This window comes from Xenopus laevis, chromosome 2S (assembly GCF_017654675.1).
Source record: "Xenopus laevis strain J_2021 chromosome 2S, Xenopus_laevis_v10.1, whole genome shotgun sequence".
Lineage (NCBI taxonomy): Eukaryota > Metazoa > Chordata > Amphibia > Anura > Pipidae > Xenopus > Xenopus laevis.
The window spans coordinates 19,434,875-19,506,963 of record NC_054374.1 but is presented as its reverse complement, the minus strand read 5'-3'; the positions used below and the strand labels follow the sequence as shown (position 1 = coordinate 19,506,963).

The window sequence follows — 72,089 nt, the reverse complement described above, 5'->3', positions numbered from 1 at the left end:
CCCCATGGAGAGAGGAAGATAATGAAGATATCCACACCAGGGCCACTTTGCTGCACTTTTCTCTCCGGCTAATGACATTTTCCAGGAAAGTCAGCGTAAAGCCTGTGTTTCACTGCTCCGACTAACAGCACAGGCACTAACTTTCATTTGCTAACGTACCCATTTAATTGTCTCCAATCAGATAGCCATAGCAACTGGTTAATGCAGCTCAATCTAAGAGCAAGAAAACAAAAGCCTGATTGTTTAGCTATGGGTTACGGCACAGAGAGCATATGTATTTTTTTTTTTCATTTTTATAGTTTGTTGGTAGTAGGTTGTACTTGTACATTTTTCATTATTATAAAACATTTCTGGATCATTATTTTGTTTATTTTTGTATTGTTTGTTTTTGTTACGCTTATTTCCCCTTGGAATATGTCTATTTCCCCCTGGAATAAGAGGGAATTAGATCAAACAAAGACAATGAGATCTGTGTAAACAAGCCCCTCCCTTTCCCTATTTGTGACTTGTGTCTCAGACCTTTAGGGCTAAACTCCACTTATTTGATTATGTAGGATGGCGTTGGATCAACAAAACACATGCAACAAGTTGTATGCAGTTGCATAGGTAAAAATATAATGGGACTGATACAAAAATGTGAAAAATTTAAATTTTTCCATCCGATGTGACACAACTGTCAGATGGGAAATGTTTATCTGATGAGATAAAATGTGATGGTGTCTGACCGGATTTTCTTTTCCATTGAAACACATTGCTGTTGGATGTAGTTGCAGGAACAAACTAAACCATCCGACTTTATCTGATCCAACTTTACATCCTAGCTACAGGGGGAGCAGATTTTGTTGGATCCTACAAATCTTGTGCTGTTGCATAGTGTTGCATGGTGTTGCATGGTGCTGCATGGTGTTGCATAGTGTTACATGGTGCTGCATGGTGTTGCATGGTGTTGCATGGTGTTGCATAGTGTTGCATGGTGTTGCATAGTGTTGCATGGTGCTGCATGGTGTTGCATAGTGTTGCATGGTGTTGCATGGTGTTGCATAGTGTTTCATGGTGTTGCATGGTGCTGCATGGTGTTGCATAGTGTTGCATGGTGCTGCATGGTGTTGCATAGTGTTGCATGGTGTTGCATGGTGCTGCATAGTGTTGCATGGTGTTGCATGGTGCTGCATGATGCTGCATGGTGCTGCATGGCATGATCAGATAAAGTCTGACCCACAAAATATGATCAATATCTCCAGTGTAGTTTTACCCTTAGGGAACAAAGGTGCAGGTTTGCCATGCAAGAAAACTTTGGGTAACTTTGGAAAAACAAAGCACTTCATACAGTATATAGTCCCACCTTTACATGATTGCCAGTGGGAAACAATTTGCAGTAGACAAGTCGCCCACGGCAGTGGAAATTTATTGTGGGTGTGCCAGGCGTGTGCCAGTAAATTAGGGAGTGGGTGGGATCAGGGCCACCATCAGGGGGGCACGGCAGATGTAAGGTTACAAGGGGGCCCAGCTGTGCTGCACTTTGGATTAACCGGGCCCCCTTAACAGCATGGAAGTTGAAGTCCGGAAGAATTGGACTGCCGAAGTCCCTAAAGAGCTGAACTGCCGAAGACCCGAAGTCACAAAAAGGAGCCAAAAGTCGTTGAAGAAAACCAAAAAAGCTGCCATCACCGAGAACAGGAAGAAAAACCTGAGGGAAGTTCCACTGAACACCGATGTTTTTTTTTATTTTTTAATTAAACCCCTGGCCAGCAATGCTTTATTTTATCCTTTATGGGCCCTGGGCCCCTGGCCACCAAAATTATTTTTAAAAAATCTGTGGTGCACCTGACCACCATTTTTATATGTAAGTCGGCCTCCGACCACCAATGTTTTTTTTTTACATTTTCTATGGGGGCCCCTTGACCACCAATAGTATTTTTAACTTGTAAGGAGTGGGGGACCTGGTCACCAATTAATTTCCATCGTTTATCTTTTAGCATTTTTAACTTGTCAGGAGTGGGGGACCTGGTCACCATTTCTTAAAAATTTTCGATGGGCCCCCTGATCACCAATAGTTTTTTCAAGTTGTAATGTGGCGGGGCACCAATGAAGTTTTTTAACTTTTACAAGGGCTCCTGACCACCAATAGTTTTTTAACTTGTAGGGAGGACCCTGGCCACCAATGGGTTTTTAGTGTTCATGAATTAGCACCCATGTTTGTGTGTCTTTTTTACTGTGTTGTGGGGGTTGTGTGTTGTCTGAGGCGCAGCCTGTGGTGGGCGGGGCCCAGGAAACCCAGAAAATGTCGTACAGGACCCCGTGAATTCTGATGGCGGTCCGGGTGGGTTTGTTAGATGTGACTGATTGCACCTACAGGTTAGAATAACAGCGAAAAGACCAGCCCTGCAGTGGGTCTCAGATCTTGTCAAATTTGATAAGTAAGCCTCTAGTTTCATATATGAGCTGATACAAGGGAACCATATTACTTGCTATCTGTTGCCAGGTTGGGAGGGATGGAGGTAGGGTGCCCATCCAATGCAATAAAATAAAATAGTAGTATATAATACTAAATCTTGCATGGACTTTAAGTGTAATTTCATCCAAAACACCAAATAGGTGACAAACGCAACTGATGGGCGAATTTGGCCCATTTCGCCCAAAAATTCGCTAATTTCCCGCAAAATTCGTGTCTCATTTTTGACGTCAGCATCTGTTTTTGCTCACATTCGCCGGCATCCAAAATAACGGACGCCAGGCGAATCGCGGGAATGCACCGCGAATTTGTGCCTGCCGAATAAATTCGCCCATCACTAACAAGGGCTACTATACTGGGAAACTCTATGCCAGGGAGTTCACTCCCCCAATCTCAATGTTTATACCCCTGGACAGGTCCATGTCATATAAGTCTGTTGCCGCCGTACCTCACCTGTGACAGGTGTCATCAGTCTTGCAACCCATTGCCTTGAGTCTAACAGGGGTGACATATTGGTTTTATATTGTAACAGTCTATCCCACAGTGAGATGAAGTAGGGGTACATGTTCTCCATTTAAAACATGGATATTTAAAAGATCTAGTGCTCTTTATTGAACTCAGGTTTAAATTGCCCTTAAAAGGGTTCTTCACCTTCCAAACACTTTTTTTCAGTTCCTTTGTTTTCATATCTTTCGCCATAAACAAAGGCTTTTTTTCAATTACTTTCCATCGTTTATCTTTTACTGTTTTCTCAAAACTGAAGTTTAAAGTTTAGGGGCATATTTATCAAGGGTCAGCGACCCCCCATCGCCCGAGCTGCTTTAGAAGGTGAAAAATGACACTTTACACTTCAATATTAGAAAAACGACCCGCAAATAGAAAGTAAATGGAAAAAGTCTTTATTTCTGGGGAACCAACTGAACTGAAAAAAAATGTTTGAAAGGGATGTTAAACTAAGCAAAAGAGTGAGCAGGTGGTGGAAGCAGAGGTGGAGGCAATGGTTAGGGAGTCGGGGGCCAGCATGTGTGCATCAGTTTCCCTGGAGAACTTTTTGTGAATATGCGCTACAAAAAAACGGCCAAAAGAAATCGGTGCACAGCTCCCCCTGCTGGTTGGACTCTTTGCATCCTAGAATGGAGCACAAAGTGCTATGGCATGTCCTGAATTCATCACCAACTCAACATAAGCAAGTAATGTAAAAGCTCCATTGCAGCTAAAATAAATGCAAAATAAAATGACACATGCAGTGTATTGTGCCTACATGGGGTGGGCTATGGGTTCCTGTCTGGCTTTGGAGCCAATTCTAGGCCATATGTACAATCTCCAAAATACACAGCTATAGATAGGTTCTAATTGGCTGACAACAGCAATGGAACACATTAGGGCTTGTGTGGTTAATTTGCTAAGTTACCATGGCAGTCACAATAATAAGCCCAATTATATCCATCAAATTGCAGCCCAGGTATGTGGCTGAGCAGTGGGAATGTTTGGAAGGTGCTGAGTAGACTGTCAGTGGCGCATGGGATCAATGTAACACAACACGTGTGAACAGCACATAGAAACTCCATTGTGCATCATCGGTGTTTCCAAAAGAAGTTTCCTATGGGAGTGTTTGAATGGAGCTGCTCCACTCCTTGCATTGTGTTTGAATCATGTCTGTCAAGCAGTCTGACACACGTCTGTCTGCACAATAGCCTTCCCCATGAGCAGCTGCCACATTCTGCCTCGGATGCCAGCAAAATGGTTTACACTAAACACTTGAATGCATTATCATAAAAGGTCACGGCAACAAAACAATTTATAGGATTGTGTTCCCTTTAAGGGGTTGTCGTGAATAAATGCTGTTTTGTGTCTCCGGGCAGAATATCATGTGAGTCAATATTTCCCTCCATGTGTTTGTGCAGCGTGGGTGCCAATGGGCATTGTGGCTAACAAAATCCTGATATCATTCCCATCAGGAAAATTGTAATAGTCACAGTACAGGTATGGGACCTGTTATACAGAATGCTCGGGACCTGGGGTTTTATAGAAAACTGATTTTTCTGTAATTTGGACCTCTTGTGACACTGCACTCCCAAACAGATTTTCCCTTCATTCCGACCATTGGGAAGATCACTATCAATACAATAAGATTTTAAATTTTAGATTGCTGCTGCCATAAGGGAGATTGGACACAAAGGAACGGGCAGACAAACTGTAATGTCCTTTATTCCAGCTAAGCGAGTGATACGTTTCCAGGTGCCTTTCTGGATAGACATGGCAGATTTGTGCATGGGGGCAGTTTTTATGAAATGCGACTCCCGCTCTATGGCGCAATACCCCAAACCCCAGTGATAAGGAGCCGCTGCTGAGTGAAAGAAGCTCAGAATTGGGCACAAGGTCTCACCAACTTTAATTGTTGGCAGGAGCTGAGCATATCCCAGACTAAAAGGTTTCTCAGTGACTGATTTTAATTTATGCATTACATTAAGGGGCAGATTTATCAAGGTGTCGAATTGAGAAATTTAATTTTTACATTCAAATTTCTAGCTAATTTTAGTGTATTTCGACTAGGGAATAGTCCAAATTTGATTCAAATTTGAAAAAAAATGTGAATATTAAAATTTATCATGTACTGTCTCTTTAAAAATTAGACTTCGACTATTCGGCATCTTAAACCTGCCAAATTGCTTTTTTAGCCTATGGGGCAGCTCCTAGAAACTATTTGGAGTCATTTGGTGGAAAATACTTCTAATCAAATTCGATCGAATACGATCCGATTTTGATTTGAATGATTGAATACATCCTATTCACTGGAATTTAAAGAATCAGATTTTTAAAATAAATTTTAGTTGGTCTTTTTTTTATTCGGATTTCAAAAAACTCCCATCACCTCGAAATCCGACCCTTGATAAATCTGCTCCGTAATATTATCTCTCATTGCTGAATGTCAATCAACAAGGCCAGTTTCTATACTCAGACTAATTTTGGGTAAGGATAACAAATAATTGCAACGGTTCCTACCAATCTAGTCACCTATAGCAGCCAATCAACAGGGAATTTGTACTTATAAGCAAACAATTTATTGATACGGTTAATGCTCCTGGGGAAGCTGAGGGTGTTACATTACATATGGTGTTAAAATCCTGTTAATTGATGGCTTAATATAATATATAATAAGTGTAAATATAATGTAGGGTTTGTTAATACAGTCAGTAATGTGTGTTCTTACATGTGCTCCATGTGTATTTAAAGCTATTTTGGAGAGGGGACCTGCTGCTCCAGTAATGCATTGTGTATCATTGTGTATCATTGTGTATCATTGTGTATCATTGTGTATCATGGTGTATCACCCTGACTTAGATGAGCCCTTGCTGCATTACTGGAGATTAGGATTTCAGTGGACACATTAGTGGCCAGGCCCCCCCTACAAGTTAAGAAAAAAAACAATGGTTGCCAGGGTCCCCCCATAAAATTTTTAAGAAAAATTGGTGAGCAGGGGAGAGGTTAAAAAAAAAGATATCATTGGTGTTCATCCAAGTTTTCTTACAAACTTTGGCTTCTTTTGTCAACTTTGTCTCCCTCATTGGCTTGGGCTCGTACTTTGGTGACGTCGGCTCCTGTTTTAGTGGCTTTGGCAACTCAAGGGGGGCCTAGCTAATCCAGGAATCACATCATTGCCTGCCAACCCTTAACACTTAAAAGGAATCGGGCCCCTTCATGGCAATAAGCAAAGCACCAAACCCTGGATAAGGCCAAATCCAAACATACATCCAATCAGGATTCCAAATCCGAGAGCCCCGCCAATTCGAATTTGAGCATTTAAAATCACACGACTTTAGGGCACATGATTTAGGGAATGAAAACCTTTTTCTGCGCATGGACTTTCTTTTCCCCCTCTGTTCCCAAATTTGCATATGCAAATTAGGGTTCAGATCCAGTTCAGGATTCAGCCCAAAGCTTCCTGAAAGATTTGGGATTCAGTGAAATCCCCAAAATATGAGAGTGCCTTGATATAAAGAATATAAAAACGAATAACTAGAGATACACCTGTCAGAAGTGCCCAAACCTGGAGGTCCAGTGTGTGGTTTAAGGGGACACTGGTCATAACAATAATATGTCTTTATTGATTTCATCAAATGCCTTTCCTCCCTAGAACTTGCCTGTATTTTCCGTTCTCTATCTGATTATCTAATATTAATTAAAAGATTTAATTTAGAAGGGGGTCGCTGTTCTGTACAAGATGGAGTCCAATCTTCCAATCCGTTACAATTCCCCACTCTGGCACCCCTATGAGGAAACGGCATCTTTCCTCCCTTTGTCCAAAACATTTCAACTTGTGTTATTTCAGACTCGTTCCCAACACCAGGAAGGCTGCACTTTCACCTCAGATAAGTCTCTGGTTAGATTTTCTCTTTGGCCGAGTTAAAAGCGCTCGTCACAGGCAGTGCTTGAATTGGAGAGAAAAAAGTGGAGGGATGCTCCATGTACAAGTCCCTCCCAAAACCATAAGCCACACCCATTGTTATAATAAGCCTCACACAACAATACTTTCTGGTTTCACTCACTTTAATGCAAAACCATTTAGCTATTTCCTTCTAATGCACAGTTTAATGCCCAGTATGCACAGCAGTGACGTAACTAGAGGGGGGCGGGCCCTGGCACGGGACGCACTGCCGGGCCCCCCCTCCGTACACCCGGAATCGCCCGGGAATCGTGACGCGTGAGCTGCCGGGGGGGCCCTGAGGGGGTGTGGGCCCTGGCCCAATCGCACCCCCTGCTCCCCCGGTAGTTACGCCACTGATGCACAGATTTATGTGACCTGTAGGGACCCCAAAATGAAAATTGTGCACATGACTTTTCTTGCCTGCCAATTTAATTGTGTGTCATAACATAGCACAACCCCATCATATTCTATTTTACCCAAGACTTTTTCATGTATATTATTCTCTCACTATTCCTTAAACTTCTGCTGTTTAATACTTTCATTTTCTCTATTTGTTTCCCCTGCTTTCTTCTTCTCTCCTTTTTGCTATAACCCTCTCTGATGCCTCCACCTTCTTTACCGGTTTAACACTTCTCTATCTCTTCTCTATTTCTCTCCTTTTATCTTCTATATATTTAGCTATATTTTATTTTACCTCTGCATTTTATTTGCATGTAGAAGTGGAGAGGCGCAAAAGAAAGTTCCAGGATTCAAAACTCATGCATCCCCACTGAGGGGACACTATTTCACAAAAATAAAGAAGTGAAGGGAATGGCATCCCTGTGCATCCCTCCCCAATTCCAGCACTGGTCACAGGAGCATAAACATTCTTGGGAGCTGAGATTATGAGAAGCTCTTTGCTGGAGAGTCACAGTCCACTCAGCTCTCTATCCTGATCATCAATGTTTGGTTTGATGGGGGGGGGGGGGGCTGCTTGGAGATCATGTGACAAAGAAGAATTGTCACTGCAGTAGGTGGCTGTTCCCTACCCTCTTAGTACAATAGACATTTGATTTGGTGTCCAAAGAATTCAGCTGCTTGTTTGTGAGAAATTCCCTGAGGCTAAAGTACAAACACCCACATCTCCCAGCTCTGCTAACACTGGCTCACTATACACTGGTGCTCCTACATTAACCCTGCCGACACTTCATACGTCTCCTCCAATCAGGAGCCAGGGGTTGAAATCTTGCTGGCTGCTAAGGATGCTGGGAGATGTAAATACTTACCTAAACATAAAGAAAATGGAACTTCTTAAAATGAATCTTATGGCATAAAGCTGCTGTGCCACATTACCCAGCTAGAAGCCCTATGCAACTTAATCCCCTCCCAAGGCCTTTTAGCACCAACAGGTAACTAGACCTGTAGCAACGGTGCACCTTTTATTACTAGGGATGCACCGAATGCAGGATTCAGCTCGGGATTCGGCCTTTTTCAGCAGGATTCGGCTTCGGCGAATCCTTCTGCCTGGCCAAGCCAAATCCGAATTTGCATATGCAAATTAGGGGTGGGAGAGAAATTGCGTGACTTTTGTCACAAAACAAGGAAGTAAAAAAGGTTTCCCCTTCCCACCCCTAATTTGCATATGCAAATTAGTATTCGGTATTCGGCCAAATCTTTTGCGAAGGATTCGGGGGTCTGGCGAATCCAAAATAGTGGACTTGGTGCATCCCTATTTATTACACTAACACATAAGTGTCCTTTGATCAACAGAGGACACTTAGGGTCTGGCCACACGAGCAGATTCGGGGAGATTAATCGCTCCAGCGACAAATCTCCTCTTCTTCGGGGCGACAATTTCCCCGAACTGCCTTCCCCCTGCTCTCCGCTGGCTAAAATGAAAATCGCCTGGGGGAAGGCACCCGCGACGTTTCGTTTTCTGAAGTCCCCCCGAAGTTGCCTCACAAGGAAACTTGGGACGACTTTGGAAATTGAAGCGACGCGAGTTTGCGGAGATTAATGCCCCCGAAGAAGAGGCAATCAGTCACCAGGCGACTAAATCTCCCCGAATCTGCCCGTGTGCCCCTGCCCTTATGAGCTCACTTGAACCTTTTACAACCAAATCTGTTTCCCACAACTACTCCAAGATCTTTTCAATAAAATATTGTCCCATATATGATACAAGTAGCAGGATATTAAGGTCTAGTTAAAGCTCCCATTGAAGGTCCAAACTTTTGGTTAAGGAATGGGTACAGATGTAGGAAGATTCTATCATAGTTTCAAGAATTTGTAGGACAACAAATACATATTCAACCCAAATCCTACCATACATGACAAGGAGAAGAAAAGCTACCGAGGCAGTTTATTGCCAATAGATTAGCCACAATAGTGCAAGCTATATTTATTCTTTAGAATGCTTTACCATACCTGAGTAAACAGCTATTGAAGCTTTCTTTGTTTAGGATAGCAGCTGCCATATTAGCTTGGTGTGACATCACTTCCTGCCTAAGTCTCTCCTTGCTCGTTCATAGCTCTGGGCTCAGATTACAGCAGGGAGGGGAGGAGGGAGAGGGGAGCAAACTGAGCATGCTCAAGCCAAAGCCCTGAAGGTTTAAGCTGAAAGAAGGAAGTCTGATACAGAAGCCCATGGGGGTATATTTATCAAAGAGTGAAGATAAAGATCATCACAGTCTGCTAGAGTGAAATTCTGCCACTCTCCATATCTATCATGAATGGATGAACTTTCACTTTCACCCATTGATATATACTCTTTTAAAAATCCCCAAAAAATGAATAGAGAGTAGTGGAATTTCACTCTAGAGGACTGTGGCGATCTCTAACTTCGCTCTTTGATAAATATACCCCATGAGTACACAACAGAAGGAATTAAATGTGGTGTTTCTTATGACAGAGGACTCAGAGCAGCATTAATTTGATAGTTTACTGGTGTATTTATATAGACCTTTCTGATAAAGCTTACTTATGTTTAGCCTTTCCTTCTCCTTTAAGCTGGGCTTTCAGTGGTATCAAGAGAGCAAATGGTCATTCTCCTCAGTTCTCACACTAACTGGCCTTTTCTCTTTGTGTTGTTGCTGTTTTGTAACATGTTCAGAGAGAAATTACTTTCCATGCCCACTTTAGCTGAACCTAATACATAACCCTCCTGAACACTAATTATAATATGTGCCGCATTAGAGAATAAAGCTGGACATAGATGTTGAGATTTTTAAAAGATCAGATCCTGATGGTGAGACCATGATCTTCTCAGAACGATCGTACGAATTGTCCATCAACTAAAAAGACCAATTTGCCAGGAAAACAAAGGGGAGCTGCCTGCTTGGCCCTGCAAACATAGATAGATTGTACTGGGACCGACAAAGATTTTTTAACCTGCCCGATCAATTTCCTGACAGATGTCGGCAGAAAAATCGTAAGATGTTCGATCGTTCGAGTCCCACTAACCGCATGATAATTTCGAAGGATTGGTCAGGCTTCCCTAAAATCGGTTGTTCGGCAAGAAGTATCGTCGCGTCTATGGGGAGCTTAAGTCATTTAAAACTTCTCATCCGGCCAATTGTTGTCTGTATACAAAAAGAATTGCCAGAACTTGGCTATATAACAGCTGTCAGTGTGACACGTTTATCAGTTGCAATGTCTGTACAGATCTCACCCAAAGAAACACAACACTTCCCTCTAAATCCACTGAAAAGGAAGTTTATATTTGTGCAAGATCTGTGTCTCATGAAGCCATTCTGATTTTGTCTTATTCTGTCGTATCAAGACACATCTATATCAGTTATATACTGATACTAATACGGGGTTACATTTGACATTCAATCCATCAAGACATAAGAAACGGAAATGTTTCTGGGTGTGTTCCATCTGGCCAAGAAGTTCTGTTCCTATAAATGTTATCAGCTTGTATGTGGATCCACACTTTTTACAGAGCAGCACCCTTAGCCCTTTACCTTTTATTTATGAGTTTTTATTTTAATGGAGAATATAATAAATGTGTGCAGATGTATTTAAAGGAGCAGGACTCGTGCAAAGGGATCGAACTAACACTTGAATCTTATCTGGAACTGATTTTTATGTCATATCTATATTTAAGGCATTTGTTCTAGAAAAAAAAAATAACAAAAAAAAAAAAATATATATATATATATATATATATATATATATATATATATATATATATATATATATATATATATATACCCTAAGGGTAATGAGAAACCTGAGCTTATGATGTATGCTGGCAAATCTACCAGTAAGTCTGACTTCTGAAACTTGTGCAAATTAATCAATTTGATCCCCCTAATTCTATAAACATTGGGACATGAACATTACACTAAGGGGGTTATTTACTAAACTCTGAATGCCAAAAACCTGAAAAATTGCAGTTTTTTTAAGTATAAAATCAGAATTTTTAGTGAAAAACAAAATCACAAATTTTAGAAAAAGTATCTCAGACCTCCCGAGGTTGCATGGGAGATGTCCCAACGATTTTTTAATCTGCGCTGGGTTTTGAGCAATAATCCAAAATTTTCAGGGTTTTTCGAAAAAAGTTTTTGGTGGAAATTCCAAAAAAATCATAAAATCCATATTTTTCAGGATTTTTCCCCGCAAACCAAATTTTCAGGAAAGTGTATTAATAAATAAGCCGAAAAAACTTGTGAAGATTTGGTCGGAGTTTTTTTCATAAAGTATTGAGATAAATTCTGACTTTGATTAATAACCCCCTTAAGCTGGCTATAGACGCAAAGATCCGATCAGCCAGGACGGGACTCTCCACAGATGGTCCGAAAATCAAACGAATTGTACGATTTTCGGACTGTGTGTGGAAAGTCCCGACATTTTTCGTCGCACGGAGATCGGTCGTTTGGTCGGACAGGTTAAAAGATTTCTGTCGGCTGCCGATAATATCTCTGCGTGTATTGCCGATCTGAAGATTTTCAGTGGGAGACTGTCACCAGCTTTTGTCAGACATAACTTTCATACGATTTCTGTCAGGGGCAGAACATTGGCTGATCTCTTCTTTTACTACTTTATTTGATCTGAATGGTTAATGGCAGGTCGGGAGGTGGGGAAGTCCAATTGTTCGAGGATTCGTGCGATCGAATCTTTGTGTCTGTGCCACCCTTTCTGCTGTATTTCTGCCCTGTAATCATCAAACAGATGGAGACATCTCTCTCTCCTACACACACGTCTATGTCAGTTACCCCATTTGTGTGTTTAGGGGCATTTGGAGTGGAACGTTACAAGCTCAGGTGTCCTGCAGTAAACACTCTACTCTTTTGTAGCTCGCCGGGGAGACATCTTGCCAAATATTAGCTCTGTACATGTGAAATATCCTCATTAGTTAAACTTGAGTGTGTGTAAGCTCTGTGATGCGTATAATCCTTTTTCCTTCTCACATGTGACAGGGAACGTGAACTCGAAGCAAATAAATGACATAATACCCAGAGAGCCGTCAGCTGAAGGTGGACTTTACAGGCTCACTCAGGTCCAAGTGCATATTTTCTGGCTTTTATAGAAAACAGTGAATTGAAGCCTTGAATGCTAATTACTATTAGTAACACTATAAGCCACTACAATTGCTTTTCATGCCTGTGTCCAGGAGAACAAAGTACATTTAAAAATGCGGTCGGAAATACAGAAATAGGGTATAACAAAAACAAAGCACAGGCACAGCTGCATTACACCTATGAGCAGGGAGTGTAAGAAAACACACAGATACATCAGCAGTGTATTTATAAATAAGCTTTAATACAACAAGCACAATGTGCCCATGGATAGGTTTGGAATAAACCTTGGTGTCAAGGGCAGGGTTTTTATGAGACAATAACAATTTTCAGACCACTCTTTTTAGTTATCCAGAGCTCAGATTAAATGCCTGGTAGAAAGCTGAAAACCCCATGTGCAGTGTTGGACTGGCCCACAGGGATACCAGGAAAACTCCCGGTGGGCCCAGATGTCAGGGGGCCCTTGTGCTGCCAACCATTTGGCCTATTTCATGGTCATTCCCTATTTCTATGAGAACAAAGAGGCTAAATAGATGGAATAATAGATTATAGTATGTAGAGAAAAGAGACTAGGAGAATAGAGGTTAAGTGAGGAGAAGAATAATAATAGTACTGAGAGTGGGCCCCTGGTCTAAGGTTCTTTGGTGGGCCCCTGGTGTCCCAGTCCGACACTGCCCATGTGTGCAAGATGAAAGAGGGGGACAAGCTAATGGAGCAAATATGTTTTTACGATTTTACTACAAGAGTTTATAGGGGCACAAACATCTTGGCAGTCCTTGGAAGTTTGTTGTGCTTGTCTTTTGACTGTAGATGATAAGTATTAAATTGTCCCCACATTCCATTTTTTGAGTATCTCTTTGTATGGCCATCATATACAGAATTCCATGTACTTTCTCACCGTACTCTGCTTGCCTCCTATACTTGCTAGCAACAGGGATGTTCAGAGAATGATCCCTAATCCCAATAGCTGTTTCCTCCCAAGTTCCATTCAATAATATCCTACCTTGGTCTGTCCATTTCACTTCATTATAGTGAACTCTCTTGATCTCAGGTTCTCTAAATTCTGCTCAAAGCTCTTTGCTACTCACACATTCTACAGACACACACAAAGGGGTAGAGAATGTAAACATGAATGTAAACATGCTACAGTTTATATTATGCCATTGATCCACTAGTTCATATCATGCCCTGACCTGACCATAGAGATACTCTATTATTATTATTACACTTTCTTACATATATTTTGCTTTCACCGGTGTAACTAGATATTACTGGACCCAACAGCAAATCATTTTTCAGGCCCCAAAAATGTCTAGAGGTTGACTTATTTTGCCAGTATTTATTCAAAATGTAAATGAATTAGGGCCTCATGGGGTCTCTGTACCTCCTGGGCCCCCCCAGCAGCCGCAGGGTCTGCTTCCTTTCTAGTTACACCCCTGTTTGCTTTGCATTATACGAAGAGTAGATGCTTAAAATAGACACTGTGAAAAACAAAGGTTAGTGAAATTGCACACGCAAAGATTCAGGGAGATTTAGTCTCCTGGCGACAAATCGCCTCTTCTTCGGGCGACTAAGCTCCCTCGAAAATCCTTCCCGCCGGCTAGAATCTAAACCGCTGGCGGGATGGCACTCATAGAGCTTCATTTTCTGAAGTCGCCCGAAGTTGCCTCACAAAGAAACTTCGGGTGACCAGAAATGAAGGCTTTTCAGGGAGATTAGTCGCCCGAAGAAGAGGTGTATTTGTAGTCGGGCGACTAAATCTCCCCGAATCTTAGCGTGTGCCCTTACCCTTAAGGAATTTAAATGCTCAGGACAAACACGGGTTTGGGAACCAACAGAAAAGGAATGGGCAGGCCAGTTGGCCACGTAGTTTTATCTGCTATCAAACGCTTTTTCTGTCGCCAAGTGAAATCCTCTCGCCTGGGGTGTAACTAAAAACCTATTCAACTGACTGCTGGTCTTAATACACATGTGCAAAACAAATGAAAGTGACCCAGTAAGCCTGAGGGAGACCTTTAACATCTAGGGGCACATTTACTAAGGGTCCAATTTCGAAGTTAAAAAACTTCGAAATTCGACCATCGAATTTGATACTTCGATAGTCAACGTATTTTTTTGATCGAAAAGGGCCGTTTTCGAGCGAAGTAAAAATCGTAACGATTTAATCCTTCGAATCGAACAATTCGAAGGATCGTACAAAAAAAAAAAAACTTTGACTAAAAACTTAGCCAAAGAGGTTCTAGGAGGTCCCCCATAGGCTAAACAGCAATTCGGCAGGTTTAAGGTGGCGAAGTGTCAAAGTCTAAGTTTTTTAAAGAGATAGTACTTCGATTTTGAATGGTCGAATTTGTGATGTTTTTTTCAATTCGAATCGAATTTTGGCCTATTCAAAGTACCAAATAATTACTTCAAAATTCGAAAAATCACTTTGACCCTTAGTAAATAGGCCCCCTAGTTCTACCACTGCTTCAGGCAAATACATCTACTTTATTAAATACAGGTATGGGATCAATTATCCGCAAACCCATTATTGAGAAAGCTACGAATTATGGCAAGGCCATCTCCCACAGACTCCAAAAGTACCTTGTAGTTGAGTCAAACTAATATATACTTATCGTTATTGGACTCAAATTAGTCCTATTGGGTTTATTTAATGTTTAAGAGGCCGATTCACCAAGGGTCGAATATCGAGGGTTAATTAACCCTCGATATTAGACTGGGAATTAAAATCCTTCGACTTCGAATATCGAAGTCGAAGGATTTTAGCGCAAATAGTGCGATCGAACGATCGAAGGAATAATCCTTCGATCAAACGATAAAATCCTTCAAATCGAACGATTCGAAGGATTTAAATCCAACGATCAAAGGAATATCCTTCGATCAAAAAAATTTAGGAAAGCCTATGGGGACCTTCCCCATAGGCTAACATTGAGTTCGGTAGCTTTTAGATGGCGAACTAGGGGGTCGAAGTTTTTTCTTAAAGAGACAGTACTTTGACTATCGAATGGTGGAATAGTCGAACGTTTTTTAGTTCGAATCCTTCGATTCGAAGTCGTAGTCAAAGGTCGAAGTAGCCCATTCGATGGTCGAAGTAGCCCAAAAAACACTTCGAAATTCGAAGTTTTTTTACTTCGAATCCTTCACTCGAAGTTAGTGAATCGGCCCCTACATGTTTTTTTAGTAGATTTAAAGTGTGACTATCCAAATTAGGAAAGATCCATTATCCAGAAAACACAAGGCCCCGAGCATTCTGGATAACAGGTCCCATACCTGTACAAGAAAGACTAAATTAATGAATTCCTTGGATGCATGTGCTAGAAATAGGTGCAAAATCGAAACACCTTTCTCTTGGCACCTTGCTCTGAATCCAGTGAAGACAATATAGCCCCCCATTATTTAATGCCGTAGGAGAGGCGCAAGTTCAGGGCCCTGCAATGTCTTTCACCCGATGGTGCTTCAATAATATGCCCACTTACTGCAACATGCACATCATCAAAATGCACAGAGAGTAAAATGCACAGATGCCAAGGCAGCTCATACTGCACATGCTTTGCCCAAGGCAGCTGCATTGGAAGGGAAGTGCAGATTGACACAAATCTGAGTTTATATTTATGTATGTCCACAAAAGCTTCCCATTTGTAAAGAGAACTATTCACCTACTATTAGCCTTCCTAGTTTGCCTTTTTCCCAGCCTGCAATAGAAAATGCTGTACGGTTGCTGGGGGTCACTGACCCCAATAACAGAATGTACAAGGCTTCATTTTTATTGTTATTCTTATCTTCTTCTGTACAGGACCTCTGCTATAAAGTACTTCTTCCATTCTGACTTCCCTAGAAACCAGATAACAGTTCAATGGCCAAGTCCAAGAGCTTAAAGGGATCCTATCATCGGAAAACATGGTTTTTTCAAAACACATCAGTTAATAGTGCTGCTCCAGCAGACTTCTGCACTGAAATCCAATTTCCAAAAGAGCAGATTTTTTCATATTTAATTTTGAAATCTGACATGGGGCTAGACATTTTGTCAATTTCCCAGCTGCCCCTGGTCATGTGACTTATGCTTTCTGGCAGGCTGCTGTTTTTCCTTCTCAATGTAACTGAATGTGTCTCAGTGGGACATGGGTTTTTACTATTGAGTGTTGTTCTTAGATCTGCCAGGCAGCTGTTATCTTGTGTTAGGGAGCTGCTATCTGTTACCTTCCCATTGTTCTTTTGTTTGGCTGCTGGGGGGGAAAGGGAGGGGGTGATATCACTCCAACTTGCAGTACAGCAGTAAAGAGTGATTGAAGTTTATCAGAGCACAAGTCACATGACTTGGGGCAGCTGGGAAATTGACAATATGTCTAGCCCCATGTCAGATTTCAAAATGTAATATAAAAAAAAATCTGTTTGCTCTTTTGAGAAATGGATTTCAGTGCAGAATTCTGCTGGAGCAGCACCAACTGCATTTTTTTCTTTGAAAACTACTAAAAGTGAATTTAAAGGAGCTGCCCTTTAAAAAAGCAAAGAAATATAGTAGAGCCTTAGCTTTACGCCAAGCCCTATTAATCCTTTGTAGCAAGAGATTCACTAACTATAGAGAGCCAGTGGCAAAACTACCACGGATGCTATTTCACCAGGGCCCGCACCTCCTCAGGGGTCACTGGCTGTTCTTGCTCACACAAATTCGCCAAGAAGATTGCCTTTGGAGTGGGGTGGGGGGCCCTGCTGCTGCTGCTGCATATATATATACTCTTTATGCTTATATGTATAAGTGACTGCCATAAAAAAGGCTTTCTAATATTCATATTAGTGTTAATTGTAGGGATGCACCAAACCCACTATTTGGATACCCGAATCCTTATTGATAGATTTGGCCGAATACCGAATCCTAATTTGCATATGCAATGCAAATTAGGGGCAGGGGCAGGAAAGGAAAAAGTGGAAAAAATCTTCTTTTGTGACGAAAAGTCACGTGATTTCTCCACCTGGCCCTAATTTACATATGCAAATTAGTATTCTGTTCGGCTGCTCAATAGGATTCGGCCGAATCCTGCTGAAAAAGGCCGAATCCCTAACCGAATCCTGATTTCGGTGCATCCCTAGTTTATTTAAAGGGGATCTATCACGAAAATTTAACATAAGCGTCACTGAAATAAGAAGTTTTTTTTAAATATAATCAATTAAAAATTCTGTACCCTCTAAAATAATCAAGTTTATCTTCACTATTCCTCTCTCAGCATTTGTTTCTCTTCATTCTCTCTTCATGCAGCAGTTGGGAGTCAGATGAGTGATCCAATATATCTTATAGGGGGGCTCCTTTTGCCTAGAAGATGTATTAGAGCTCACTCTATTAAAATCACCAGACATCATGTCTCTCTACATGCAGGATTTGTGCAAAAGGCAGTTATTTTGTTAGATTTTGTTTGTACTGGAATCTGTTATTTGAGTGAGCTCTAATATATCTGCTAGGAATGGGATCCTCCCCTATAAGATATATTGGATCTAACTGCTGCATGAAGACAGAATGAAGAGAAACAGATGCTGAGAGAGGAATAGTGAAGATAAACTTGATTATTTCAGAAACAATGCAGAGTGTTCAATTGATTGTATTTAGAAAGTTCCTTATTTCAGTATGATGAAGCTTATATTATATTTTAATTTTTGCAAAACCAATGCAAAGCAATTTTGTTTCTTTTGACACATCAGAGCCAATAACTACAGTCTCTGCACTCAGCCTGCAATGAAGCTGGGATTGTGGTTAAAAATTAATAACGTAATTTGTGTCCGAAGTTACACTTTGCACCTATAATTTTATGCTCGGCTTATGTTTTGGAAACAGGCTGAGTAATAAAAGGTGGGCATAACAAATAACTGCTGTATTAACCAATCCAAATATTTCTTTTCACTTTCAGGCTTTCAAGGAGAAGTTTTCTTATTTTTCTGTTTTTTTTAAAGTGCGATGTTGCCATTAATATTTTTATATAAACATGTGCTGAGCTAAATGTCTATAACAAAAAAAAAACAAATCTTAATCTGGTGCTCCCCTCTGATAAATATAAAAATCTGTATAAAAATAGACAGCAGCTCTCGTATGTATGACACAGTACTAATATTTAGGAATTCATTCTGCATTTTCATCTGAATACAGTGTCTAATATAGATTCCTTCACAGAAGGTGCCTAGATAGTATAGAGCAACCTCTCAGCATAGGGGTCTTAAAACTCCAACGGGGGAATGTGATAAAAGTCGGTAATGGAAAAACTATTCGCGATGCGAAAAGTTATGCCTTTGTGCGAACAAATTTTGCTTTGGGCGAATTTAATAGAGCTTTTGCGAACCCGGAAACTGTTTAGCGACCACTTCCGACAGTGGAAGACCGTTTGCTAATGTTATAGTTTGCGCCAATGTGCAGTAAATGTAATAAAACTTCTTACTGAAAAAGTCGTTATGTTGGCTCCAAAAGATTACAACATCTTCAAGCACTTCTTAGAAATGCGCAATTAAAATTAATTAAAATTCGCAATGTAATAACAGTAAGGAACAATATTACATTGCGAGATGTGGATTTTTATTCTTATTGGTGCGAATTGTTTTTCTCTTTGCGGTTTTTATTACATTCCCCCGCAAAAGCCTTTAGCCATTAGGTTATTTTGAGATCCCGGGAGCTGCAGTTCAGCCATAGGGTTGAGATCCATGCTTTATCAGTGATACCCTTAGAAGTAAAGGTTGGTGAGTCTATTAGGTGGTAGATCCAAACCACTGTTCAACCAGATTTCTTGAATGATCTGTTCCCTACGTTCTATCCTCTCTGCAAGGTCTGCAGCATCCATTGCATTATACACCGGCCGGGAAGCTTTACACAGCTGCCGAAACTCTTCAGAGAAGTGGGATTTTGCAGACCCATCATCATCATCATCATCCTCCTCTTCACTGCTAGACGCTGCCATTCCTTCACAGTCTTTAGCACACACAGCGTGTCCATTTATTTTCGGTGTGCTCACGCCATCAGTCCTTCGGGATATCTGGATCACAAGGGCAAACACTGTGACGATGAGCCCGATGCAAATGCCCAAAGTGAAAAAAAGGGCCGTCGTTTCCGGGTGATCTAAGAATAAAACGTACGATTCAATGGAAGGTGGCAAACAATACATGGGAATAATATACAGAACTGTTCAAATAAACACAGAGTCAACTAATGATTGACTGGTTTGATTCCATTAAAAGGAAGGAGGCTACAATTAGGTTCTAGAATACTAAGGCTGAGGGGCAGATAGTGACTAATATTGATGACCAAATAGCACTGTTGGGCCATTTGACAACAAATATAAAAATGCTAAGGCCACTCACACTTCAGAATATATTGTCTCATTGACAAGAGCCATTGGCAGCTCACATTAAGCTTCAGTAAAGACTGACAGATTTGAAGGGATTGGAGGGCTGTTTTTCCAAACTGTGGCTGTAGATACACATAAGGTTAGCAAGGTGCTGTAATACTCATGGGGGTCCCCATACTGCTGCCTGGCTCCATCCCCAATACACCCAACCCCCACCCTTCTGCAAGTATCCCCACTCCTTTTGCAGCAGTCCAGGCCCCTGACAGCAGTCCTGCCTCTCTCTGGAGGCCCTGATGATCAGACATTAGGGACCAAACTGGACCAAATTGCTCCACCTTTTGCAGCAGTCCAGACCCCTGATAGGAGTCCAGCCCCCTTGGAAGCCTGATGATTAGAAGTTAGGGACCAAATTGCTCCACCTTTTGCAGCAGTCCAGGCCCCTGATAGGAGTCCTGCCCCTTGGAGGCCCTGATGAACAGACGTTAGGGACAAAATTGCTCCACCTTTTGCAGCAGTCCAGGCCCCTGATAGGAGTCCTGCCTGCCCCTTGGAGGCCCTGTAGGGTTGTCACCCGGCAGAAAAGATGGTTGATCCCAATGTTATTAATAGGGAAAAAAGATAAATATATAGGAAGGCCGGTATTTTTTTTTCCAGAAAAGATGGCAACCCTGAGGCCCTTATGCACAGGCGTCTGACTCCCCCTTTCTGACATATGGTATTTGGCACCTCAAAATGGAATAGGGATGGTATTTCAGGAATGTAATATCAGTAAAAAACTGCTTTAGGTTCTTACCTGATGTATGTAAAGAGACATTTTATAATGTTAAAGAACCTTTAAAACACTCCCAGCCTTTGGCTTTTCTAAAAGTCCACCACCCTCTGTATCATTATCCCTGTGTGTTTAACAGTCGGAGTACCTACCTCTGATATAAGAAAATGCAGCAAGGAGATTGCTGAGAAAGAGTCCATCTTTACTGGGAAGTTGAGACTCACGGGGGACAAGTTTGTTATCTGTTGGAATGCAGAAAGGGAAATACAGTTCTGATTGTAAAAAGGTTATGTTCAGATCATCATCATCATCATCATCAAGTAGTGTATGATAAATAAAAACATAAAAAGAGTGCATGAGATAAATATGATGACCATGCAGCAGTTGTAGGATATCTGTTAAATAGGATAAAACCTAGAATAGAAAATAAACGGAAGCACTTCTGCAATTTATATTCAGTTGTCTTTTTAAAGGTAACTTCCTATAAAAGTGTCTGTACTTTCATAAAAAACATAGTCTCTGTGTAAAATAAGGTTTATCCTCCAATGACTTTGAACTAAATGAAATACAATTAATTACAAATAAAAATACAAGGACAATGATTCTGGAATAACTGCAATTATTTATCATAGTTTGGAGATGCCATATTTGCTTGTTTCTGATGGCTATTCTCCTTCGACTGAAATACAAAGTGGATGTAAATAGATGGAGCAGGGCCCACCCACATGTCGAACTTCCCATATGTAGAGACTAAAGTTCTGTGTGCGCAGCAAACTGTTTTCTCGTGTTTTCCTGTCTGCTGACACCAAATCAAATGGAAAATGAACACAAATTCTAACCTGGAAACATCTGCCCAGTGCCGTTCTTTAGTTCTAGTGCTACAGTATTTAACCTGTGTAACATGGCAGGGAAGCATACCCCAGTGTAAAATCCAGAAAATTTGAGGAGGCGAATGGGTAGGGTGTAAGTTAGAGTCCTGTGTGGGTACATTTTTTGAAACTTGTACCCGACCCGTACCCGCAACCCGAAACAGCAATTTGATCCACATGTTCCCGCTACCTGACCTGCAATAGGCCAACTAACCTTCCGACCCAGGGACAGGCGAAACCAGAAGTGACGTCACATTTGTCCAGAAGTGACGTCACTCCGGTGGCGAATCTTTCCAAAAAAATGTAAAAACTGGAAGAACCACAGGTGGGAGGGATCAAGCCTGCACCTTTGTTGGGTACCCAGTCGGGTTACAAAGGGTAAATGTTGGTGCAGGGCAGACTGGTAAACCTCACGTATTGATCAGACCAAAGGTAGTAGATAAAAAATGAAAGCTTTATTTATATAGCCATCTCTCGCCTGACGCGTTTCATGTCGCTGGGACACAGTCGGGTTACCCGCAGACTGCCCGCACAGCCAAGGAATCAGGAACGTTTGGCCCGAAACCTGACCACTTAGCGGGTATTCCACGGGTACCCGACCTAAAGCAGGACTGTAGTGTAAGTTACAGGTATCAGATATGGGGCAGTAGTCCCTGTGACCCTCTGAGCCCAATTGTTCACTGTAAATGCAGCGTCTCACTTAGTGAAACATACAGAACTTGGGGGGTCCAAAAATGTGAGGCTGCTGCCCTATGTTCTAAATACAGCCATTCACACAGGGCAACAGGTGCAGATAGGAGGGTCGGAGCAGTAGTCACAGAGTGGCAGGTTTATTTACTTTTTAATCCAAGGTATGCCATGCTGGAGTTCAATTCCCCCAGAATTCTTTCACTCTTAAAAGCACCTAAAGGAATCCAGGTTTTCTTGACATTATAATTAGGATGTGATTAAAACTTAAAGGGGACCCGTCACCCAAAAAAATTATTCAGAATCCTATTTTATCACATTAGTCAAGCAAAATGAACTTTAATTACACTGTTTAAATGATTTGAATCTTGTTTCCTTCAGTCTGGGAATTCAAAATGATAACAAGCAGTCAGCAGCCATTTTGTGGACACTGTTATTAAGACAAGCCTTGTATCATCTCAGAATCTTGTTTGTGCACCAGAATGGGGGACCTGATGTCCATCCCCATGCACTGGTTACACAATTAAATGGTAAAGAGAACGGGGGAATGTGGGGAGAGCAGTGACATCTAGGAAGTGCTGAATGGAAAGTGAAAGTAATTGTCTGCCCCACCTCTATGCCTAAGAGGAGGGGCAGACAATATTTGATTGACATCTGAGATTTTTAAATGAGCTTACAGCAGCTATGAATGCTTTAATAAAAAATAGAAATTGGATTTCATGTTTAATTTGAAAAGGACTTTTATTATACAGATTTCTGTGTCTGGGTGACAGGTCCACTTTAACACTACTGAGCAGCAGAGCTGAAAGAAAGTGGATACAAGCCATTGTAAAACACATCGTGAGTAAGGTTAATTAGTTGCCATTAATGGTACCTAATGTTAATTCTAGCTAGGCCGCTCACTGACCATGCGCATGGAACAGGAGAGAGTTCTAGGCAGCGGCACGGAACACATTTCTTGACCATAAATAGATTGCAACATAAATGCACTGGCTTTCAGTAGCTGGATCTATGGTTTCCCTCATTTCTGTCATTTCTATATTTTTATTTGCTTATATGGTGTATTGTGTCAGATATGCATCAAGCCTTGGCTTTTCTTGAAATATTCATGCTCCCGCCATATACACAACTACAGATATTGGATCCATTATCCGGAAACCTGTTATCCAGAAGCTCAGAATTACGGGAAGGCTGTCTCCCCTAGACTCCATTATAATCAAATAATCCAAATTTTTTAAAAATTATTTCCCTTTTCTTTTTAACTTTGTAACTTAAGTTTACTAGAAAATCATGTAAATATTAAATAAACCCAATAGGCTGGTTTTGCTTCCAATACGGATTTATTATATTTTAGTTTGAATCAAGTACAAGCTACTGTTTTATTATTACAGAGAAAAAAAAAAGAAAAAAAATTATTTTTAAAAATTGGGATTATGGGAGAGGGCCTTTCCATAATGAGGAGTTTTCTGGATAACTGATGCCATACCTGTACATATATTATATAGTTTTTAGTTAATTGAGTGACGCTTGTAATTCTCTTTTATTGCATTGTTTCTTCTACTGCCTATTTTTCATTCCTATGTACCAGTTAAAAACATTATTCTTCTATCCAGCATAACTTCTCGGTGCCAGACATTATAAATGTCTTAGTTCTAGTATAAAGCTAAAAACTGTCCCATGATTGATTGTAAATAGTTAAAAATACGACTGCGCTGGCAGATGTTTTCCTCACCTTAAATCCAATGTTTGCTTACTTTTGTTACAGCGTTTGAGTACAGATTGCTTACATGTATGAAGTCCCACACGTGAGCTCATATATAGGGAGGGGTGCAGTTGCCTTTACTCTGGGTCTATATATGGCAGTTGCTCCCAATATGTGGGGCCCAGCCTAAAGGGAACTTCTGGTACAATTTCAGGAGAGTATTTATGAAATATACCCATAAGCCCTATTTATAGGAAATTTGGAATGAGGTTAATATTATGGCTGAAGGGCTGATATATTGAGATCTTCCTGGCTCTTAATAATGTTATGAGCTAAGGGGGGCTTAAACAAATGATGGGGTGTTTAAGTTGAAAATGTGCAACAACCATGGGTTTACAGGGACATTGAAGCTTTACACATGAGAAGTAAATACAAACCATGGTCCAACACAGCGGGTAGAGGATGCAGAAAAACTTATATAGAAAATGGTATAAGTATACAGTATATGTATATGTTAACTTGTTTAATGCTTTAAGTGCCACGGTGAAAATGCAGTTGTGGCTCATCCATCAGTGGCTGCCTAAATAACAATTTTAATATAAAGTGACTATCTTCAAAAAGAGGCTCTACTTATGCTATTGAACCGCAGAACCCAGGACAGCCAACATTATGGAATATACACAAGGACGGTTGTTTAGCATAAATAATAATAAAATATAAAAACAGATAAAATGATTTGCCTACAATTGCCACCTTACTGTTTCTGTTAACACTCTATGCACATGATCCCCTTCTTAATATATCACTTTCTCCATTTTATCCATCTTCCTCCTAATTATTCCCACCTATTCTGCCTATTCGATTATTCCCACCTATTCCTGCCCTTGTCTCTGCTGCCTCAAGCCAACAGGATTTCAGGTCTTTGTCCCTATTTGTAGCTGAGGAAACTTGGTGACCATCGTGAAATATCCTCGCTAGAGCCTGTATGTACTGTCCTAGTCTTCTATTTCTGTCAATACTTTTTCTCTGATCCATCAAAAGCTGGCCATGCACTGCAAGATCCTCCAAACGAGCAGATATTCTCCAATTTGGCCAGACACATACTGGATCAAATTGGGTTGATCCAATCGTTGGCCCAGAGGCCAATAAGATGCTGACTCACTCTGGAAGGACCAAGTTAGCAGGTTTTTTTGCCCATGTATAGCACCATAATTCACTCACTGCTCCTGTTATTTTGTATTTGTTCTGTCTTACCTTTTACTTCCTTTTTCAATTCCCTGGCCTCATTCCTCAAGAGAGGCCACAATGTCACCACCACTAATTGTAATGCACACACATCCCCCAAACACATCTGAAAGGAAATGTACACTGTGTTCTATGTATGGTCAAGAAATGTTCCCCTAGAAAAAGTCATTGCAAACTATAAAAAATTACCATATCCACCGTCATTCTGCTTCAAAGAGGGAGCTATAACAGAGAGCTTTGGGTCGACCTCTGTCAGTAAGATTTTTGGAACTATAAATAAAAAAATAGAAAAAAAAAGAACATTTTTATGCTTTACTGTTTCAGACCGATGGAACAGAACTCATTGTGGTGATGTTCTATGCAAATGTTTCTAGATATGAGATCCAGATATAGAATACATTTTGTCTTGTGTTAAATGTACATAACATATGACTTAATAATAGACCGGTAAGATATACAGATATGGGACCTGTTATCCAGAATGGACCTGGGGGGACCTGGGGTTTTCCGGATAAGGGGTCTTTCCGCAATTTTGATCTCCATACCTCAAGTCTACTAAAAATGTATTTAAACGTTAATTAAACCCAATAGGATTGTTTTGCTTCCAATAAGGATTCATTATATCTTAGTTGGGATCATGTACAATCTACTGTTTTATTATTACAGAGAAAAAGGAAATCAATATTCAAAATTTGAATTATTTGATTAAAAAGGAGTCTATGGGAAAAGGCCATCCCATAATTTGGAGCTTTCTGGATAACAGGTGTCTGGAGAGATCCTATACCTGTACATTACATGTGTTTGCCATGGGTTCCTGTCCATATACAGACTTGCACTATGCACTTTACTTACAATATGGTTCTGATAAGCATAATGTGATATAATTAAAATACTGGCCTGCATTAGAAGAGATGACAGTTGCAAGGATAAATTATATCCCTTACCAAAGCTGGAAGAAAGTGGTATACAGAATAAGAGGGATGCAACATCTACGTAAACGGAGAAGGAAAGTCACATCCCATTTGAGGGTACCAAATGTTAGGCACCCCCAAGTGATTGTATGTACTTAACGGGCCGGTGCTCCTATCAGCAGAAAACTGCGCTGGCCCAGGATTATTCCAGCGAGCACCACAGATTCATCGGTTTCTGGCTTATTCTTTCTTAAAATTTCCCGGGGCAGATGCATGCGCAGTAGAATTAAATAGCCGACTTTTTCATTAAAGTTTGGCTTTTCGCTCTAATGTGCAGCCACGAGAGGAAAGTAGGAAGGCGATTGATCTGTGGTGCTCACTGGAATAACCCTGGGCAGGTTCAGTTTTCTGCTGATAGGAGCACTGGCCCGTTAAGTACATACAATCACTAACATTTGGCATGCCCAAGTGGCATATGACTTTCCTTCTCCTTTAAGAGAGTGGGCCAGTTTACTTTACATGGAAGAATTACACCAGATCTGGAACACGATCAATTTAAATACATTCGTGCCTACACAAGAACGAAGCAATTTGATCTTTATAGGAAACTATTTTTGTATAAAAAGGTTGGGAAATCCTTTCCCTGAAGATGTTGTACGGGCATGTGCGGTAATGGCATCACCCTTTTAGAAATGCAAGGTTACTGGCATGGTTAAGTAATGTATTAAGCTCAGAGATTATTCCATTTTTAACCATTTGGGGGGCAAATTTCAGTTTCAGAAGGATTTTTATGCATGCGTCAACCAAGACCAAAGTAAGAAACTTGATGGAGGTGTCTTTTGTTCCATAGTGCAGTAATAGACACAAGCTCAGCCCAGTGTTTCATTAAACCCAATGAAGTGGTTCAAACAAACACTGTAGAGAAATTCCAAAGGTATAATGACCTGTCCCAAGACATGCCTGTGGTACAATCAGCTAGCCTGATGCAGTACATTAGAACAAGCCACTGCTAGTATCCACATGGTCACACAAAGAAGGGATGCACCAAATCCAGGATTCGGATTTGGCTGAATCCTTGTGCCTGATTTAACTAAATCCGAATTTACATATGCAAATTAGGAGCAGGAAGGGAAATCCCACGACTTTTAGTCACAAAACAAGGAAGTAAAAGATTTTTCCCCACTTTTTCTTTCCTGCCCCTAATTTGCATATGCAAATTAGGATTTGGATTCACTATTTGGCCGAATTTTTGACAAAGGATTTGGGGAATCGCCCAAATCCAACAAAGTGGATTCGCTGCATCCCTAACACAAATCTTCTAAAAGAAGCTCAGAGAAGTCAAGCAACAAAAGTCATAAGAAACAGATTTACACAAAGATCAATGCGTAAAGACAAATAAGCTCTTATATAATATTACATGAAGCTTGGCGACTGCCGATGTCCCATCCATGTGCCAAGAAAAAATATTTAGCTTGCACTAACTGCAACGTGAGTAGATCGTAGGATGGTCTGTAGATACAATTCATTCTTCCCACCACACTGTTAGGGTAGGGGCACACGGCGCGATTTCGCCGCGATTCTGCGCTGGGCGAGTTGTCGCTGCGTTTTTAAGCGGTTTTTAAGCCGAAATAGCTTTGTTAACTTTGGCGCTGGCGTCAATGCAAATCGCGGCGAAATCGCTGCGCTAATTCACACGCGGCGATTCTTTTTCTATTGTCGCCCGAAGTTGCCTCGCTGGACGTTTCCGGGCGACAGTAGAAAAAGAATCGCCGCGTGTGAATTAGCGCAGCGATTTCGCCGCGATTTGCATTGACGCCAGCGCCAAAGTTAGCAAAGCTATTTCGGCTTAAAAAACGCAGCGACAACTCGCCCAGCGCAGAATCGCGGCGAAATCGCGCCGTGTGCCCCTACCCTTATGGTAAGAGGAAGGTGACATCCAAGGATCCAGGACCTTTGGCAGCCAAATCCATGATGGCCCTCTCCTTGGTACTACTACACCATTACCCTCTGTTACCATTTGTCTAGCAGAGTTAGTGGCAGACACAAACCAACACATTGAGAGGAGAGACAATAACATGTTATTGATTTTTCAGTAGATTTGCACTATAAAACTACAATAAACTTTTTCTGCAAACCCCACCACCCTTCTCCCAAAATAGTTGCACCCTAGGCAGGTGCCACCGCTGTTTATCCCTAGGTCCCTGCTCATTTACCTGAAAAGATTACCTGTCATTTCTAACTAAAAAATTATTACTTTTAATTTATTGTTGCAAGCCATGTATAAGGTTACCAGCCATTCCCTTTCAACCAGGCCCGGACTGGCAATCTGTGGGTTCTGGCAAATGCCAGAGGGGCTATTGTAAGTTCCCATAGACAGTCACTATTTATTGGGCTGGTTGGGGCTGTTTGGGCCTCTGTGTTGGCTGAGTGGGCCTCTGTGTACCTGAAATACCAGGGCCTATTTTAATTCTCAGTCCAGGCCTGGTTTCAACTGTTCAGTTCTGGATTGACGACTTCAACACATCCCTTTAGTCCCATTTGTCCTCAGACACTAACCTCACCAGTGTCGGACTGGCGCACCGGGATACCAGGAAAACTCCCGGTGGGCCTACGTGTCAGTGGACCCTTTTGCTTCTAACCATTTGCCCAATTTCTTGGTCATTCCCTATTTCTATTTATGGGAACAAATGCGTAATAATGGAAGAATATAGTAAGTAGATATAAAAGACTAGGAGAATAAAGAGGTTGAGTGAGGAGAAGAGGAATAATAGTTTGGAAAGTGGGCCCACGGTCCAAGGTGTTTCTGGTGGGCCCCTGTCATCCCAGTCCGACACTGAACTTCACAATGGTAAACAACCCCTTTAAAAGAGAATCTGGTAACATTACTTAAAGTTTATGGTTTACTGGTAAGTAGGGTTGCACCTTTTCTGGAAAAAATACCGGCCTTCCTATACATTTATCTTTTTTCATTATTAATAACATTGAAAGGGCCAACATCTTGGAGTGGAGCATCGCCGTCTGTCAAGAGGAGGGTTAACTTGTCTGAAATAATAACTGAACAGAACATCTTGCCCCTTACCACAGGAATAATTTATAGTAAGATATTTAACAACTCCAGGCAGACACGGACTTCCAAAGTTTTCATCGTTTACAGTCATTTTGCACCTTTGTTTGCCGTAACATCTCTGCGCTAGGAGATCCAAAGCAGCATAGGATAAACAGTCTGTGTGGGTGAGAGAGAGAGAGAGAGAGAGAGAGAGAGAGAGAGAAGCTGGTAAGTGGAGGAAATGTACCCTTTGTATTGTCTAATATATAGATATATATATATATATATATATATCTATCTATATATCTATATATATAATGATCAATATTTAATACCCTTTTGTATGCATGGAGAATAACTTAGGTGAAACTAGGGTTGCTACCTGTCTAGTTTTGACCCAGACAGCCTCTACGGCTCCTGTATAAACTGTAACAAACAAGGGAAGCACCCCCACTTAATGTTTTTTAAAATGAGTGGTGAGCACAACTTTCCCTTGTTTGTTATAGTTATACAGGAGCAGTGACCAGCTCCATGTTGTAGCTCCCACCCTTCCCAGCAATAGTCAGGTGGTCCCAGTGACGGCCAATAAAAGGGCAACCATGTTGTTGGGAGTTTTAACCTTGAAAGCAGCAGGTAAATTGCAGGTAAAACTTAGTCCCTTTATAAAATGTATAATGAAGCAATAGAATTCTTAATGAATCAGATGAAAATTGAGCCTAGGACTGGCCAGATATGGGATGACTTTGACGTAGTTGGCCAGATTAAATATATTGCAATATATGGACAAACAATCCCTGTTTTGTTAAGGACAGAGACACACGGTCAGATTAGGGGAGATTAGTCCTCATCAAAAGAGGAGACCGAGTGTCTCTGCCCTTAAAGGAGAACTAAAAAATAACAATGAATATGGTTAAAAATACCATATTTTATATACTGAATTTATTGCACCAGCCTAAAGTTTCAGCTTGTCAATAGCAGCAATGATCCAGGACTTCAAACTTGTCACAGGGGGTCACCATCTTGGAAAGTGTCTGTGACACTCACATGCTCATGCTAAAAATTGTTCGACTATTCGACCATTCGATAGTCGAAGTACTGTCTCTTTTAAAAAAACTTCGGCCACCCACTTCGCCACCTAAATCCTACCGAGGTGCAATGTTAGCCTATGGGGAAGGTCCCCATAAGCTTTCTAAGTATTTTTTTATCGAACGAAAATGGTTTGATCGATGCATCAAAATCCTTGAATCATTCGATTCGAAGGATTTAATCTTTCCTACGATTTTTTTCCTACGATCGTTCGAACGACTTGCGGTAAATCCTTTGACTTCGATATTCAAAGTCGAAGGATTTTACTTCGATGGTCGAATATGGAGGGTTAATTAACACTCGACCAAAAGTAAATGTGCCCCATAATGTCCTGGGCAAATCATTTTCATGTCTTTTTCCTTGCCGAAAAACATGGCATCAAAACAAAAAAACTGCCCTCCGTTGACCCCTTTCTCTTCTAAAAACAAGGTCTGGCCGGTGCCATTGACTTCTGTAGCCAGGACGATCCCTGTCCATTATTAGATTTTTCCCCTCAAAGATCATTGTTTGCCTTCTGGCCATGCATACCGTATGGAGTTCCCTGGTCCATTTGGTTAGGACAAGTATTCTTTTCATGGGCGGACCTGCCGTAGACCGCAGAGTAGATGTTCAGGAGTTTGGGCTCCTTGCAGTGAAGCTTCAGCTCATCATTTTCACAGACAGAAGCAGATTTGTATTCAGCTGAGGAGGAATCCAAGGTAAATATACAGTCAGTGGCAATTTTATCATTCTAGGGATTCAATTAACACTGATGCAAGATAGTTAGACAAAGGAAAGGTCAGCAGGGTTTTATATACAGGTAGGGGACCTGGTATCCAGAATGCTCAGGACCTGGGGTATTCCAGATAACGGATCTTTCTGTAATTTAGATCTTCATACCTTAAGCCTACTAGAAAATCATGTAAACATGAAATAAACCCAATAGGCCGGTTTTGCTTCCAATAAGGATTAATTATATCTTAGTTGGGATCAAGTACAAGCTACTGTTTTATTATTACAGAGAAAAAGGAAATTGTTTTTTAAAATTTGGATCATTATAATCATAATCATTATTTGTGGGGCTGAGGGGGTAACCTTTTTACACATGGCTTGGTCCTGGCCACCGGTAGTCAAGTTTTGGACCCAAATGATGGATCTCTTAGCAGATAAATTGGCCTTTCCTAAACTGCTGATCCCACAGGTGTGCATACTAGGAATATTAGACGAAGAAATAAATACAGGTATGGGACCTGTTATCCAGAATGCTTGGGACCAGGGGTTTTCCGGATAATGGATCTTTCCATAATTTGGGTCTTCATGCCTTAAGTCTACTAGAAATTAATTTAAACATTAAATAACCCTAATAGGCTGGTTTTGCTTCCAATAAGGATTAATTATATCTTAGATGGGATCAAGTACAAACTACTGTTTTATTATTACAGAGAAAAAGGACATTTTTTTTAATAAATTTGGATTATTTGGATAAAATGGAGTCTATGGGAGACAGCCTTTCCGTAGTTCGGAGCTTTCTGGATAATGTGTTTCCGGGTATCTGGATCTTCGTACCTTAAAGGAGAAACAAACCCCTTATTAAAAAAAACCCACATAGAGCCACATCTCTCCTCCCCCCAGCCTACTCCAGCTGCTACTCCGGGCAAATGCCCCAAACTTTTTACTTACCCCTCGTGTAGCTTCAGGGATCGGAGTTCACAGCAGCCATCTTCCAGGTCTTCGCGTCTTCTTCTGGCGCTTCGGCAACTTCCATCCATTTTGGCGCATGCGAAATTGCTCCAACTGCACATGCGCCGCTCTGCTGGTTTCATTCTTAGATTACCGAAGACCCGGAGGATGGCTGCTGTGAACTCCGATCCCTGAATCTGCACCTAGGGGTAAGTAAAAAGTTAGGAGCATTTGCCCGGGGTAGCTGCTAGGCTGGGGTGAGGAGGGAGGGGGGTATATGTGGGTGGGGGGTATGTTTTTTTTTAATAAGGGGCTTGTTTCTCCTTTAAGTCTACTAGAAAATCCTTTCAAAATGAAATAACCCCAATAGACTGGTCTTGCTTCCCATAAGGATTAATTATATCTTAGTTTGGATCAAGTACAAGGAAAAAGGAAATACTTTTTTTGAAATTTGGATTATTTGATTATAATGAAGTTATAATGGATTATAATGGAGTCGATGTGAGACAGCCTTTATGTAATTCTGAGCTTTCTGTATAACGGGTTTCCGGATAACGGATCGCATACCTGTGATATATATCATACAAAGATGTTAAATGTCTCAATTGCATGGAAAGCAGTACGGTATACATGTCAGTATATATAGCAAAGTATATTATAAGGTCTTCTGCAGCTCTTTCATTAGTAGCAATGTGTAACTTAATCCTAGCAAGAACAATAATGTCAGGGCTCATTCACTAATGATAGGTGCACAACTGCTGCAAAGCAATTTTTGGTTCTTAGGGACATAAGGAAAGCATTGTGCCCTTAGCATTGGTAAATCCAAGATACACTCAGTATTAAATGTACAGCGCAAGGTGCAGAGTGCAGGTAGCATGGGCTAAAGTAGGGTTGCCATCTTTATTAAAATATATATTTCAACCTGGTGGTAAAGGGTGCCAAAATGGTGGGAAAATATAGAGTGAGATGGGTGAGAGGTTTGGGGTTTATCAGGAGAGGAAGAAAAGAGGATTATAAATTTGTAATACTGGCCCTGGCTTTGAGTAGTATATTACTGGTGTGTAAAATGGGTGGGTGTGAATCCTAGGCCCAAGGGAGCCCTGTATATAATACCTGCCAAAACTATCATTAAGAAATAACATTTTTCAATGCAAACTATACTTCCTGATCTGTAGGTTTTGGTGAACACAATGGGATTTGTGCTCAACTGGCAGCTGCACCCTAACAGCCTGCCCAGCAGGGAATTGCATATGTTTTATCACCAATGATAATTTCCAGGTCACTACCCGTTAATTTCAATGCCAATCACCTTTACTCACAGCAAGAGCATTTGTGACCAACTATAGCCAGATCTGCAAGTGTCCAGGCAACTGCCACTAAAATGAGTGCTGACAGTTTTGATGCCTGTCAGTCAAGCTGCCCAGGGGACAAAATATCTGGGATTGACCTGCACCCCCCCATAGGATTATTTACTACAATTTGATTTTTTTCTCATTATTTTATTAAAACAACTCCACCAAACTCCCACCCACAATTTTACCTTATTTATGACAAAAATAAATCATAAAATTCGGTGCAGGAAAAGACTCGATAAAATTGTGAAATAAAATCGAAACATACGATTTTTTTTTGATTCAGATGCAGACTCTAAACTGTTACAATTTTGCAACATTTAAGTTGTTACATTTCTCAGCAGCATCTCTGGAGTATTAGCAACTATTGTATCAATTCTAACAGCCGCCTTCAATGAGACTCAGGGATTCTGCTCAGCAGAGACAAAGAAATGTATCAACTATCAATTTAAAACAGTTTACAAGGTCGACGACCCCCCCTCCCAGAGCTGTTTCAGAAAATTACACTTTACACTTCAATATTAGAAAAACGGTGACACATAGAAAATAGAAAGTCATTAGAAAAAGTCATTGGGGCAAATTCACTAAACGACGAAGCGCCTAACGCTAGTGTGAATGCGCCAGCGTAGCGCATTTTCGTTAATTCACCGATTCAACGGACGCTGGCGTAAATTCGCTAGTGTTACTTCGCACCCTTACGCCTGGTGATTTTGCGCAACGGACGTAACTACGCAAATTCACTGACGCCCGAATTATTCTGAACGCTACCTTTTACGCCAGACTTCCTTCACCACCTCAGACCAGGCGAAGTGCAATAGAGTAGATAGGGATTGCTTCAAAAAAAGTTAAACATTTTTCTAAGTCCCAAAAAACGCTGGCGTTTTTTTTTATTTTTTATGGGTGATAGGCTGAAAAAGATTGTTTTTTTTGGGGGGCTACCCTCCTTCCCCCCTACATTTCCTAACTCATGGCACCTTAACTATACAGTGGGCACATGTGTAGGGCAAAATAAAAATTTTATTTGCTGTTTTGAAGTTCCCAGACTTGAAGGTGTAATGCTGCTACATATACCTCCATTGTAACTTGAATTTGGTGCCGTATGCAAATTAACCATCGATAGCGTAACTTCGCTTTGCTTGGCGAATTAACGCTAGGGCAATTTTGCAATCTTATGCTTCCCCTGAGGGCAACTTTGGCTTTTAGTGAATTTGCGTAGCGCTGGCGAATATACGCCTGGCAAAGTGAGGCGAAGCGGACGCTGGCACAACAACGAATCTTAGTGAATGTCCCACATTATTTCTGGTGATCTATCTGAAAACAACTAGTTGTTTGAAGGTGAACAACCATTTTAAAACTCAGACCAGAAAAATTCTGACTTTAATAAATAACCCCCTTAAAGTCTGTATGGACCACATAAGAGGAGAGATATAGGACCTGTTGTACTTCAGCCCAATGAACTTTTGGACAGAAAGCGTAAACTGGAAAATTACCAGCGCTGGGGCAAATGAATGAAAACTTCATTCTTTAAAGGCCAAATGTCAAAGACATTTTCACTGCCCACCTGACACTGAAAACGTTTCTTTAATAAAACAGCATTTGTCATGTCTGCTGTGAGTGATCCCGTCAGCTATTCTGAAAATGTTTAATCAGAAACTCAGAGGAGGTACAGTTGCCCTTGTGCTTCTCATATTCACCATATGTCTAATAACAAAAATAATCTCGTAGTTTGAGACTTTCCCATCACAAGGTAAAGCGCAGTACAAAATGAACAATTTCATACAAGCTGGACTGATTATGAAAGGGAAAACGTAAGGAGGTGTCAAAGATTAAAAGGATTATAAAATATGAAAAGAAATTCCTTTAAGTTTGTTCTGTGAATGGAGACGACAAAGCGTTTATCTGTGAATTCATCTAATGAGTTAATTGGTCTGTTCACCACTATTCCTTTATTTAGAGAAATAACACCGCTCCTCCCCCCCCGTATGGGAAACAAAACACAATAGTGTATGAGTGTTGTGATAATTTGTTTCAATTAGGACGTGTGGTAGGGAACTGGCAGAGGAGCTGAATCAATGTATTATTCAACCTCTGAATAAATGTCTCTGTGTCTTTGTAAGGGATTCTCTTGCCAGCTTATAAATAATGGAAAGAGAAAGGCAACTAGTGTCATTATTATAGCTTTACTATGATATAAAGCTGCTCCTTTTAGATTAGCCACGCAGAGACTTTATAGAATTTATAGAAGGCCTTATTGATCAAGAAACTTGCCTAATGATTACAGATCCTTTACTTATTTAAAAGGGTGGCTCACCGTTAAGTCAACTTTTAGGAGGTTATTTATCAAAGTCCGAATTTATCTCAATATTTTCTGCTACACACTCCAATCAAATCCGCTTGGTTTTTTTTATGCTTATTTATTATTAAATTTTCCCAGCAATTTGCTTTGTGTGGAAGTATCAGATTTTCACGATTTTTTCGGATTTTTCACCCGAAAACGTAGAGTTTTGCCCGTAAACCTTTACACGAAACCTAGTGCACATCAAAAAATCATTGTTACTTCTCCCATTGACAACCTTGACTTCTCCCATATGCAACCTCGACAGGTCTGAGATGCCGGATTTTCTGATTCAGACTTTTCCATCCTCGGGGTTTAATAAATTCTGAAAAATTCGTGATTTTTTTAAAAGTCCAATTTTATAAAAATAAAATCACAAATTTTTTGTGATTTTTGCATTTGGAGTTTAATAAATAACCCCATTAGAGGAGAAGTATGAATGCTAAAAACTTGAAAAATTCTAGTTTTTTTGTTTTTTACTATAAAATCTGAATTTTTAGTGGAAAAAAATCCTCGAATTTTTCGAGACTTGTTATACCTCGAGGCTGCATAAAGTCAGGTTGTATATAAGTCAATGGGAGCGGTCCCTATCCTATTTGGAAGTTTCCGAAAGGCAAACAACCCCATTAAACATTTCAACACTGTTATTGTGATAGTAATAAATCAGATAGCCAATGCCCACAGCAACCACCAGTCTCTTCATTCCACATCCATTATGCCTCGTGGGAGTGTGGGAGAGTTTGCCATGGGGAATGATTAGTGGGCACTTATAGTTGGGGGTCTGGTAGCCCCCCAATACCCCAATCCTGCTGGCAAGATCTAATTTTTTTAACTGACGCTGACATTTATCTTGGGGTCTCCTGTTTTCCAAGTGGCAATGTGGTTTGTGTGCACCAAAAAATATCCTTGGTGCTGGCAGTGATAAAAAGAGACTTTGGGGGCATGGGAATTAATTTTCCAAATAATCCATAGGGTACTGGAGGAGGCTCATAAGAGAATTTCTTTCTGCATCTTGTAGATAAACATCTGTTTTTTAGGCACAACAACTCAGCAGCCATTAGGTTTCATCAGTGGTGAACTATATGTTTTGCATTTTGGTTATTTAGAAGAATTCCTTTCTAATTTTTTTATATTTGGTTTGTTCTTTTGCCATCTGTGCAAATGTCTATAATTAGTATACTGTACACAGTATATTCAGCTTTTTTTTTTTTAAAAAAAAAAACAACCTTGTTTTTTAAACGCATACTTGATAATTCCTGAAGCAGAAAGAATAATACACAGCATATGCGGTATGGAATGTTGTGGGAGCTAAAGACATGGATTATTGTGATATATTTGCTGAAAGACATAGCAAAACGTTCTCAGGTTTATTGCTTCTGTATTATGCACACTCTATAGTATTTATATAGTATTAATATGGGTTGAAGTAAAAAGGTAAAGACCTACAGCAGTAAGCTCTGGTCATCGATTCGGTTTTTCATGTGTTTTATTTATTAACTTGTCTGAAAGTGTCACATACTACAGGCAAATACTAAGGGGGTTATTTACTAAACTCCGAAAGCAAAAATGACGAAAAAATTTTGATTTTTTTTTTTATAAAATTGCATTTTTTAAAAAATCACAAATATTTTGGAATTTTTTAAACCCCGAGGATGGAAAAGTCAGAATCTGAAAATCCGGCATCTCAGACCTGTCGAGGTTGCATATAAGTCAATGGGAGAAGTCCCAATGATTTTTTGATGTGTGCTGGGTTTCGTGCAATATCCCAAAGTTTTCAGGCAAAAAGCATAAGAAATCTGAGTTTTCGGGTGAAAAATCTGAAAAAAATTGTGAAATTCAGATTTTTTCCCGCAAAGCAAATTTTCGGGAAAATGTAATAATAAATAAGCGTTAAAAACCTGAGCGGATTTGATCGGAGTTTGTAGCATAAAATGTGTGTGCGTTCAGCCGCAGGGGAGCGCAGGAGTAGACACACTGAATTCTTTTCAATGGGGCTGTACAGACGCATTAAGCGATGAACGCAGGTTGGGACACAGCATGTTGCATTTTTCCTGCGTTCGGCGCTTACATGCGTCTGTGTGAGTACAGCCCCATTGAAAAGAATTCAGCGTGTCTACTCCTGCGCTCCCCTGCGGCTGAACGCATGAAACCGGAACGCAGGGGAGCGCAGGTAAAAACTCTTGTCTGTAAGAGCCCTTACAGACTGAATCTCCCTGGAAAAGACAAGGAGCAAACGAATCTAAGCAGGAAAGAAATATATTTGTAGATGCTATAAATTAAGGGGATCTGCACCTTTATATGTAACTGCAATTAAAAGTAGTGTTTGTGTATCCCTTTCTCTGGTTCTGACACATGAAGCAATGTACCGTAAGCAGAAGTCAATTCTTCTCCAGCAAAACTGGCTTCAGCTGTTTTGCTGAGTCAGAACCAATAGTGCAGATAATATAAATGGCAATTACATTTACAAATAACTTTAAAACCATTGGTTTTTTTTTATAATGAAAGAATACTGGAAATGTTCTTTTTTTTATTTAAAAAAAAAAAAAAGGTGTTTTCATCTGGGATCCCATTCAGGTAGTGTTGGTGACAAAGAAAGCAGTGTTTCATTCCCAGAGATGGGTGACAGGCTGCTGTAACACCTTACAAAGCTCTTATTTTCTCCATTAGGACAAACTGATTTCACATGAACAAAACACTGACAAGTCTGTGCAGAGACACCAGGATAGTGAAAGGATTCCGTCAGGTCACTGACACTTTTCAACCAGGGAGACAATAAGGGGTTTATTTATCAAAATCCAAATTTTTCAGATTTTTTTAAATAAAAAAAATTCCAACCAAACTAGAATCCAAGATTTACCCTTATTTATCAAAAAACGGATTGCAAAAAAGCTTCACTTTTTTGGATTGTCGCTCTTAAAACCTGAAAAATGCAAGTTTTCGCTGAATACCCAGCGTCAAACCCCCGAACATTTTTAAGGGTTAAAAAAATCTTCAAATGGTTAAGGGGACATCTGCCATTGACTTTTACATGAATTAGGCAGGTTTTAGATGGAGTATTTTCGGAATCAGAACAGCTTCGGGGCAGACGTTAGAACGGATGCTGCGAAAAAATCGTGTCTTAATAAAAAAAAACCTAAGTATCAGTATTACTTACAATAAATATTTAAATAATGGTGTTCAAATATGAGGACATACAAATTATACTGCGACATGGCAGTAACTGGTTCTAACTGTTTAAGGGGTTGTCCACCTTTAAATTAAACTTTTAGTATCTTGTAGAGAGTGATATTCTGCAACTATCTGCAATTGGTTTTCATTTTTTATTATTTGGGGGTTTTGAGTTATTTACATTTTCATTCAACAGCTCTCCAGTTTGCAATGTCAGCAATGTGGTTGCTAGGACCCAAATTACCCTAGCAACCATGCATTGATTCGAATAAGAGACTTAATTATGAATAGGAGAGGGCCTGAATAAAAATATGAATAATAAAAAGTAGCAATAACAATGCATTTGTTGTCTAAGGCTGGAACTACGCAATGTGCCTTCTTGAGATCTGACGCGCTGAGAGGAAGCACATGCGAGGAGATGGATGCAGCGAATATAAGGTAAGTAATAGAAATGTTGAACGTTATCGCTGCGTGCATCCAACATGACACAACCGTCAGATACGAACGCTGCACGTTGTGTCTTCATCTGACAGTCGTATCGTATGCACGCATCGACAAGGTCCAACGTTTCTACTACTCACCTTATATTCGCCGCATCCGTCTCCTCGCATGCGCTTCCTCTCAGCGCGTCGGATCTCAGGAAGACGCATCGTGTAGTTCCAGCCTTAGAGAGCATTCATTTTTTTTTAGATGGGGTCACTGAACCCCATTTCAAAGCTGGAAAGAGTCAGAAGTTGAAGGCAAATAATTAGAAAGCTATAAAACAAGAAAAAAATGAGGCCAATTGTAAAGTTGCTTAGAATTAGCCATTGTTTAACATACTAAAAGTTAACTTTAAGGCAAACCACAACTTTTAAGGCAGTTTTAAGGCCATGTCTGCATCATGCTGCTCTCGGACTGAAATGTATTGGCAGTTTACAGCCAATCAGAGGGCAAAATGCTAGAACCAAATACGTCAGTATAGTAAGAAATTACTGTGCCATTGGGTCTCACAGCAAAAACTGTTCAGGGTTCCGTCATCAGAACCCACAAAGGCTCTCTATACTCCAGACCTTGCTAGAACTATTGTTATAACCTAAACCCCAAATTTGCAACTCGGAAGGTAGGACATAGAAGACATTTTCCCCAACTGGGCCCTTTATAATATAAAATAATGTGTAAAAAAGAAAAATATGGTGCAACAATCGATACATGTTTTTCTCTGCCCCCACTGACTTGTCGGCAAATTACCTCTCCCAGACACCAACACAACTGTGCCCTGCAATTAAATTGGCAGAACAACAAGCCCCTGGCAATTCAGGAAGGGTGAGGCCTTTGGGCTGTTGGGGGGAGATCCCTGATGTATATACTAAAAATACTTATAATATGTATTTTGTCATTCTATGTATATTGCCCCCAAGTGACACCATTATTACTGGGACTCCTCTGATTGGGGATGTACTTCATTATATACTGTATAAATGGTTTGCAAAACAATAAAAATAAACAAGTTCTATTTTTTGATTTTACAGTGACAGGTTCTGATCCGTATCCACTCGCAGGGTTAACGTAGTGCTGCCCCCGTAACAAATTTCGGAGTCGCTGCTTGTGCCAGAGCTTTGTCACTTGTGCTCGGATTTGTTGATGCCCTACATTTTTGGATGTTTGGCTACGCTCCGAGCCGATCTGGAAATTATTGGTACCTCCCACCTGGCGCGTGATCGGCATGAGATAAATGTCCCCAATAAAGTTACCCTGTTCTGTTCCGTTAACCCTTTATTATCAGGGCATTACTGCCAGTTCTTCCACCATGTCATGAAGTCAACAATGTAAATACAGTATATATAAAGTGAATAAAGTACCCCCTCTTGTAAAATATAAGGATATTATGTTACTGAGGAGTTTCATGACCATATAAAAGCACGGGGCCAAAGGCCGAGTGTTTTTATACAGGTCATGGAACTCTGAGGTAACTTCTAATATCCTCATATTTTGCAACTGGGGGTTACTTTATTTATTATAATACACACATTTCAGTGAGTCATGTGACAGAAATGACATCAGAACTCACCGTTTATAACAGATGACATCAGAACTCACCGTTTATAAGGATATCATTTACAAGACATTCATGGCTTTTGTGTATTATGTATATATATATATATATATAATTAGTGATGGGCGAATTTGTCCCGTTTCACCAAAAAATTCGAGAATTTCTCGAAAAATTCGCAAAAGATGAAAAATCATGAAATAGGAAAGTTCCTGAAAAATCGTGAAATTTAAACGTTTCCACAAAAAAATCTTAAAATTCTGACGTTTTCACTCAAAAATCGTGAAATTCAAAAGTTTTCACTAACAAATCTTAAAATTTGAAGGATTTCACTCAAAAATCGTGAAATTTGAAGGTCTTCACTAAAAAATCGGAAATTGGCGCCGGCGTATTTTCACCGGCAAATTTTCGCAGGAGATTCGGGAATTTATTCGCTGGCGGCGAAATGCTGGAATTCGCTGCAAATTCATGCCAGGAGAATTTATTCGCCCATCACTATATATAATACACAAAAGCCATGAATATCTTGTAAATTATATCCTTATAAACGGTGAGTTCTGATGTCATCAGTTATAAACGGTGAGTTCTGATGTCATCAGTTATAAACGGTGAGTTCTGATGTCATTTCTGTCACATGACTCACTGAAACTTGTGTATTATAATAAATAAAGTACCCCCAGTTGCAAAATATGAGGATATTAGAAGTTACCTCGGCGTTCCATGACCTGTATAAAAACACTCGTCCTTCGGCCTCGTGTTTTTATATGGTCATGAAACTCCTCTGTAACTTATAATATCCTTATATTTTACAAGAGGGGGTACTTTATTCACTATATAACTGTACAGGGGCATGTAGGAGATGGATGGAACTTACTAGGTTTGCACTTGTAAGACACCAGTAGATATTTGGTTGTACCCGGACACGGGTCCGGCCCAAAAACACGACTGTTCACAGGGAGTTGGCAGGATCTGAGGTTCTGGCATTCATCCAGTACTTTCTGAAACAATAAGGATTGGAAAGCACCATGAACACATTCCGGCCGAGGAACGCAGCACATACTGAGATTCCAGCAGACAACACATTAACTTACTGCCCATTAAATACTAGGCCCCTGCAATCGGCTAATCTTATCTCATGTTTTCTATTGCATTATACCCAAGGAAGGAAACTATAGTCACATATTTTTCTGTTCTTTATCTTATCTTGAAAGCAGGTCCTAATATAAACATATATATATATATTTAAAGAGCCAATATCAAGTCATAGAGGAATTTGCTTTTAATAGATTGTACGTGGAGTAAATCTGCAAACTTGGTAACACATTTTATACTGAATGACTAATTCCAGCATTTTTTCGGTATCATTTTAAAACGCTTCCTACTATAACTAACACCTATCCTGCCCCTAATTCCCCATAACAAACCTGTGATGCATGTCAGCCTCTAATCATGGCTACCCTAGCCAAGTTAATTAGTGTTGGCCAACCTCTAGGGCATAAATTAACATTAGGACAGGTATGGGACCTATTATCCAGAATGCTTGGTGTAGATATCAGGCTTTTAGATTTAAAGGGATACTGTCATGGGAAAAAAAAATTTTTTCAAAATTAATCAGTTAATAGTGCTGCTCCAGCAGAATTCTGCACTGAAATTCATTTCTCAAAATTATATTCAATTTTGAAATCTGACATGGGGCTAGACATATTGTCAATTTCCCAGCTGCTCCAAGTCATGTGACTTGTGCTCTGATAAACTTCAATCACTCTTTACTGCTGTACTGCAAGTTGGAGTGATATCACCTTTCCCCCCCCCAGCAGCCTAACAAAAGAACAATGGGAAGGTAACCATATAGCAGCTCCCTAACTCAAGATAACAGCTGCCTGGTAGATCTAAGAACAACACTCAATAGTAAAAACCCATGTCCCACTGAGACACATTCAGTTACATTGAGAAGGAAAAACAGCAGCCTGCCAGAAAGCATTTCTCTCCTAAAGTGCAGGCACAAGTCACATGACTGGGGGCAGCTGGGAAATTGACAAAATGTCTAGCCCCATGTCAGATTTCAAAATTGAATATAAAAAAAATCTGTTTGCTCTTTTGAGAAATGGATTTCAGTGCAGCATTCTGCTGGAGCAGCAGTATTAACTGATTCATTTTTCCCATGACAGTATCCCTTTAAGCCATTATTATCAAAGAACAAAGACAATGGAACAGGACACTAGTACAGAATTGCTGTGTTGTAGAAGAAGCTCAAGGCTAAAGGTCATTCTGTTATTAGGGTTGTAGAATGTTTACACAAAACAAGGAATACATCTGTTGTCTCATGTCACAAGTATTGATAGTGCAAGGCCAAGTCAAAACTGATGATATCACTAGTCACCATTTATAAGGATATAAATTACAGGATATTCATGGCACTTGTGTATTATAAGAATATATATATATAATTATTTATATTTGATTATATATTATATATATATATTATATTATATACATAAATTTAATTACGACACTCGGGACCTGGGATTTTCCGGATAATGGATTTTTCTGTAATCTGGATCTTAATACCTTAAGTCTACTAGAAAATAATGTAAATATTAAATAACTCCAATAGACTGGTGTTGCCTCCAATAAGGATTAATTATATCTTAGTTGGGATCAAGTACAAGCTACTGTTTTATTATTACAGAGAAAAAGGAAATCATTTTTAAAAATGGGGATTATTTGGATAAAATGGAGCCTATGGGAGCCAGCCTTTTCGTAATTTGGAGCTTTCTGGATAAGTGTTTCCGAGTAACAGATCCCATACTTTTAAAAGAATATTAGGAATGGCCTAAAAATGATTTTTGCTGTGGGCCAGGTAGGGATGTAGCGAACCGCCGATAATGTGTTCGCGAACGCCGTTCGCGAACACCGGCAAAAAATGCGAACAGTTCGCGAACAGTTCGCGAACTTCGAACATCCGAAAATCGTTCGATTCGAACGATCGAAGGATTTTAATCGTTCGATCGAACGATTTTCGTTCGAATCGAACGAAAATCGTTTGATTTTAGCGACCGAATGGTCGAATGGTCGAACGATTTTGACGCGAGCGCCTATTGGCGAACGTCGCGCGACGTTCGCGAACTTGCGGCGGACGCGAACAGCCGATGTTCGCGCGAACAAGTTCGCCGCAGAACAGTCCGCGACATCCCTAGGGCCAGGTAACTCCTTATCACACCATTGCCTACAGTTAATAAGGACATTGTGCTAAAACACATCTAGATTGTGGAATGCTACAAATATGCAGTTTTCTCTATGGGACATTGTATTTTCAAGTGTCCCTTTATGGACGCTGATTAAATCAGATAAACTTGCCGTCCTTAAAGGGGTGGTTTACCTTTAAGCTAACTTTGAGTAATTTATAGAATGGTCAATTCTAAGCAAATTTTCAATTGGTCTTCATTTTTAAATTTTTTATAGTTTTTTTAATTACTTTTTTTCTTCTTCTGACTCTTTCTAGCTTTCAAATAGGCGTTAGTGACCCCCTCTAAAAAAATAGCTCTTTAAGGCTACAATTTTATTATTTTTGCTACTTTTTATTACTCAGCTTTCTATTCTTTCTATTTCATGCCTGGTTGCTAGGGTAATTTAGACCCTAGCAACCAGATTGCTGAATTGCAAAACTGGAGAACTGCTGAATAAAAAGTTAAATAACCCAACAACCAAAGGATTATAAAAATGAAAACCAGCTGCAAATTGTCTCAGAATATCACTCTCTACATCAGGGGTCCCCAACCACCAGGCCTCGGCCCGGACAGTCCTGCACTGGGCCGCCGAGCCTAGCCGGCAACTAACACTGGCGTGCCTGAATTGGACGCACAATTGCCGCTGACCCCCTCCCGACCCCCCCTTCCTGAAAAGACCAGCCATGATACCTGGAGCGCAGTCTGTACCCAGCAGCCCATCTTGGCTTGGTGCATGGTCACGACAGGTAACGACGAGCAGTTCCGGTGATTAATATTTAAAGGGCTGCCATAGAAAGCAGACTGAATGCTGACAGTGGAATGGCGAGGACACTGCAGGGTCAGGTGGTCACCATCACACGCCGACACTGTGCGATTCTCTAAGAGTTTGGTCAGATACCCTGCAATAAAGAATACAGATATAATGAGAATAACATCACAGAGGAACGATCCGTAATATCAAATGTAAATGTAAATATGTTGCAGCAAATACATTACACTACACAAGCCCGGGAAACCTTAATAAAATAAAGTTGTTATATTGCCCTACACATGAGCCCAGTGTATAGATTATGCGCCATATGTTAGGAAATGTAGGGGGGAAACCGGTTACCCCAAAAAACATTTACGCTATTTTTCAGCCTATCACCCTGAAAAAGGAAAAGACGCCAGCGTTTTTTGGGACTTAGAAAAATTTTCAACAATTTTTTTAGGCAGTCCTATCTACTCTATTGCCCTTCGCCTGGTCTGAGGTGGTGAAGGCAAGTCTTGGCGCGAGAGGTAACGTTCAGTAAAATCCACATCTTAGTGAATTTGCGTAGTTACGTCCATTCGCCAGAGCACAAGTCACTTCGCCCTTTAGTAAATTTGCCCCCTAATGAGATAAGGTTTGTGCATGTGTGCTCACGCATATAAGGAGAAGGAGGAGGTTGGAAGGGGGACAACGAATAGTCCTGGCACCCTATGTATAAATCCAGCCCTGCTTTTTGGTATAAAGTTTGACTCCCTGGCAGCAAGAATTTTAAACATTGAATTAAGTGTTGGTTACACTCATTTGGTGCAATTCTTACTGCCAACAAATGCCCTGGGTCCAATTTAAGTGAGACAGTCACAGAATGTGATACATGTCCCCGGCATAAATGTTAGGAGGTAAAGCTATATATTGTAGCTAGTGTCTATGTGTCTATTGTGTCTATGTGCCCATAGGGTTATATGCTGGCAGTGACAGCAACCTTTTTGTGCAGTGAACCACATTCAAAGAGTTGGGGAGCAACACAAGCATGAAAAATGTTCCTGGGGTGTCAAATAAGGTTTGTGATTGGCTATTGGTAGCCCCTATATTGACTGGCAGCCTACAGGAGACTCTGTTTGGCAGTACACCTGGTTTTGTGAAACCAAAACTTGCCTCCAAGCCAGGAATTCAAAAATAAGCACCTGCTTTGAGGCCACTGGGAGCAACAGACAAGGGGTTGGTGAGTTACATGTTGCTCATGAGCCACTGGTTGGGGATCACTGATTTAGAGTTTTGGAGGAAACTAAACATGGGGCTAAGTTAGCTATTAGCAGCGTTCCGTTCACAGTTCGGTTATTCCAGTATAAATATATATATATATATATATATATATATATATATATATATATAGTAACTTATAGTAACTTCTATAATGACTAGGGAAGCTGTCCTAGGGAGAACAAGTTTGAAAAAACCAACAATAAAGCAACTCTAACATAGATCTCTCTGTATAATATTTAAAAACAAGAAGAATTTCTACGCACCAAATAAGCTGTAACCTTATATAGAACTGCCAGATAGAAAAACTATGTTATCTTTATAGGTATGGGACCTGTTATCCTGAAAGCGCTGGACTTTTTCCAGATAAGGGGTCTTTCCGTAATTTGGACCACAATATCTTTAAAGGAACATAAACACCAAAAAATGAAAATGTTTTAAAGAAATGCAATTATAATGTAGTGTTGCCCTGAACTGGTAAATCTGATCTGTTTGCTTCATAAACACTACTATAGTTCATATAAACAAGCTGCTGTGTAGCAATGGTGGAAATTGAAAAAAAAAGGCTATTTGGCACAGGTTGAATAGTGGATAACAGATAACACCATTATGTTCTACAGAACTTATCTGCTGTGTAACCTGAGCCTTTTCTCCTTTGAATGGCTGCCCCCATTGCTACACAGCTGCTTATTTATATAAACAATAGTAGAGTTTCTGAAGCAAACTCACCAGTTTTACCAGTGCAGGGCAACACTGCATTATATATTTATTACTTTAAAACAATTTCATTTTTTGATGTTACTGGTCCTTTAATCTACTAAAAAAACATTTAATCATAAATTATACTAAATAGGATGGTTTGCCTCACATAAGAATTAGTTATATCTTATCTGGGATCACGTACTAGGTACTATTATATTATTATTACAGAGAAAAAAAGGGAATTCTATTTAAAAATGTAATTGTTTGATTAAAATGGCCTTCCCATAATTCAGAGATTTTTGGATAAAAGGATTCCAGATAACAAATCCCACAGATGGAGAGAATACGCCTGGCAAAACGTATACAATCCAACTAAAATGTATCTGAACAAAAGATTGGAATCTTCCTTATTGCATTTCAGGTTCTTGAGTTCTGTTCTGCTTGAATCAAGTCACAACAAACCACCAGACACAACGTATGTCTGACAGAACTTGCAGGATCATTTAGCCTGTGTGTAAACAGCTGCGTATAGTATGAAAGTCACGCCGAGCCCGAGATAAAAGGAGGTTCTGCCTTTATTTGAACTTGTTCCCTTTTGTTCTCTGTCTAATGCTGACATGGGAGAGAGTTCTGCAGTCATTCGGCCTTGTCAAGCACAACATAATTATCTTTATAATACGGGAGTTACTTGCCCCTATTGTGGCGACTTTATAGGATTCAGGATTTTCGAAGGATGAGGAGACAAATCACTGCAGCACCACATGAATAAGGAGAGGATAAGAATTCTTTAACCACTGTTAAAGAATTCATCAAAAAAAAAAAAAATAGGATTATTAGCCTTATCCAGATCCACATTTTCCCAAAAGCCCCAAATTATAGCAAGGCAATGTCTCCATTAAGGAAAATAAATCAAATTATTAAAAATGATTTCCTTTTACTTGGTAATAATAAAACAATACCTTGTACTTGATGGTAACTAAATGAATGAATTCATGTTAGTAGAAAAAACAATCCATTCAAAGCTGAAAAAGGAGAAAAGGCACAGGATACACAGCTAAAATCAGATAAGCTCTGTAATATACAATGGGACTCTTCAGAACTTATCTGTTATCTACTGTGTATCCTGTGCTTGAATGGCTGCCCCCATGGCTACACAGCAGCTTGTTTATATAAACTATAGTACTACTTATCTGTTATCTACTGTGTATCCTGTGCTTGAATGGCTGACCCCTTGGCTAAACAAGAGCTTGTTTATATAAACTATAGTAGTACTTATCTGTTATTTACTGTGTATCCTGTGCTTGAATGGCTGCCCCCATGGCTACACAGCAGCTTGTTTATATAAACTATAGTAGTACTTATCTGTTATCTACTGTGTATCCTGTGCTTGAATAGCTGCCCCCATGGCTACACAGCAGCTTGTTTATATAAACTATAGTAGTACGTATCTGTTATCTACTGTATATTCTGTGCTTGAATGGCTGCCCCCATGGCTACACAGCAGCTTGTTTATATAAACTATAGTAGTACTTATCTGTTATCTACTGTGTATCCTGTGCTTGAATGACTGCCCCCATGGCTACACAGCAGCTTGTTTATATAAACTATAGTAGTACTTATCTGTTATCTACTGTGTATCCTGTGCTTGAATGGCTGCCCCCATGACTACACAGCAGCTTGTTTATATAAACTATAGTAGTACTTATCTTATAGTACTTATAGTTAGTATAGGTTTGGGTATATAGAATTTAATTAAAAGTAGGGAGGAGTATGTGTATGGATGCTGGGTTTTCATTCGGAGGGGTTGAACTTGATGGACTTTGTCTTTTTTCAACTATGTAACTATGTAACTATGTAACTTATCTGTTATCTACTGTGTATCCTGTGCTTGAATGGTTGCCCCCATGGATACACAGCAGCTTGTTTATATAAACTATAGTAGTACTTATCTGTTATCTACTGTGTATCCTGTGCTTGAATGGCTGCCCCCATGGCTACATTGACTTGTTTATTTTAAATAGTTACAATTGTTTCTTTGCTTATCAGTGCAGAAGGTCAAAGAGAAAGTTTGGACATTTCTGTAGCAATCCGGGACTGCGGGCTGAGCTGTCAAAATCAGGACTGTCCCACGAAAAACGGGGGAGGTATGTAACTGATGTGAACTACTACAGGGTTTTGTGTTTTTTTATGGAATATTAACATAATTTAGACTAACATGTCAGCCAATAACATTACAATCATAGAGAACCAAAGACAGTCTCAGTCTAATGAAGAGTCAATGCTTTTGCCATGGATTTTCAGGGGGGAACAATGAAGAAGCAGAACTATATACATCCAAAGGGGGGGAGGGGGCCCGGGCCCTGAGCCAGAACAGGTCTTTAACTGCCTGCACATGTGCTTTAAAGGAGCCATTACGATCAACATGAACAATAAATAGGGCCTGTGATTAAAATGTGCACACTACATACAATAGTTGTATAAATGGATCAGGCTTTTAAACTACAAAAGCTTGTACTTGCCACCTTCCTAGTTCTAAAGTTTGTCAGGGCTTCTAGATTCCATACAAGTTTCAAGTTTCTGTATTTTGATTTTAAATTATAAAAATATAAGAATTGTTCATACTTTTTAGTGTTGCACTATACTATACCCTCAAAATGAATATTTATGCAACAGATTTTTATCCTATTGAGTGCCATATCAAAGAATCTTATCCACCTGGAATATATATTTAGGTCAATAATTTCCCTTTAATCTTTTACCTTGAGCTGCTACTTTGCAATATTCTCTGTGCTGCCTCAGAGATCACCTGACCAGAAATACTGCAGCTTTAACTGTAACAGGAAGAAGTGTGGAAGAGACAAAACGTTGTCCATTAATTGGCTAATGTGACCAAACATGTATGCGTGTCCCTGGTTTGTATGTGTGCACCGTGAATCCTATGATCCCAAGCAGGGTCAGGCGAGGCTGGTGGGGCGCCCTAGGCAACCCTGCTGCCCCCACCATGCGCGTGCACCCGACCACAATGAAGGGGAGAGCCACGGATGGGAAGAAGGGGAGAGTGACGGGGGAGAGAATGACTGAGGGGAGGGAGGGGACGAATGAGGGGAGAGCGATGGAGGGCAGGGCAGGAGGGAGAGCGAAGAGAGGGTGACAGGAGGGGGACAGGAGGGTGGGGAGAAAGACAAAGGGGTGGGTTACAGAGGGAAGGAAGGGGAGTAAGACTGAGGGGTGCAGACTAGAGGTAGACAGAAGACAATTTTAGAGGTAGCTACCCAGCGCCCCCCCTATCATTGCGCCCTAAGCAGCTGCCTCTTCTGCCTACCCCTAATTCCGGTCCTGATAGCTGGCCCTTAGTACTGTACTTAAAATGGCAATTTTCTTTTTTAGGATTATCAAATGGTACATACTTGAAAAAGTATGTTTTTATGAACATGGTTTATTTAGATCAGGGGTCCCCAACTTTTTTTTACCCATAAACCACATTCAGAATTAAAGAGAGATGTGGAGCAACACAAGAATGAAAATTGTTCCTGGGGGTGCCAAATAAGGACTGTGATTGGCTATTTGGTAGCCACTATGTGAATTGGCAGCCTATGGAAGTTTAGTTTAGTTTAGTTTGGCAGTACACATGGTTTTATGAAACCAAAGCCTCCAAGTCAGGAATTCAAAAATAAGCACCTGCTTTGAGGTCATTGGGAGCACCATCCAAAGGGTTGGAGAGCAGCATATTACTCCTGAGCCACTGGTTGGGGATCACTAATATAGATAAAGTAGGGTTTTGCATGAGCTTTTTTATGCTATATACAGTATTTTAAAAGACACCTACAATGTTCAGGGTTATAGTTTTCCTTTAATAAAAATGAGCCACTTCCTTTCTCACTGGTCTGGGTTCTCATGAACACCCTCCTCATCAAATCCATCACTGACTAACACATCCGACAAAGGCCCGGCTTCCTGCCTCTCCACATTGCTTTTGTATTCTCACACTTAATTGCTGCTAATTAGGTACACACATCTGAAGCTTTATGTCTCCTTTCCTTCCTTGGGGTCAGAAGAACATTTTTTTGGCTCTAGGCCTCAATTTTACATCTATCGAGGGATAATATTCTCCTGCTCACATGAAGTGCGTGACATTTAGGGTTGCCACCTTTTCTGGAAAAAAATACCGGCCTTCCTACTGTATATATTTATTTTTTTACCCTATTAAAGGAGAAGGAAAGCTCCAAGACGGTTTATTGTCAACAGATTAGCCTCAATAGTGCAAGCTAGAATGCTATATTTATTCTGCAGAATGCTTTACCATACCTGAGTAAACAGCTCTAGACACTGTCTCTGTTTGTTTAGGATAGAAGCTGCCATATAAACTTGGTGTGACATCACTTCCTGCCTGAGTCTCTCCCTGCTCACTTACAGCTCTGAGCTCAGATTACAGCAGGGATGGGAGGAGCGAGGGGGAGAGGAGCAAACTGAGCATGCTCAAGCCCTGCCCTGGAGGTTTATGCTGAAAACAGGAAGTCTGATACAGAAGCCCATGTGTACATAATAAAAGGAAAGAAATGCTGTGTTTCTTTTGTCAGAGGACTCAGAGCAGCATTACTTGTAGGGTTTACTGGTTTATTTATATAGACCTTTCTGATAAAGCTTACTTAATTTTAGCCTTTCCTTCTCCTTTAATAACATAGGGATCAACCATTATTTTTACCGACCAGGCCAAGAAAATACTGGCCAGGTGGCAACTCTAGTGACATTATACAGCTTTGACTGGGATGAAATATCGACAGGTCGGTGAACAGGGCACCATTTATATTACAATGGTTTAGAAAAAGTTAAAAAAATCCTTTTGTTGTCAAGTAGAGGCTTGCGTGAACAGGCAAGGTTATCATATATATTGTGCCCACACCAACAGCATGAGAATAGTAAGGGTAAACAATAGGATTTCAAAAATAAATGCTGATGCAAAACCATAAAGACAAGATTTCTAGTTTGCTCCACTCATGGCCACACCTAATCTTCCTGTGGATGTAAAAGACATGGGCCCCCGCATACTCTCAATTCACAATTCATGCTTAGGTACTTAGCTGGGTCAGTTAGCAGAGGATCTGAAGTTCCATGCCCTGTTTGAGTGCTTGTTCACAGGGGTGTAACTACCGGGGGAGCAGGGGGTGCAACTGGGCCAGGGCCCACACCCCCGCAGGGCCCCCCCCCCCGGCAGATCGCGCGCACTGCAGCCGGTTGAAGTGGGCTGCAGGCGCAGAGAAAAATCACAAGGACAAGGGTGGGGGCCGGGCCCGCCCCCCGCCCCCACATAGTTCCGTTACTGCTTGTTCACACTGTGTTTAAAACTAAATTCAATTCTTTATTTTATCATCTGATCTGGCAACAAAGTGGCAGTCTGGATAACAATCAGAAGCAAATAGTAGGATTGCTGGAACGTCAAAGATATGAACTCCTCCGAAAACATAAGTACAGCTGAGACCATCAATATGTTGATTTCCAATGTATTGCAGGAGGAAAAAATTGCACTAATCTAAAGTTAAACTAAAGTTTAACTAAAGAAATAGGGGTATTTTTATCAAAGTTAAATAGTGAAGTTCCGCCACTAGAGTGAAATTCCGCCACTCTCCATTCATTTCTATGGGATTTTTATAGGCGTATTTATCAAAGGGTGAACTTTCACTTTCACCCATTGATAAAAACGCCTTTCAAAATCCCATAGAAATGAATTGAGAGCTGCGGAATTTCACTCTAGTGGCAGAACTTCACTCTTTGATACATTTACCCCTTAGTCTAGAGACGTGGTGTATTATGTTTTGGGCTTCTGTACCAGCCCAAGGCAACCACAACCCTTTAGCAATAAAGATCTGTGTCTCCAAAGATGCCCTAGTAGCTCCCCATATTCTATTCTGCTGATTTACTGCACATGCTCTGTGCTGCTGTCACTTACTGAGCTTAGGGACCCACTCACAATATACAGTACACATAGAACAGAAATGTCACAATATAAGGCTGATTAATAATTAATACAGATAATTACTACATGGCAGCACAGAAACCAGTGCAATTAGCATCAGAATTTAATAATCAGAAATTGTATATCTGTAGCACATAAATCTGGGTCAAAACAACAGGATTTATAATATGATTAAAATATCTATACATTTGGTTACTCGAATAATAAAGCAAAAGGTAAAACTTACCCCCATAATCACCTCATTAGGTCTCCTTGAACAGGATATACCAAAAAGATGGCAGAAAGTAATACAATGTATTGAATATTCATGCAATATCAGCAAGGCAAGAAATTGCAAACAGAAGCGATCCCTACAATAACATGACTACCAGAAGACATAAAAGAAACAAAAGTGACAACGTTTGATCTCAGAAGTGGTGGTGGAAAATCCTATTTTGTGAACAGCTGCTATACAGTCAGGAAGCTATTTCTCTCCTATATTTATTATTTAGCATTAGTAAATGTTACTGCACATGAATATGTTTTTTGGCAAATAAATAAATTACCACTTCAAGAAGACACTTGGATGCATGGTGCAAGTCCATTTCCTTTTGGGTATGACTACATGCAATAAACTGTATTTCCCTCATCTGAATTTTTTACTGTGATACCAAAATTTTAGGGGTTCATGTTAATCCTGGGGGGACACATGTCAGTATAGGACTCACCCAACAATGAATACAGATTAGATGGACACAAATTTGGTATCAGGTAGCAAGAGGGCAGCAACCACACCCAGAGAACACAGCGCCATATGTATTATATAGTGAATAAAGTACCCCCTATTGTAAAATATAAGGATATTAGAAGTTACCGAGGAGTTTCATGACCATATAAAAGCACGAGGGCGAAGGCCGAGTGTTTTAAAACAGGTCATGGAACTCCGAGGTGACTTCTCATATACTCTTATTTTCTAACAAGAGGTACTTTATTTAATATAATACACAACTTTAAGTGAGTCATGTGACCAAAATGACATCACTGATGAGATCACTAGTCACCGTTTATAAGTATATAATTTACAAGATATTCATGGCTTTTGTGTATTATATAGGCATCTGAAGGCCTCTATATAGGGTGGCAGCCTTGGGAGCAGCAGAAATCTGGTGGTAGAGCTGATGTGATTGGTAAATCCGCAACAGTTTATGGGGAGGTGCCAATTAGATCAGAAAGGTGGCGGATGAGGGGAGCAGTGCCTAGAACCCTGTGACTTTGTTGACAAGATAGGAAGGATTGTGCAAATTGCAGGATATGAACCTATAGACTAGTCTAGACCAGACCCAAATTGTGGGACAGGTTCTTCTAAGGGGCCAGTCTGAAGGTTTGAAGGAAATTGGGGGAAATACTCTCATAGGAAGCCCTACATACACAGCTTGAAGGTTATTTAAGGTGAATATTTGCTGCCCTAGATATTTGTAAAACTGGCTGAACACAATTGTGTTTTTATATGTCTGCAACCTTTCTATCTCTAAGGGGGGGGGGGGTCCTGAACAGGTGATGGACCTCAAAAGGGTCTTGAATGAAAAAATATCAAAAACCTGAAGGCGTTGCCATTGGAAAGCAACTTGGCAATACAACATATACAATGTTCTGATTAAATAAATACCAGAGAGAATATTATGGCAAAGTAGTTACTTTACAGACATCTCACTCATCCCGCTCCACTAAGCAAAATGATACAAATATTGGAAGAATTCCATGTATGTACAGGAGGTTTGAAACCTAGTCCCAACCTTCCAGATTATACCCTGCCTATATGCGCCTGGGCCAAGTAATGAATCCACAGTCACGTTAGACTTCTCTGCCTTTGTATATGCAATTCTTGAATGGCTGTAGGAATTTGTTCCTGCATAATTTTACATCAATTTAAAGAAATATAAAGAAACCTGTTACTTACTTATCATGCATATGCTAATCAGTATATTAGCTGAAAACATTCAACATAAACATGTGGCCCCTAATTAAAATATAAGTCCATTCATGCAAATGAGGTATTGTGCTTGAATCCCCAGGAATGAAATTAGGGAATCATGGCCTTGATATAAACAAATTCCTAATGTCAAGTCTCTTAGCAACTAGGGATGGGCGAGCCTATTAGCAACCCATCAACAATACCAAGTACTCCCATCCGCCGCCATTCCAATGAATACGTTGCTCTTATTTGCTGTCATTTCTTAAGGGATTTGGCAGGAGTATTTGCTTAATAAACCTCCCACAAAGTGATATAATTCAGGCCTAGAGGATTAATAAGTATGAGTCACGACACATCGTATTGAAACAAACAAGTGTAACAGCCACCCCAGTGAGTTCTTAGTAATAAAATGTATGTTTGTGCCTATACCTGTTATACTGAGCCCAAATAGTCCCAAATAGTGCACCTACAGCAGGGATTTACTCAGCATGCCTTATTAAGTAGAACACATTTGCACTGATTTACATTAATAAAATGACAACAGTAAAAGCTTGTGGTGGGGGAAAATACGGTTAGCTTCTGTAAAGAGTAAAGGAAAGAAAACTATCCGAGAATTGAAGATTTTATAAATCTATAATTACATTTATAAGAGAAATGAGAAAAAAAGAAGGATGGGAAAAAAAAGAGTAGGACCAAGAGCGTCCACTGATAACAAGAATAACAAATAAAAAAAAGAAACAAATACATAAAGTATTGTAGAAGTGATACCTATATTGGCGAACAATTAACTTTTTGCTTTTATTGTTAGCCAATATAGGTATCACTTCTACAATACTTTTTGTATTTGTTTCTTTTTTTATTTGTTATTTTTGCTACTGGCTAACACGGTACCACAGTTTTTGTTTGGTGCACTAATAACAAGGAAACAGTAAAAGCGCCCTGGGTACCAGTACGAAAGAGGGGGGTGTTTGGATGAGTTTCTTACGTAATGCCTGTAAAGTATATTTATCAGAATAGAGGAGATACACTAATTGAGATTCTCATGAAAATCCACATAAAACTCTGACCGATAAACTAGAGTTTCCAGGGTTATTTTCTTGGCCCTATGTTAATAACCCTGTAGTAAAGGAGCGCTAAACTACACATACAATAAAGGAGAACTAAACCCACTTAGCAAACACAGGACCCCTACACGGGCCCCTACAACTGTAGAAACTTACTACCAGTTGCCAATTACCAGAAACCTAAGGGCTCTTACTGACGAGCGGTTGAAGCTGCGCTCCCCTGCGTTCCGTTTTTCTGCGTTCAGCCGCAGGGGAGCGCAGGAATAGACGCATTTAGCTTTTTTCAATGGGGCTGTACTCACACAGGCGCGTGTAGGCACCGAACGCAGGTTGAGACACAACATGCTGCATTTTTCCTGCATTCGGCGCCTACACGCGCCTGTGTGAGTACAGCCCCATTGAAAAAAGCTAAATGCGTCTATTCCTGCGCTCCCCTGCGGCTGAAAGCAGAAAAACGGAATGCAGGGGAGCGCAGCTACAACCGCTCGTCAGTAAGAGCCCTAAAAGGTCAACTCTGGCTAATGGTTCCAATGGGAGCCCAGGGCAGTGGGAATGGTGAGCAAGGTTTGGGACACTGATATGGGCCCCAGTCTTGTCAGTCTTCCCTAGGCATTTTTGCAGTGGAATTTGCAATTGCCATCTTTGGTCACTTTCCTTTCTATGATCCAATTGCTGAAAATAAATATGTTCAGTAGAAGTGACCTGGTTCTGGCTTCTAGTGGACATACTTTTGGCCAGAAATTGGTGCCAAGGACCAAGGGAGGGATGCAGCCATCAACTCTTAAGTACAGTTCTATCTTAAAGAAACAGTGTAATAATAAAACTGGGTAAAAAATAGGCTGTGCATAATAAAAAATGCTTCCAATAGACCTATATTTAGGTAGTCAAAAATAGAATTTATGAGGGTAATGTTGAGTGATGGGCGCATCTAACCCGGTTTGCTTTGCTGATAATTCGCAAAAAATTCGCCAAATGCATTGAAGTCTATGGGTGACAATTTTTGATGTAACAATGTTTTCCAGAGATTACTTGCCAGCTGTAGAGCAGTTTTATTGTGGGCGATGAGCCTCCACATGTGCCATAGGGGCTGCCCCATACAAAATAGTTTTTGGGGCCCCCGTCCACCCCAGCCCGCAAGCTCCACCCCAGACCCCACCTAACCCAACTCCACAGTTAAAAGACCACACAGACAACAGCGCTAAAAACGGTAAACCGACCCTCACGTAAGTTATAAAAAGCCATTGATGGTCAGGGCCCCCTTATAAGTAAAAATAAAAACTGAGGTGCCAGGGAACCCCATTTAAAAAAAAATTGGTCAGGGCCCCCCTACAAGTTAAAAAAAAGAATTGGTGACCAGGGCCCCCTTATAAGTAAAAAAAAAAACATTGGCGCCAGGCCCCCCCATAAAAGTTTTTTAAAAACCATTGGTGATCAGGGCCCTCCATAAGTAAAAAAATGTTGATGCCAGGCCTCCCATAAAAGTTTTTTTAAAAAAATATTGGCACCAGGCCCCCCCCCTTACAAGTTAAAAAGAAACATTGGGGCCCCAGAGAATATTTTTTAAAAAAACATTGGTGGCAGGGGCTTATAGAGTGTTAAAATAACACGTTGGCGGCCAGGGGTTTAATAAAATAAAAAAACACACATTGGTGTTCAGTAGAACTGAACTCGTGGCTTCAGGACTTCAAATTTGGCTCCTTTCATGAGTTCGGGTCTTTTCGTGGCTTTGGGATTTCAACTTCGGCGATTCTGGACTTCAACGGTTTGGGACTACAGCAGATGCGGCACGGCTTTGGCGCAGTCAAGGGGGCCAGCTATTTTGAAAATATTGGGCCCTTTAGGCCCGGGCCCGGTACAGCAGTACTCCCCGTGCTCCCTAGATGGGGCCCTGACATAGCCTAAAGGCTGAGTGAATGGATGCAAAACATTACGGAACTTCTTCCTTTGCAGCTCTCTAACCTGACAGTGAATCAAGGGGAGCCACATGGGCACACACAGGCTGATCGGATTCAAATGAATGGAGCAGGGGCACTGAGCAGATACCACCCTTAAGGCCCCCATACACGGGCCGATAAAAGCTGCCGACAGACCGAGTTGGCAGCTTATTGGCCCGTGTGTGGCCCCATCCGACAGGCTTCCCTGATTGATATCTGGCCGAAAGTCTGCAGGTTAAAAAATCCCGTCGGATCGCGGCTGCATCTGTGTGATCCGACCATCCATTTCGGATGCATTATGATCCGATCGTTGGGCCCCAGATATCACCCACTTCAATGTGGGCATTTCGGGGAGAGATCCACTCTTTTGGCGACACCACCAAAAGAGCGGATTTCTACGTCTATGGCCACCATTAGAGTCTGGCATTGTGCTATAATCCCAAAATGATATGCTTGGTTGGGGTGGAGCCTATTGTTATCAGTGGGCGTGACTGGCTAAAGAGAGCTGTATATCAGCTTCATTACACTGTAATCTAACCACAGATTTGGATGGGTTAAAAAGAGGAGCTCTCAGCACCTCTCTGTCAGCCTCCTATTTCCAATACACTTGTGTTCATTAAATTAATACAACACTAGCAATATGCCAATGCTAATGATGAGCAGCTAAACAGAGGTGAGGCTAAACAATGGAAACACTGCTGACTTATTTTAATCTTCCCTCCCTCCTCTTATCACCATTGCTGCCTCCCTTTCCTTCCTTCTTCTCTTTCATTTCCCACACTCAATCATGTCTTTCTACTTCCTCTCTTCCTTATAACAAGAACGTGTTCCGGTCACTCCTAATCCCTCAGACACTGCTATGTCTATATGACGATTTGTTATGTTGACCAAAAATCAGGCAAATTTCTATCAGAAAGATTAAAAAATGCTGTCGGGCGTGAACCGAAACTACTCCCTGATGTGGCCCTACAGAAACAGCTAAACAGGGGTCTATAAACTGCCAACTTCATCTGTAGGGGCAATTTATTATAGCAACACTTTGCCAGTGTTTATGCCTTTCTATTCAGGCCTCTCCTATTCATATTCCAGTTTCTTATTCAAATCAGTGAATGGTTGCTAGGGGAATTCGGACTCTAGCAACCAGATTGCAGAAACTGGAAAGCTGCTGAATCAAAAACTAAATAACCCAATCAACTAGCAGTTAGGCAGGTTAAAAAAAGTTAAAAGGTTGAACTTGATGGACATGTGTCTTTTTTCAACCTAACTTACTATGTGACTATGTTACTATGTAATTGCAAATTTTCTCAGAATATCACTCGCTACTTTATTTTAAAGGTGAACAACCCCTTCAAGTGCAAACAGACAGTGACTGCCAAAGGAAATCTGATATAGAATGCAAAAGGAAGCGCACACATAGAGTAGTATTGTCTCAATTAAGATAAGTAATTAAGCCCATAGAGTGATGGCCAAACATTCTTATATTAGCATGAGGTTACAATAGTACTTTTACTGTTACTTTTATTCCTTATATATCTATTCAGGCCTCCTCATATATATGCTAAATTGCCAAACTGGAGAATTGATGAATACATATGCTGTGCTTTGTACCACATCACAAGTAATTGTTGTATATTTATACATAGACATATATCGTATATATCTCGTGAGGCAACTTCGGAAAACGAAGCGCCGCGTGTGTCATAACGCAGGCGACTCTCATTACAGCCGGCGCAAGAGAAGAGGTTCGGGGAGCTAAATCTCCCCGAATCGCCTGGTGTGGACTAAGCCTTAAACTGGACACAGCTCGAGGGCTAAAAGGCTGTGGGTAGCAGGAGCTGCAGTTGAACATCACATGGATGTGTTTAAATTAAAGTGCTAAAATGCTACTGACTAGGCCACCTGTTTTGACACAGTGATCGGCCAATCGCTAAATTATAGCCCAACCCCTGACATCACAACCCATCCCCCCACAACCCCGCCCCCATTGTGCAATGGCTCCGCTCCATGCCCGGATTCACCTGGGCCAAAAGGTGGCAACCCTACTACTGACACTGTCAGGTGGGTGCCCATATTCATCCATGGAAGTGATCAGCCACCTGCTAGCAATTCTTAGTGAATCGTGCCATCATTTTTGGGCTACTTTAACACTTAAAATAAGGTGTTTTTAAAATAAAAGGATAATATATATGTTTTAAGTTAATATGTCTATTGCTTCCTAATCAGGAAACAATTGCAACACTTTTTAGCTATATGTGCCCCTCCATTCAAAAATGATTAAAAGGAAACAGATTCTATATAAAAAAGAAAAAAGTCAACTAAACAATAGTTGGTGCCTGCCAGTGACTCACAGTATAGGTGAATTGGCTGCAGCTGGAAAATTATTTAATTATTTGTAGAACAGATGTAAGATTCTAAGAAACCTTCTTCCATAGTTACTCCCCTCCTGTCAGGCTTTGGGATAAGGAACAATAATGAATTAAAAGCATAGGAAATAAAAATAATCATTACATGTCAGCAAACCCTGGCTAAAGAACATTCATAATTGTGAACAACAGTCCAATGTAAAAAGAGTTTTGGAGCAATATAACCATGATAAAAGTTCCTGGGAGTGCCAAATAAGGGCTGTGAGTGTGATTGGCTGGTAGCTTCTGTGCTGATTGTGAGCCTATAGGAGGCTCTGTTTGGCAGTATATCTTGTTTTTATTCAACCAAAACTTGCCACAAAGCCATGAATCTGAAAATAAGCACCTGCTTTGGGGACACTGGGAGCAACATCCAGGGGGTTGGAGAGCAAAATGTTGCTTACGAGCCACTGGTTGGAGACCACTGCTATAGAGAGTTAACAATAGATATTGCCTTCCACTCCTGTCTGTACTATTAGAATAACTTATTTGTGCTGCAGACAAAAGAGAGTGAATCTGAGCCCCAGTTTGAACAGTTCCTGCTGGAGTTTTATACGTCCCTCAGTATTAAAATAACTATTGGAGCTTTAAACTGGTGCAATCCGAAATGTGCCAAAATCTCTTATCTGATAGAGAAATGTCATTGGGACAATGAGAGGCAGCGGGAAAGGAATTTCTCTGTTTCACTTCCAAACGTCTCCTAATGATGGTATCTGGCATTCCTGCTACATTTTCTGCCCCTGCACAATCTGTCTCACATCATGTAAATCCCAATTGCAAACCAGTTGTGCAACGCCGGCCTGAAGACCGATGAATGTTCTACAGAAGCCAGGAGGCTTTGGGCCTATTCAGCACACACCTAATGGGCTCATCACTCAGTAAGTGCATTCCGGCTTCTTGGCAAGGAAAATCGAGGGCGATGGGTTTAAAAATCAACATCCCAAAGACCCGAGTTATTATCAGGGATTTATTTAGATAATGCACCATTCCCTCCAACAAATGCATTTGAGATGCAGTTAGCAGTTCTGCAACAATGTTTGCTCTATAAACTCTTATATAGATAATAATATAAATGAAAGGGGACCCGTCACCCTAGAAAATGATTCCAAATCCTATTTTATCACATTAGTCAAGCAAAATTAACTTTAATTACACTATATAAATTATTTGAATCTTGTTTACTTTTGTCTGGGAATTCATAATTATAGCAAGGAGGCAGGAGCCATTTTGTGGACACTGTTATTAAGACAAGCTTTGCATCATCTCAGAATCTTGTTTGTGCACCAGAATGGGGGACCTGATGTCCATCCCCATGCCCTGGTTACACAATTAAAAGGTAAAGAGAGTGGGGGGGATTTGGGAGAGCAGTAGGGTTGCCACCGTTCCGGTTTTGACCCGGACAGCTCGGTATTTTGAGGGGCTGCCCGTGTCCATACTTCCTGCCCGGTTTCCAAATAAGGAAAACCGGGCGGGATTCCCTTGATTGACACGGTGATCGGCCAATCGATGATCGCCGCGTCATAGCCCCGCCCCCACCCAGTCTCAGCCAGACATAAAGGTGGCAACCCTAGAGTGCAGTGACATCTAGGAAGTGCTGAATGGAAAGTGAAAGTAATTGTCTGCCCTGCCTAAGGCAAAGAGGAGGGGCAGGCGATATTTGATTGACAGTTGAGATTTTTAAACGAGTTTACAACAATTATAATAAAAAAAAGAATTTGGATTTCATGTTTAATTTAAAAAGGACCTTTATTATACAGCTTTTTATGTCTGGGTGACAGGTCCCCTTTAAATAGAATATTTATATTTTGAGGCACTTGTTTGGCATTTTCATTTAATTTTCAGTGGAATAACAAACGCTTGCGGGGCCACTGAGAAATGTTTTATAAACATATACAGGTATGGGATCCGTTATCTGGAAACCCGTTACCCCGAAAGTTCCGAATTATGGAATGCCCGTCTCCCATAGACTCCATTTTAATTTTACATGATTCTCTAGTAGACAAGGTATGAATATCCAAATTAAGGAAGGATCTGTTATCTGGAAAACCCCAGGTCCCGAGTATTCTGGATAACAGGTCCCGTACCTGTACTGAAACTGCACTAAGTCAGGGCAATTGACATCCCTGGAACCTCAGCAGTCAAACGGTCTACTGCCTCCATTGTTATCCCGGCCCCTTATTTAATGTTAAGTTTGTATTTTTGTAATGGAATGATAAAGATCTGAATACATACAGTCATTTTGCTTTGCATTCCATAGTTTATATGAAGGTGCTAGTGACTTGCAGTTTCAGTCTTGTCTAAGCATCCACTGTTCCTAAGCTTTCTGCATCTAACCATACTTACCATTGGCCATAACCCCCCTGCTGTGTTACTGTAAATGGTAATTTCATGAAAAGCAAAAAGGAACTAAACACCAAGAGGTGCAAAATGTGTAACTTGATACCCACTTAATGCACACCACCCACCATCCACTTATCGCACACTGCTGCAGCTGGGCATCGGGCATGGGGAAAGTATTGGGTGATACGGACATTTTCCACTGGTGGAGAACTTGCAACATTAGGGGGCACATTTACTATTGGTCGAATATCGAGGGTTAATTAACCCTCTGTATTCGACTATCGAAGTTAAATCCTTCGACTTCGAATATCGAAGTTGAAGGATTTACCGCAATTCGTTTGATCGAACGATCGAAGGATTTTAATTCATCGATCGAACGAATATCCTTCGATCCCTAATTGCTAGGAAAGCCTATGGGGACCTTCCCCATAGGCTAACATTGTACTTCGGTAGGTTTTAGGTGGCAAAGTAGGTGGTCGAAGTTTTTTTTAAAGAGACAGTACTTTGACTATCAAATGGTCGAATAGTCAAACGATTTTTACTTCGAATCGTTCGATTCAAAGTGGAAGGTCGAAGTAGCCAATTCGATGGTCGAAGTAGCCAAAAAAACCTTCGAAATTCAACATTTTTTTTATTCTAATCCTTCACTCGAGTTTAGTTAATGTGCCCCATGGTGTAAGCCTTATGATTTTAGTGCTTTTTGCTGCCAAAAGACAAATGTTCCTTTTTCTCCTCCTGTCTGCAGCCAATAGATAGGGACATATTCCTTGTGTCTGTAAGCACTAGTTAGCAGCTATATGGGGTCATGTAGTTACACGGCCAAAGTTTGTATCAGTTCAGTAACCCATAGTAACTAACTAACAGTATTTACTGCTGTAATAAAATAAGAACAATAAAAAAAGTATCTTGTCAAATAAAAAGCACTATGACTAAGTGCTAAGATGCACAAAATGCGTGAGACAATAGAGATGATGTTAAAATAGTTTTTTTTTATACTTATTTTTGCCATCACCAATAGGGAAACCCTAACTTGCTCTTTTGATGTTCAAGTTTTAGGGCAGAGACACACATTCAGATTCGGGGAGATTAGTCGCCCAGCGACAAATGTCACCTTCTTCGGGGGCGACTAATCTCCCCGAACTGCCTCCCGCCGGCTTGAATGCAAATCATTTTTCGAAGTCGCCAAAGTTGCCTAACGAGGAAACTTCGGAAAACGAAACGCTCCAAATGCCATCCTGCCGGCGATTTTGATTCTAGCTGGCAGGAGGCAGTTCGGGGAGATTAGTCGTCCCGAAGAAGAGAAGATTTATTATTTATTTAATCTCTCCGAATCTGAGCGTGTGTCTCTGCCCTTAGGACAGACATCATGAAGTAGGTCTCTTCCAAAACCCTTCTCAGATTTTGCTGGTTTCCTGGTAGCGTAGGCGTCCGTATAAAAAAATACACATGAAATGCAACCCTAATCCGTGCTTACTGGAACTGGATGAATTAGTCACAGTATCTGCACTTATAACAAAAGCCTTCTGGAGGATCCGCTGAACTGAAAGTACAGAAACATAAATTAAACAGCAGTTAAATAGGGAGTGGGTCAGATTCGTCTGCTGCTATTATCCCACCTATGTTAGGCTTACTTAGCAGATCTGGACCAAGAGCCAAATCACGTGATTACTTCTTCCCAGAACTGTGGGAAACGTCTCCTTTGATGACGGTTTGAGAGGAATTGTTATCAGTTTAAATATGAGGCTATTAAATGGTTGTGTTTATTCAAGGATACCGCAGGTGTCAGCGCAGATCAATGGAGTGCCGCTGTATACAGGTGAGGGTGCAGACTGGTGATGCCAATGTTTAATGATCATTCAATACAAACGTTTTAGGTAGGAAACGTTATAACCTTGCAGATGTACAGCCTGCAGCATTCTATCCTGCAATAACCTTAAATTGGCTGTAAACGGGCTGATAAAACTACAGATCATGTATGGGGCCCCATGACAGGCTTTCCCAATCGATATCTGGCCGAAAGTCTGCCAGATGCCGATCGGACGGGACTAAAAATCCCATCGGATCTCGGACAGCATCTGTTCATTGATGCAGTCCCGTGATCCAACCACCCGTTTACCCTTCGTTATGATCCGATCGATGGGACCTAGGGCCCACGATCGGATCAGCTTGATATTGACATATCGGGGAGATATACGCTCATTTGGAGACATTGTCAAAAGAGAGGATCTCTCAGTGTATGGCCACCTTTAGAACTACATGCAAGTTACAACTTTTACCATTTAATTAATTATTCAGTATTGCCCTCCTGAAAATATGTGGCGTCTTAGGCTATTATTTAAAGGGGTGGATCTTTTTCTTCTGATTCTTTCCTGCATACAAATAGTAGTCACTGACCCCATCTAAAATACAAAAGCTCTGTAAGGCTTCAAAAGAATAGTCATCACTCCTCTTTATATTTCGACCTTCCCCTATCCATATTCCAGTCTATCATGCAAATCAATGCATGGTTGTTAGGTGAATTTGGACCCTAGCAACCAAATGGCTGAAATTGCAAACTGGAGAGCTGCTGAATAAAAAGCAAAATATCTCAAAAACAACACATAATAAAAAATTAAAGCCTATTGCAAATTCTCCCAGAATATCACTTTCTACATCATAATAAAAGTTAGCTCAAAGGTGAACAACCCCTTTAAGGAAAGAAGTGTGTGTGTGTGTGACCTGCTGGTCTGGTATGAGTATTTCTGTTCCAAAAACGAACAAATAAAAAAACAAAAAATACAAAAGTATTGTAGAACTGATAACTACTGTATATTAGCTAACAATACAAATACATTACTAGCTTACAGAGCACCAAGGCCCCTTTGTCAGGCAAAACACAAATGAGAGCTGCAAAGGCACAGCATATATTTTATTATACACATATACACTGTGCCTTTCCAACTCTCATTTGTATTTTGCCTGACGAAGGGTCTTTGGTGCTCTGTAAGCTAGTAATGTTTTTTTTTAATTATTAGCCAATATAGGTATCACTTCTACAATTGTTTGTTCTTCTTTTTGTTTATTTGACATTTTTGCTACTGGCTAACACCGTACCACAGTTTTTGTTTTGTGGTGTTCCAAAAAACTAAGTTACAGAGAATTAGAAATATGGGTTAAATGGCACATCCCTAAAATCTAACATGAAGAATATTTCTCATGCTCTTCTAGCCAGGGGGCGGAATAAACAAGTGGAATAAACATCCTAAATTAGAAACTACTGGTGGAAGACTGAAAACAGAACTAGAACGAAAGCCAACGAAAGCCTGAACTCTCTTAAACCTAAACCTTGTTATAGTTGGATCTTTCTATAACATTCTCTCCTATGCCTTACATTATACCTGCCAACATTCCCCAAACTCAGGACACTTTATGCAACATAAATAATGACCATGCCCAGACCTGACCCTGATCATCAGTCCCGAACCCCTCTACATAAGGGTATGCTGGTCCACAAGGGGGGGGGCAGATCTGCCTAAACAGCAACAGTAGAGAAGTAGAAGTACAGGTATGGGATCAAGTACAAGCTACTGTTTTATAATTACAGAGAAAAAGGAAATCATTTTTAAAAATTTGGATTATTTGGATAAAATGGAGTCTATGGGAGACAGCCATTCTGTAATTCAGAGCTTTCTGGATATCGGGTTTCCGGATAAGGAAAAGCCATTTTGTTGTGGATTGGTTATTATATTATCACCCTATAACTATACAAAGGGTGTTCACAGATTTATGTTTAAACACAGAATTAAACATCTTTTAAAAGGGAAGTAAACCCAGACCATGGTATTTTAACCACTAGCCTCCCTGCCTCCTCCCCAAATTCATCAACTATAGCACAAAAGTGAAGGGTCCCCTACCAGGAGCAGGCACAGAACTTGGGAGCAGAAGTGATGCATCCAATGACCACGTACACAGGGTCCCTACCATTTATTATTAATATAAATTTTCCATTTGAAAATGACTAAATATAACCAAAATATAAATTAAAGAATACATAAATATTTGCAGTTCTCCCTTGTATAAAAATAAAATTCCATAACTGCCACATAATGTGACATCAAGCAAGTCAGGGGCCCAGAATACCAGAGGATCTTCCAGCATCCCAACCAAAAGGAAATGTTCATCAGCCCTTCTTTATTTTTAACATAGCTCTATACATTTAGCAGAGTATACACTTCTGTTGTGAAAGTGGGCCCTGAATATCAGTTTCTATGATGGGCCCTAAAAAGCCCAATCCATCTGGTCAAGTATGGGGCTCCACTGTTCCATATGGCAAATGTGGCCATGAAGTGGGGATGGGGAGGGACCATGAAGAGAGTGTCTGTGATGTGAATCATGATGTAAATGAGTGGGAGTTATAGTGTCACCATAGTGTCTCTGGACTAGAGTGGAGGCTGGGAAAGGGAGGCATGGCTGGAGGACTAGATAATACAATTTTACCATCAAGTACATTGCCAGTACATTTGTAATTTCATCTATATCCTTGGCTAGTGTTTTACTACATATTTAGGGTGGTGGCAGATGTGGCTACTCGGGGAGATATGTCACCCAGCAACAAATCCCATCTTCTTCGGGCGACTAAGCTCCCCTAAATGCCTTCCTGCTGGCTAGAATGTAAATCGATGGCGGGATGGCACTTGGAACGATTCGTTTTCCAAAGTCGCCCGAAGTTGCCTCACGAGATTAGTCGCCCGAAGAAGAGTCGATTTGTCGCTGAGAGAATAATCTCACCATTAGGGGCCAGAGGCCAGAGAAGGTCTCTGTGCTTGATGTGGTGCTGAAGGAGATCATGGTTAGTGGAAACAAGACATGTCTTAAGCTGGCCAAACATGGTAGGTCACCAAACAAGCAGATCCAAATGTTTAGACTTGAAAGCAAAGAAGCCCCAAAATGGAACTGTCTAGTCTTCTCATTCAATATCTGAACGAGCCACTAAATAAGTATAACAAGATTTAGGGTAAGAAAGAGCTTTGCCCTGAGGTTATTATTATTACAGGGACCCACCGCTTGAAAAGGAAAGATGGTGATAAAAATATAAAGAATAAATTTTATTGTGTACCAACTTTTAGATATTTTATGTGCATATGTTAACAGCATCCAGCATGTGGGCCACCAGCAGTTACTTCAACTACAAGGAGTTGCAGTGTTGGATAACCTGCCTGGGGGCCCCCATATCCTTAACTGCAGGCCCTGGTCTAAGTCATTCCTGGTCTCTGGCTGCGAGTGTGAGAACTTCTATCTGCAATGGAGACGAAGGCCACAGAGGGCAAATGTTACGTTGCTTTGTGCATTCTCTCACAGCAGGCATGGAAGCGATTATAGGAAGCCCTGAGATGTCTTGTGAGGGATCAGCATACACTCCCAATTGCTCAGGGAGATATCTGAGCTCAGGGAATGCATGGAGCGGAAAAAATAAATCAATGACCCAAGAAAGAATTCTTCATTCCAAACTAAAGTAACAGAGAAACAGAGCAGAACAGAAATGGGCAAACACATATCCCAAGAACCATGCAGAATGACTTAAATGTGTCCAATAAAGCTCCCCCTTAGGCTCTACCTTACTACTAGCCATTCCCCTTTTAGTTCTATGAACCCCTACTCCTGCACTTCCAGGCACTGCACACACCTTCACCTGAGCTGACTGACAATTTACAGTTCCAAGTTTTGTCCTTTGTTGAGTACAGTTGAGGCAGCTTACACCAATGCCTTCTCCTGGGGGAGCAAGATAGGTGAGGGCAGTGGGAATAAGCAAGGGCCCAATTTGTCCTGTCAGAAAATGTTATATGTGATGCCTCCCTCTATAGCATAAGGAGGGGTCATTGGCTGCCCCAGGGCTCAGGGTTACAAGAGCCAGCAACCCTTTTGGAGTGCCCTCATTTGGTGCACAAGCAGATTAGTACTATTGGTAAAGTTGAATATTGAGAATTAGGCTTGTCAAATCCGTAGTCGCCCAATTCCACTTTTTACCTGCCCTTGGCACCCTGGCACAATGACTAGTACAGAGGGCAGCAATTAGCACAAAGCTGGAAATATTAATAAAGAACCAACCAACCCAGCATTGCTGCCAAGTTCTGTGCCAACCTGCTCCAGACCATTGTGCGTCCTGATAAAGACCCCCAAATTAACTGATTGTAATTAAACTGAACATCGTGATCCAAATACATCAGAATTAAAGTAAAACCTCTTTTCTGATGCTAAACACCCTAGCAGTACAAAAGGCTATAGGCTATTGTGTCTGTCTGTAATAGTTATCCATGGTACGGCTACCTAAAATCTTATAAGGTCTATGTAATGCACCTGTGCCAGATGTATGTGGATGTAGCAGAATGTGCCCTAATACACATTTTGATATAGGTACACTTACAGTCTATGGAGGCACAGTTTTCATGTAGTAATAGTGTTGTTTCTATTCCCCAGATACCCCAGAATGGTGAGCCTGCCAGCCACTCACCTCACAATCCAATGCTTCGATTTATGGGCAATTACAACTTTGTGCCTCTAGTAACAAACAGCCCAGACCAGAGTGGGTTTTATACAGATTAGCTGTTTAGGATGCCATTACTGTGATGGCCAAGAGTGCTTTAAAGGAGAATTCAACCCCCCCCAACTAATAAAAACCCCTACCAGCTACCCACCATAGTCCCCCCTCCCTGGTCCCCCCCCCTGCACAGGTGTTAACACCTGTAAATGCCCCTAAGCCTGTAATTACCTCTCGTTGCAGTCAGCGCAGCGGAGCTCACGGGCGCCATCTTAAACTCTTCCGTAAGTGCAGTATCGGGGCATGCACAGTTGGAGCAGTCTTCCGCCAAAAGCGCCAGAAGAAGACCCAATGATTACCGAAGCACCGGAAGATGGTGCCCGTGAGCTCCGATGCGCTGACTCTGCAACAAGGGGTAATTACAGGCTCTGAGGTATTTACAGGTGTTAACAACTAGAAAAACACAAATCACCCCACTGTCCCTTTGTTTTTATCCTTCTGATTCAAGCAGTCTGACTGCTGTCAGTATTCAAAATTTCACAATATCAGGAAGGATAGAAAAGAACCCCCACTTGATCAGTGTTAGACTAAGGCAGTCACAATGTAATTTAATACACTTATTTAATGTCAGTTAAGTTGTAAGCACTTCGATAAACACCACTAATTAGTGCATAAAGTTGAATATATCACTTAGTAATAAGTTATAAAGTGCTGTGCAATAAGTTATAAAGTGCAGTGCAATAAGTTAATGATAAAGAGCTCTGAAATCCAACGGATCTATATTACCATAAACCATAATTTCGGACAGAACCCCTTCACACAGATTTATAACAACTGTGCGGAGGGGGGGAGCAGGGAGGGGGGACTATGGAGGGTAGGGGTTTTTATTAATTGGGGGGTTGAATTCCCCTTTAATAACATCACAGCCAAGCAACTGACAACATTATGTTTATTAAAAATATATGGAATGGACCCTCTGCATTTCAGATGTGACATAATACCTTGCACAATGCAGGAATTAGATACTGGCACTGTTGTCATCTGACCTGGCTCACCAGCACCAGCTGGGCTTCATGGTAAGGGACATATATATAAAGAGCAATTTATACTCCATCTAATTTAAGTCCATCCTGCAGTCCTCCAGCTGTTGTTGAACTGAATCTGCAACAGTGACCCTCTGGGATAGTTCAACAGGGCAGGAGACCTACAGGTGGAACATCATGCCTCAAACAGGGGACCCAACAATATAAATATAATTGAGGGGTGCACAGGTGGCAGAGTGAAATTAGAGCATCAAATCTGGCTCCCACTATGGGTACAGGGGGTATTGTTTCCTGCTTACCTGAGAATTCAGTCAGTGCAGAGAGCTCTTTAGTCCAGAGGAGGAGGAGAATGCAGTACAGAAGGTTTGTGCCAATCACCTGTCTCCCTTTGCGCCCATCTCGCTGGACCATGATGCGGACCTTGCACTCACATGATCCCCAGCCTGTTGCTTAAATCCACCGAGAAGCACATTAGCAGCAGCAGCAGCATGTCTCATCAGCTCGCCCTGCCCAGCCTGGCTGCCAGATCCCTAGAGTCTAGGGTTGCCACCTGGCCGGTAAAAATTATAATTGATGCCAATGTTATTAATAGGAAAAAACAACAAGAATATAGGAAGGTCTGTATTTTTTTCCAGAAAAGGTGACAACCCTGCCGGAGTCACAATACTATAAACACAGGTGACTGTTGAGTCACAATACTACTGCCCCTGGCACTTACAGGGTTACCCGTTGCATTCCAACAGCTGGATTCCCTCTATAGCAGAGACCCTGGAAAGAGCACTCTATGGGCAGCTATGTGACTTGTACTCAGCTCCTGATCAGCACTCAGTGCCATGATCACTGGCAATACACACAAGCTCCTTCCCTGCCCCACAAGCACGTGGAATGTTTGGGAAAGTAGCTGCAACACGCCCCCTTCCAGCACTGCGTTTCTTATCTCTGGAACCTTAGCAACGAGCGCCACCTGTTGGTCACAGATTCAAAAACGTCTCTAAAGCAGCGAAGAGGGCTGACTGCTCTAAATTCTGCTCAGTGAGTGACGTAGAGTAGAGACCCAGGAAAACTTTAATTGGGGTTGCATGGGCCACATTAGGACTAGATTCCAGCAGAAGGACAGCATAAATAATCAATATCAACCTGTGGCCATTTGGCTGTTGTTAAAGTACAAGTCCCAGCAATAAGAAGCACTGTAAGATTTCTGTGGGTGCTGGGAGTTGTACTTCAGCATCAACTGAATTTGCCCCAGGTTTTGTCACTGCTTTAATTTAAATAATGAACACTGATTGATAGCAGTTGAATTAAAGTTCTCAGATCTCAAAAAAGTAAAAACTCACCAATTGCGGGAAGAGGTCCGGGTGCACGGCCCTGAACCTTCTGAGGGAGCGAATAACCGTATGAAAAAAGGAGCAGGCACTGCCAAAGAGCAATCTTCCAGACAGACTTGTAAGATAATTTGATTTATTTAGGTACAAAATGATACAGCCTTACGCATTTCGTATCATTTAGACACTTAATCATAGGCCTATGATTAAGTGTCTGAATGATACGAAACGCATAAGACTATATCCTTGTGTTTACTAAATAAATTACCAAATTATCTTATGTCTGTCTGGAATATTGGCCTTTGCAAGTGCCTGCTCCTTTTGTCCCTGCTTTAGTTTAGATGACCCAGCTTAAGTGATGAGCTTTTGATGTGGAATCTCATGATAGGGACTCTGGTTTGATTTCCTGTGGCAATTCCATGGAACCCTGGACAAGTCACTTAATTGTCCAGGTCCCAACATGCTTAGTATGCCTATAATGGCTGCCTTGCTTGCTTTAAAGCACTTTGAGTCACACCAGATTAATGAGCTATATAAAAATAATTTCCCTATTCCCTTTATGCCGGGGCACCTTAGAATTGAAGGAGGCCACAGGAAGGTGGCTAGACAGCCTTGTGCATAATCTATTTGCAATAGATTATGTAGTATAAAAAGGGTAAATTTCTCTTTTGAAAGGTATATAAAACTTTACAAATCCCACCATGAAAACCATGGGACCATAGACCTGTTATATCAAGTACACAGCCTACAGCATCTTATAATAGCCGCTCTGACATTTAAAGCCTAATTATGAGAATATTAGACTAAAAGTCAACTGGATGTTCCTTTATATATATAGTCAGACTGTGGTGTGGAGGGCCCATTGCAATATCAAGGCCCCTCTCTCCCAACGTTTACCCTTCCACCCTATTACCTCCCGTCATACCTTCTTCCTCAACTCACTGCTGTGATTGGGTGAGAGGGAGCAGCGGATGAGTGTCCACAGTGCCATGGGGAGCAGGACTGGGTCAGCTGGGGGCCCATAAAGGATTTTTCCAATGTCCCGCTGGCCCAGT

The 72,089-nt window shown here is 40.8% G+C and overlaps 1 protein-coding gene across 2 annotated transcripts; it reads right to left on the bottom strand.

Moving 5' to 3' along the window:
- Positions 1–18,861: 18,861 nt before the first annotated feature.
- LOC108709224 (protein eva-1 homolog C) lies at positions 18,862–70,562 on the bottom strand. 2 transcript variants are annotated; one of them, XM_018248875.2, is made up of 8 exons: positions 70,012–70,562; positions 44,474–44,682; positions 41,431–41,554; positions 30,539–30,691; positions 28,958–29,101; positions 25,157–25,237; positions 20,617–20,706; positions 18,862–19,466 (listed from the first exon to the last, which is right to left on the bottom strand). In XM_018248875.2, exons 1-8 carry the CDS (start codon positions 70,121–70,123, stop codon positions 19,075–19,077), a joined length of 1,305 nt encoding a protein of 434 aa, XP_018104364.1. In that variant the 5' UTR covers positions 70,124–70,562; the 3' UTR covers positions 18,862–19,074. The 2 variants fall into 2 exon arrangements, with proteins under 2 accessions (XP_018104364.1, XP_041439333.1); XM_041583399.1 differs by lacking the exon at positions 25,157–25,237.
- Positions 70,563–72,089: the final 1,527 nt, after the last annotated feature.

Bases quoted from the DNA above. Each gene is read 5' to 3' on its own strand.
- LOC108709224 (XM_018248875.2), bottom strand. From the start codon at position 70,123: ATGGTCCAGCGAGATGGGCGCAAAGGGAGACAGGTGATTGGCACAAAC. The intron at 44,683-70,011 runs GTAAGCAGGAAA...TCTTTATTGCAG, and splicing joins TGCACTGACTGAATTCTCAG to GGTATCTGACCAAACTCTTA. The intron at 29,102-30,538 runs GTATGCATGGCC...TCACCCACACAG, and splicing joins GGACCAGGGAACTCCATACG to ACTGTTTATCCTATGCTGCT.